Source organism: Aulostomus chinensis, chromosome 24, assembly GCF_037954235.1.
Source record: "Aulostomus chinensis isolate RoL2024-O1b breed Wild chromosome 24, RoL_Achi_v1.0, whole genome shotgun sequence".
Taxonomy (NCBI): Eukaryota; Metazoa; Chordata; class Actinopteri; order Syngnathiformes; family Aulostomidae; genus Aulostomus; species Aulostomus chinensis.
The window spans coordinates 5,881,303-5,942,250 of NC_141343.1; the positions used below are offsets into that span (position 1 = coordinate 5,881,303).

Genomic DNA, 60,948 nt, shown 5'->3' on the forward strand with positions numbered 1-60,948 from the left:
AAACTCTTAACTGGGTGTTTCTCCACCCTATCAAATTTTTTTTACCAACAACTTTGAACTGTTCATCCGTGGCTTCCCCTCCTTGTGCTGGTCATCGTGTTGGATGAGAGATGCGAGAGACGTTTTGTAGCAGCCAGGGCTCCCCTGACAGCCAGCTTGTTACAGTTGTCAACTGGCAGGTGCTTTGATGACTATCATCTCTGTTGCTGTGGGTTTCAGGCTCATGCTGCCCAGCCGAGCAGGAGGGGAAAAGATACCTGACAAGTGACTTGACCCACTGAGTTGCTAAAACTGGCATCATCAACTGCAGTGGTAATACTTTATACACTCTGAAGGCAGAAAAACACATCAGTTCAAGACTTCAGTGTATGCATTTCTTATTGCAGGCTCAAAGCTCTTTTTTTTAATACAATTCCAAGAAGTTTGATTTATAGAATATTTCAAACTTCATGATAAATAGATATTCATCAGTTGTCATTGATCAAAAAATACATTTTACAAATGGAAAGCACAATCAAGAACATCCTCCAGGGCTCTAGACCAACGTCTCCATCTGTAGCGCTGCTGCTACCAGCTTTCTCAGTTGGTTGCACAAGCACATGATTTGGTTGCAGCCTATTTATGGCTCACAGCATTAAGGTATTAATCAATGACTTGGTATGCTCATAAGTACAGTGGCTATCTTCATTTGTACAACTCAGTGACACAAAGACAGTAACTTTAAACTTGATATTTCCAAAATAAAAAAGTTCTTGATGACCATGTTTGCTCTGCCCTGTTCCAATGCAGAGGCCTGCTCTCAATGACTGTGTGTTGGTATATAAGGATATATTCACCCATTTTATAGAAATTACCTGTTCAACTGGTCATCAATGCAAATATCTTATCAGCCAATCCCAATGCAGCAGCTGGATGCATGTCCATGAGGTGGACAATAAACTTAAGGTCAAATGGAGCATCCGAATGAGGAAGAAAAGAGACTAAAGTGAGTCTGAAGGTGCTGCGGTTGTTGGTGCCAGACAGGTTGGTCGAAGTGTTTTTGAACCAGCTGATCTTCTCATACCATCTCTTAGAGGAGGTTACAGAGGATGGTCCAGAGAAGACAGACTATCCGGTGATCAGCAATGCCTCATTGAAGTCAGAGGAGAATTGTTAGACTGGTTGGAGCTAATTGAGGCACCAGGACCAATGGAGTCGTGATGAAGAGCATCAGTGAAGGGAGCACACTTTAGGCCTGAAAGCAGTAGAAGTTCTCACCGGTTCCACTCCTGTCAGCTGAGAACAGGAACTTGAGGTTCTGGTCCTCACAGGCTCACCAGAATAGGACAATAAAAGGTTATAAAAACATTGGTGAGTCTGGGATTCTGCTGCCATGCTCGGATGGTCGGATTTGACTTTGCCATGACGAATATGACAGCACAGATCCATCCAGCCTTGTATCAATGGTTCAGGCAAACGCTGCTGGTCGGGGTCCAATGATGGGGCTGGGGCAGGGGTGTGTTTTAGCACTCAGTGAGCATGGTTTAAAGGCCAGAGCCCACCTGAGTACAATTGTTGACCTTGTCCGTCCCTTTAAGACTACAGAAGAACTTCCCCTCATAGCTCCTTCCAGCAGGAGAAGCAGGAGCAGATCACCTCACACTGATCATCACTTGACTGAAACGGCCACCACAGCATTCAGATCTCAGTCCACTGGAAACCCTCTGGGATGTAGAGGAACTGGAAGCATCATGGATGTACAGCTGAAAAATCTGTAGCACCTGTGTGATGCTGACTTGTCAGTATGGAGCCAAACTTCCAAGGCAGTTCTGAAGGTAAAGGGCTCCACCTCAGTACCATCAAGGAGTACCTAGTAAAGTGGTTGGTGTGTGTGTGTGTGTGTGTGTGTGTGTGTGTGTGTGTGTGTGTGTGTGTGTGTGTGTGTGTGTGAGAGTGAGTATTATGAGGTCATGAAAAGTAACCCTGGCAGGTCAGACTGGAGCAGTGCAAAAACTGAAAAAAAAACAACAAGCCAAAGTCCATCCATCCATTTTCTTCTGCTTATTACTGTTAAGGGTCGTTGGGGGGGGGGGGGGGGGGGGCTGGAGTGCTTTTTCGGGAGAGAGGTGGGGTTCACCCTGGACAGGTCACCAGTCCATGGCAGGGCCAACACATAGAGACAGACAACCATTGGCTCTCCCAGCCACACCTACGGTCAATTTAGAGTCTGGATTAACCTGGTCCCTCTTGATGTCTTTGGACTGTGGAGGAAGCTGGAGTACCAGAGAGAACCCAGCAGGAACAGGGAGAACATGGAGACTCACCCAGAAAGACCCTGTAATGCAGCCGGGGCTCCACCCACAACCTTCTTGCTGGGGGGCCACAGTGATGACCACTGCATCACGTGCCGCCCAAGCCAAACTCAGAAGAATCAAATGCAGATGATTTATTCCTCCACAGCAAAGTCCCATGCAAAACCAACTGAAAAAAACTCCCCAGAACTAATACAGAACTCCTCCAATACCCAAACAAAGTCCCTAACAAAAAGTGTCCGTCTTTCTCCCTTGTCCCTTAAATCATTTTCTTGGTCGATGTCTTCGTCTTTGCGGCTGCCATTTCGTCAGGGATGTAGCAGCTGTCTACCACTTGCCCCCTCATGATGCCACAATATACATACATACCTCATTAGATGATGCAAAACCACCCACATTTTCAATGACTAAGACCATGGTTTTATTTTGCCATAATGAAGAGGACATCTTTATACTTGGAGCAGGATAAGAATCTCTGAACTCCCTGCAGCTGGTTAAGAAGCAGACCGGCCAATATTTTAGTGCTTGTACTGTTGTACTGTTGTCGAGGCCTGTCCAGGCTGTGAGGTGTGCTTAATGCTGCTTGTTGAACTCGGGTGCGTTTCCTCCAGTGTGTCGTGTGCCTAACACACTGGAGGAGGAGGTGACCACAGGCTATTACACAGCTTAATATTTAATATTGTGTAATATTCATGCTGGAATCAGAGAATCACTCTTCTGTCTGCCTGTGTTTTTATGATTGTTTTTGTGTGCATCCAGTTAAGTACCCATGGCAGTGCACAGGTTTGCTGCTGCTGCTACATGAACATTCATGTGTATGTGGCATTAATGCCACTGTAATGAAAGAGGAAAGTTTTCTTTTGCCGTGGTAATGAAGCATTGGAGCATTCCTCGGCATCAAGAAACCCATGAAACGAGATTGTATTTCTTGGTAACACAAACACGAGGCAAGCAGAGATGGATGGATGGATGGATAGTGAAAAAAGATGTGCATGATGTAAAAGACAAGTAGACACATGCAGTGCGTAAAAGCTTTGTATGTAAAAGTTGTTTGTGTATGTGTGAGACAGACTGATGGATGGTCTTGTCTATACAGCTAGAGGTGTACAAGCAGGAGGAGAGAGAGATGTGTGTTCGGAGGGGATTGGGTGATGTGATCAATTTGACTGTGCCTTTGTGCCCTGAGGAGAGGTAGATTCAGATAGATTGAGAGAAAGAGAGATTCAGTCGAGGAAGGGGAGCCTTGACAGACAGATTGATCAAGTGACAGGAAAGCAGACAGAGTGAGACGATAAGCAGGAACAGGAGAGACAGCAAGATTAATAAACAGGTAGACTGAGAAATAATTCAAAGTGAGGAGTGGTCTGCCCGGGTTGATGGGAAGATACACAGTCTACACAACAAACTACCCAGTTCAGTATTTATGCTGTTGTGCAAAAATAAGACAAGGAGCCAGAGATGATTCTGTTACAACCTTGAAGTAGTGCAGTTTAAATGCAGTTATATGTGAGTCATGCCCAAAGCCAGAAACAATTTGGAGTCTGTTGAGGATGGTGTGATGTTGTGTGGAGCTGTCAGTTGGCTGACGGAGAGCCGTATCTCACAGATCTGTTGTGTTTGCACTGCAGAGATTTGGCTGTAAAAACACTCTAAGGGAGAAGAGGACAGTAAAAGGAACAGCTTCAGTTACGGCCTGCTTTCACATTCAACCCTCAGACGTATGATGTATTTGTGTCTCAGCCTTCGCTAGTGTTCGTGTTCCTCAACTTTCAGCTATTGTTATTTATGTTGCTTGTATTTCCAGCCTCTCACCAATAATTTCTGCTGATCTCTAATGAATGGGGTTCCCAAAGCAGGGTTCAGGACCCATGGGTGGGGGTCATAAGATGATTTCCAGAAATAATAAATATAAAGGCCTTCCATGTTTTAAAAGATAAAAACAGTATTATATGTCAGTTGAATTTTAAATTAATGTATCTTTTGGCTGCATTTGGATAGGCCTGGTAGAGTATGTGTGTGTGTGTGTGTGTGTGTGTGTGTGTGTGTGTGTGTGTGTGTGTGTGTGTGTGTGTTCAAATCTTGTATTTTGTGTCTATGTGAGATGGAGGGGCTCTGTTTATTCATTATTCATGTTGTGCATTGAAGTGGTTCTTAGTGCACCATATACCAACCTGCCTGAATGCTGCACAGTGTGGGCTCATATTAAACCTTTTGTAGCTCTCCAACTAATTTAATTATTTCTGTCATTTGCCAGACTTCCTGTCACGATCCCTGTCTCGTGCTTCCTGTTTTATTTTGTAGTCATGTCCTGTCTTCCTGATCTCCCTCCTGTGATCACCACCTGTGTCTTGTTTTCCTCCTTGTATTTAATCCCCCTTTTTTTCCCTGTTAGGTTATTGGTCCATTGTCGTGTGTTACATGTTGTGGCGTGTTGTGCATGTGGTCATGGCAAGTTCAATGTCACTAATCGAGTTCACGAGTTCTCCAGTCACTAGTTCTCCTGTCGCCGGTCTCAAGTCAAGCCGCCGGTCTCTCAATAAAACCCTCTTGTGCACCAATCCACTGTCTGCGCCTGGGTCTACTTCCCCCTCACCTCCCTCCACGTAACACGTTCACACTTCTGGTTTTCTACCTCTTGATTCTGACAGCCATTCACTACGCTAAGTCACACAATTGAAGATTAAAGGCAAAAAAGGTCGTAGTTTACACACGAGCTCTAGGATAGGCTCTTTTTTTTAGGGTAGTTCATCAACACAGCCCTGAAAACATAAGCATGTTTTACACAATTTGTGGATGCATGATGCCCCACTTTGTAGGTTTTGAATGTCATGGTGACGTAGATTAAAAAAAACACACAAGTTGGATTGTTATTGAATAAAATTGCCAAATGCTCAGGTAGAAAGCAAAGTCTGAGTGATTGTTAAAATGGTTACTAAATGTATTAACTCGTATTACCGTCATGAGCACCCACCTGATACCACGCTATGGCAGCCTGCTCTAATTGAAGTAGTCTGCAAACTCTGCTAAATTGTCAAGAGGAGGAATTAAAACTAGAAAACGGAAAAAATAGAAATCCAGAAAAAAAATTTAAGTGGTATTGGTGCATCCCTGCTACACAAGTTAGCAAGGTTAGCATACCGCGTTTGCAACGTGAAGTGACTGTCTCTCCCTGCTCTGCAGACATGAAGAAGAAGTCAGAATCAATCTGACTTGGCTGTTTCACTGTATTGCACCATGGTGAGTGAATATAGCCGCGAGGTCAATTATTAATTAGGTTATTCTTCTCTTGTGCTGCAACTGAACTTCACAAAGCCAGTCTTACCTCAACTGTATCAGATGTAAAGGTCCTAGAATAAAAGCCGCAGTTCAGCGTTAAACCTCTGCTACATGTGACACCTGAAGGGCCTCTCCCTGACTCCCCCCTTGGTCTCGTTTTACCATTTCATCACTTGCACTTTTTTTATCATCCTCCTTGAGAGAGATGCCGATGATAGCGCGTCTCTTTGTGCACTCTCTCATTTCCCCTTCTTTAGCTTGTAAAGGCGGCCTCACATTCTGTATCTCTCTCTTTGTGCATCTCTCTCCCCCCTCAGGTGCAGATCTAGCTCATTTACTTAATTACTGTCATTTCTGCTTGGTTAGTGCTAACAGGGCTCATACAAATACATCGTCACACACACAGGATAAAAACTTTGCCCACACACACATTTTTATATATGTCGAGGAGCACATTTATAATCCATCCTTTCAACCTTTACACTAATGCTTAGGATCACAACTGTACCCCAAAGGAAACCTTAAACCCCAAACCAGGTTTTTACACTTAGAAATATATTTAAAGGTATTCCATTAAGACAGAAGCAACCAAATTGTCAGAACTTGCAGAGCAGCTCTTTAAGATTTGAAAAATGTACCGTACATGAATTCAGATAAATCTGAACTGCCTTGTGTTCATAGCCCCCCCACCAATACTTGTGATATATCAAGTGACTTAAGATGAGCGAGTAGAGCATTATTAGTATCTGTAACCATTTGACCACTTAATTTTCTGTATTGTAGCTGAAATCTGGGTGGGAGGGGCCTACATCAGAGGTGGGTGAGGGCTTGTATTTTGAAATTTGACTGCACTTTGTACAGTGGTACTTTAAGCCTGGAATAGATTTGGGTTGATCATTAGTTGTTTATTTAGGCTTACAGAACCGTTTTGGAATGAACATTCAACAATCAAGTTTCCTGAGCCAATGAGTAAAAATGCAGTGGGATGATTTGAGATACATTCACTCAACACTTTTTATTTAATAAAACCTTATAAAACTTTTTTTTAAATGAACCATCTTTTGGGGGTGGGGGATTGTTACTCTGTGTGTGTGTGTGTGTGTGTGTGCGTGTGCGTGCGTGCGTGCGTGCGCAAACAGCACAGCTGGTGTGCATTGATGGAGCTGATTTCCAACGTGTACCAGCATGCTCAAGGGAACCGTCCCTGTGTCCATCCTCTCAAACCAAGAGTGGCTCATGCAGCATAACAGTGGCTGTACCCACACAATTAAAGTGTAAGAAACGTTTTTTTTGGAAGAACCAAAGTTAAAGACAGAGATGCTCAGAAAGGACCTGGATCATGTGGTTCAAGAAACTGACAGAAATCCCAGAGTTGACGCTCTTCTTAAAGGAAGAGGGGGCCTCCAGGGAGGATTTAGATGTGCAGGGCTGATAAACTGTCACCAGAAACATTTAGTTGATGAAATTGCTGCCAAAGGGGGTCACCCAGTTTCTGACTGTTAACATTCACATGGTTCTGCTGCCTGGAAATAATGAATGTTGTATGATTTTCCTCAGTTAGTAAATACACGGTGTTTTTGTATGATAAATTGGTTCACTTCATCCGATATTTTGGGATTTGCAAATTTGGTCATGTTTTCTCAACACAGTCTCCCACCCTGCCATTTCCGTTGTCAAGCAACACAGAGAGGGTACCCTGCTCGTCTCCTGTTGACGTGACGGGACTTGACCTAGCGTTGTTTTTTTGTTTTTTTTTGACGAAAAGGGGGTGAGACTGCACTGGTTTTCTGCATATTAATGTAGAAATCCTGGAGAGACAATCTGCCTGCGTTTGAACTTAGAATTTTAAAAGGAAGTACAGTCAGTGATGTTTTATCAAATATTAATCACTGGTCCCTGGAGACTGAGTCTCTGTGAAACCCTGATTTTCCATCCAACACCAACAAGTCAATGATTCAATAGGAACAACATTTGCTTGAGATATTCTCATGGTCTCTGCCCTCTCACATTTGTGTCCTCTGCTACTGTGATTTATGATTATTTTAAACATCCTTGTCATTCATCATTATGAACTGAAATAACCCTAATGCTTTTCATGTAGTAGCAGGTTAAATTCATTCATTTTTGTTGTTGTTTCTGATCACATACCCTGTAACCTCAGCTTGAATGGCCATTTTTTTTCATCTGAAGAACCTCGGGAGTTTCTGTGTGAGCAACCTCTGGTCACAATTGTTGACTGAAACTCATTTCTAGTTCTGCTATTTCATCAATCTTACAGGTTTTCAAACTGCGTCGTGTCCCTCCCCAGGGGGGCTCAGGACAGTTTCAGGGGAGGCCTGTTGAGCGGAGGTGGGAGAATATTGGTTGTCAAATGTGAGGTTATGTGATTCAGCCCTTTTATTAATGTTGAACTGTTTTCTAACTTTTCAAGTGTCCAAAACTATTTTTTGACTCAGACCAGAGTGTTTTTAATTTGTCATGTGGAAGTTTTGTAATTCAGCAGAATGAAGCTAGCTTGACTAAATCGTTGAATGGGACCACATGCCACAATAATAACGATCCTGTCACACCGCGGTGAGGTGGTGGTTATTTGTCTTGTCACTTCCTGTCTTATTGTGAAATATTGACTCTCCTCTCATTTCAGGTCACTCGCCCTTCCTCCTGTGCCAGTCTGATTGTCTGCCCCGCCCTGATTGTTTCCACCTGTGTCCCCTTACCTTGTGTTTAAATAGTCTTTGTCTCTCTTTGTCCACTGCCAGTGTGTTTCGTCCTCGTGCGTTCACCCAAGCCAGAGATTCAAAGCCCTGCCACAGCCTTGATCAAGTTACGCAGCCGTGCCTGTTGCTTTCTGTTTGCATCCCTCTGAGAGAGTTTTTGGTTGTAAGTTTTATACCTTAGTCCAGGGTTAGTAGTTTCATTTACAGCCCCTTTTTCTTTCCTCGCTTGGAGTGATTTTTCGTTGGTTAACGTTCATCGTCCTAGGCCTCCACTTTTCAGGAGTGCTTTTGAGTTTCCCTCATTCTGTCTTTTTTTCCTCCACAGTTGGAGTGATTTTCATGTCCCCACTGCAATGCAGTCAAAGCTCTGCTGGAGGTGGGAGTTGAAGATAATCTTGACAAGTTCTCCTGCTAGGGGTTCACAGCAAACCCTCACTACTCGTTTGGGTCTACCAGGTCTGCGCGGCGTCTTCCCCTGCCACCTGATCCAACTCACCACCAGATGGTGATCAGTTGACAGTTCAGCTCCTCTCCTCACCTGAGTGTCCAGAACATACGGTCGCAGGTCAGATGATACGAGTATAAAATCGATCATAGACCTGCGACCTAGCATGTCCTGGTGCCACGTGCACCGGTGGACATCCTTATGTTTGAACATGGTGTTAGTTATGGACAAACAGAAGTCCAATAACTGCACACCACTCTGGTTCAGGTCAGGCTTGTCATTCCTCCCTATAATGTGCCTCCAGGTCACGCTGTCATTGCCCATGTAAGCGTTGAAATCCCCCAGTAGGACAACGGAGTCCCTGCTTGGGGTGCCATCCAGCACCCTTCCCAGGGACTCTCAAAAAGGGTGGGTCCTCTGAACTGTTGTTCGGTCTGTCAGGACCCATTCCCCGACCTGAAGATGCAGGGAACCAACACTTTAGTCCACCAGGGTAAACCCCAATGTACAGGCAGAGAGTCTGAGGGCCATCAAAAAGCCCACCCTAGCCCTCCGCTTCTCACCTGGAGCAACTCTTGCAAAGGAGAGTCCAACCCCTCTCAAGGACTTGGTTTCTGGAACTGAAGCTATGTGTTGAGGTGAGGTTGACTATATTTAACCTGTAATGCTCAGTCTCTTCCTCCAGCTCCTTCACCGCCATAGAGGTGACATTCCATGTCCCAAAAGAAAGCTTCAATGTCTGGGGATCAGACCGCGAAGGCCCCCGCCTCTGTCTGCAGCCCAAACCACATTGCACCAGACCCTTTTGGTTCCTCCCGCGGGTGGTGGACCCATGGGGGGACGAGTCCATGTAACCTTTTGTCCATGTAAGCAGCTGGACCCCATGGGCAAAGGCCCGGCCACCAGGTTCACTCGCCGACGGGTTCCTACTCTGGGCCTGGCTCCAGGGCGGGGCCCCGGTAACCCTGCGGGCTAAGTACACCATCTATTGTTTTTTTTCTTTTGCTTCACATGAAGGGTCTTTTGAACCATTTTTTGTCTGGCCCTTCACCTAGGACCAGTCTGCTTTGGGTGACCCTACCAGGGGCAAAATGCCCCCGGCAGTATGACTCCTAAGGGTCCTTAGGGCACTCAGACTCCTCCACCACAGTAAGGTGACGGTTCCAGGAGGAGGTCAGGAGGATCGCTGCACACGAAATAGAACAGAGTGATTTCATAGCTGAATTTGAAAGATGATACTCTGTAACCGTCTTTGTTCATGGATGGAAAGATAAAGTGCTTCACCATCCCTTTGTTTGTTGTTACTTCAGTATTGCCAAGGTTGGATTATCTGTCTCACACTCACACACACACAGCAGGTAAAATAAGCATTGAACATGTCATAATTTCTCGTAGTAAATATATTTCTAAAGGTGCTCCTGGCATGAAATTTTCACCAGATGTCAGTAACAACCCATGCAACCCACACATGCAAAGTAATCAAAACTTAGATGTCAATAAATTAAGTTGTGTAATAAAATGACAAGACAAAGGAAAAAAAGGATTGAACACATGAAGAAATGGAGATGCAAAAAGGCACAGAAAGCCAAGACACTGGCTGAAATCTATTCGTAATTAGCAAGCAATCCTGCCCCTTGCACAATAAAATCAGCTGGTTCAGTTCCAACTGATCGCCTATAAAAAGGTGTCTCAATGACAAGGTGTCACACAAGAAACACCTCATGATGGGTCAAAGCATAGAGTCCTGAAGACCTTCACAGCATTGTTGTGGTAAAACATACTGATTGCATTGGGTACAGAGGGATTTCTGAACTTCTGAATGTTCCCACGAGCAAGAAAAAAACCATTTTGAAGCTTGTTTAAACTTTGCTGCACAACATTTAGACAAGCCTGTGAAATGTTGGGAGAATATAGATTCCATAACATAAATGCCATAATACAGACCTTGTTTGGAGGTCAAATGACACTGCACATCACCCCAAAAACACCACACCAACAGTGGCGTGTGGAGGTGGGAACCCAGTGTGTGGGGCTGTTCTTCAGCGTACGGTAATGACAAACTTAATATAATTGAAGGAAGGATGAATGGAAAAATGTACTGAGACATTCTTGATAAAAATCTGCTGCCATCTACCAGGATGATGAAGATAAAATGAGGGTGGACATTTCAGCAAGACGGATGATCCCAGACACACAGCCAGGGAAACTCATTTGGTTTCAGAGAGAGAAAATAAAGCTGCTAGAATGGCCCACCAATCACCTGACTTGATCCAACAGAAAATTTATGGAGAGAACAAAAGATCAGAGTTCCCAGAAGAGGCCTACAGAACCTTCAAGATTTGAAGACTGTTTGTGTGGAAGAATGGGCCACAATCATGCCTGAGCAATGCATCCAACTAGTTTCCCCATAGAGGAGGTGTCTTGAAGCTGTTATTACTAACAAAGTCTTTTGTACAATATATCAAATAAATTTAAGTGAGTTCAATTCTTTTTCCCTGTGCCAATTTATTTTTTTAACCCATAATCTTAATTATGGACCTCTAAGGTTCGATTTCTCTGGATGTGTGGGTTGCGTGGGTTGTTACCCACATCTGGAAAAAAATTCATGTCAGTAGAACCTTTGGAAATTTACTGAGAAAAATGGTGACGTGTCCAATACTGATGTTACCTACTGTGTGTGTGTGTCTACATATTTTTTTGTCTGTATTTTGCCTCGTAAACACTGAGTGAACAATGAATGCAGCGCACACAAAGACAATCTCTTTTGATTTGATGCTGGGTAGCTGTAAAGGATGTAGATGTAAAACATGAATTGTCTGCAAACCTCCATTAGTGTACAACCCTGTGTGACCTTTCAACAGTTGGATTACAACACAAAATAATGTGACATGCAGCCAGGGAATAATGGCAAGGCATGTGTCAATGTTCTGAAAGGTGTAAATAAAGACAACAGGCCCAACAAGGTTAAACTTCGGTGGCTGAGTGGTGCAAATATGCTGCAATAAAGAAAACAAAATACAATCAGTAAAAGCAACGGCATGTAAAGAAACACCTTAATCAGTTTGACAACTTGTGCTCAGTATAAAATGAATGTGCAGCATATACGCACGACACATCTAAATACATGCACGCACTGCAACAGCCTGAAAGTCAAACACCAAAACACAAATAGAATATGAATGTTGCAAATTTAGCTGCCACAATGAAAATGCTCCACATCACTAGGGGCAGCATTGAGTGGAGGTTTAGAGTTGGATTTTGGAAGCATGAAGACAAGCCATCAATGTAGAAAGTCTATATAAAAAGAGAGCTAAATAGCATGTTATTTTTTTTTACATACATTCATACTTTTGGTATAGGGTTATGTTGGGTGTGTTTCCAGCAAATTTCCTATGTGCTGTGCATCTGTTGTAAAATTTATGACATTTCCTTAATTTTCTGGTGTTTGCACCATCCATCCATCCATCTTTCACCTCTTCTCCTGTTCAGGGTGGTGGGGGTGGAGCCTATCCCAGCAGCCTTCTTCCTGGACAGGTCACCAGTCCATGGCAGGGCCAACACATAGAGACAGACAACCATTGGCTCTCCCAGCCACGCCTACGGTCAATCTAGAGACTGGATTAACCTGGTCCCTCTTGATGTCTTTGGACTGTGGAGGAAGCTGGAGTACCAGAGAGAACCCAGCAGGAACAGGGAGAACATGGAGACTCACCCAGAAAGATCCCGTGCTGCAGCCGGGGCTCCACCCACAACCTTCTTGCTGGGGGGCCACAGTGAGGACCCCTGCTCCACCGGGCCGCCCTGGTGTTTGCAGCTTGTTGTCAAAATCAAAAATGTGTCTTATTTCAGTATTCTGTCTCTGTGGTGGCACACATGGGCCCGTTGTTTCATATTGTTATAGGTCCGTGTGGCATAACCCTGCATTGAAAGTTACCCTTGAGAAAATGAAAAGTCTCTTTGAAAGGCGCAAAGGTCTCAACCTCTCTTTCTGGAGGAAAACATTCTCTATTAAAAAATCATGGCCATTCCAGAGTGGTGTTATGTATTTGGCATTGTCAGATCCCATTTTAAGATCTTTTCTACAAGAAGGTGAATCATCTCACATCTATCTTGACCTTACATGGCACTACAAAGACAAAGGAGGGTTGAATCTGTCCAATTGCTTCGATTTAAATTAGCAAGGAGGAAGAATCTCCAGTAAATTTTCCATGGAAGTAAAACTCCAGATTAGGGTGGAAAATATTGAATTGTCATTAATTTCAGCGTTTAGAAAGAACTATAGAGCCCTCATTGCTGGGGAAGAGTAAACTGCTGCCTGTGCACTGCAGACCTGCTCACAATTGTAAGAAAAGGAAGTGACTCATAGAGAAGGAATAAGATACTGACAACTCACATCAAGGGATACATGTGCAGGCTCTGCCTGTAAATCAGCTCAATAGCAAGTGGTCAGTTATGGCTTTTAGCTGCTAAAATATTGATACCCTGCAAATGGGCAGGCAGCACCAATCTGTCTATCAGTGATTGGATAAATGAGCTCTTGAAAATGTTAAACACAAGGCAGCAATTTATACTGGCAAATGAAGCAGAACATGGCTATCTCATTTTGGCAGCCGTGTCTTGGGGCAGTAGGATTGACCTGCTCCATTTATGCAGGATTTATGTTCTTATGACGATACTCAGTTAATGGATCAACACAGACATGGAAATCTGCTGATTCAGTGTCCATTGAATAACACATTTGCTCCTGAAAAGATGGAAGTCAACTGAACATCATTTTTTTTTATTAGAAATATTCCTTATCTAGCACTTGAACTGCTCTTACATCTTTTCATCTTATGTCTTCATCACCTCCTCTTTGACTGCACTGAATACACCTTTAGTTCCATGGATCAATTTCATTCAGCTTTGAGGCTTCCACTCGGACTGATTACTGCTTTAGCTCTTTGAATTTGAATCGGACATTTCTTCGTTGTGTTTGGGTTTCTCGTTGTTTATTGACAGCAACCCTCTTCAACTGCTTATATGCTTTTGCAACATCTGTTAGCAATTCCAACCCATAATTTCCAACTAAGTAAAGACACTTATTTTTTAAGCAGCAACCTCTGCGGAGTTAGCCTCTGAGCCCATTTCTCTGGTCTTGTCATGAATGTAGTAAGTGCTGACAACTTCTCTGTTGATGAATGTAGAAAAATCTTTCATTTTGTTCTCCCATAAGAACACTACCTGACATGCCAACTTGATTGCACATTTTTATTTGATTCATTTCCTTCATTACCAATAAATTGAACGATTGTAATAAATTCATCTGCATCAAGTCCATATATCAATTTTGGCTGTGAAAAGCATTTTAAATATTTCAATCAAAAACATCTTGATAACGTTTGAATAAATGAACAGATGAACACTGGCAGCTGAAACTACCTTGATAATTCATGTTAGCTTAAAAATCACCAGAGTGTCTCAGGTCAGTTACACACTTAAGTAACATTTACAAGATAAATCCGCGCATGGGTCAAGCAGCATGGGACCAAATATCTGTGAAGTACAAAAACACATTATATTTTCTGTGATAATTAATCGAAAGTTTTCAATTTTTCTGTCAACCCTCATCAATGCGTATATCCCAACCATCATGGTAGCTGCGATAAACAGATTCTTCAGCCTATAAAAGAAAAGTACATCCAAATCTGTTTCATCCAACAAAATATTCATACAACGGGTCACCTCATCAGGAGGCCCACGTGCATATTGGTAACTATTAAACTTAGAACAGTCCGAATTGTTTTAATCAGATGGATGTCAGTTACAGTCAACACCTGCCATGTGCATTCAGGTATTTTTTGCCACGTACCAGTTTTAAAACTACATGGCACAATGCCTTAGTTGCTGGATGTGGTTGAGTAACTGCCAGAGTTCTCAACCAGATTCAAATAATCCTTGAAGTACCTTGATTCATTTGAAATGTTAGTCTCAGTTTCAGCTGATCGACCCTTTTTCAACTGATGTAGTTACTTGAATTGCGAAGGGCAGGTCTGAGTTCTGTTGCAAAGGTCCTAACCCTTAACCCTTAACCCTTAACCCTTAATCCTCACCCAAATCCAACCCCTAATCCTATCCATTCCTCCCTCCATCGTCCCTCCATCTTCTCCCTCTTCTCCTGTTCAGGGTGGGGGGGCGGGGTGGAGCCTATCCCAGCAGCCTTCGCCCTGGACAGGTCACCAGTCCATGGCAGGGCCAACACATAGAGACAGACAACCATTGGCTCTCCCAGCCACGCCTACGGTCAATTTAGAGTCTGGATTAACCTGGTCCCCTCTTGATGTCTTTGGACTGTGGAGGAAGCTGGAGTACCAGAGAGAACCCAGCAGGAACAGGGAGAACATGCAGACTCACACAGAAAGACCACGTGCCCGAGCCGGGACTCAAACCTGTAACCTTCTTGCTGGGGGGCCACAGTGAGGACCATATGTGGCAGCATGGTCTGCTGTCCACCCCCCCTCCTTCTGGCCTGATTTACATCAGGTGTGGGTCAATGGTGCTGATTGTGGGGAGGAGCCGCAGGTATTATAGTTGCTCAGGTGTTACCTGGTTCAGTTGCTCTCTTGTCTCCCTCGGGCTGGTGTCCATGCGTGGCGCTTTGAGTGGCCTGAACAGTGTGGCGGTCAGCGTGACTGCTGTGTCGGATCTCTCCACCTCTCCCAAAATTGGTGATGGCCTGCTGGCTGCGGCTGTGTAGGACCTGACTTGTCCGCAACTTTTCCATGCTGTTTTCTTGAGGTATGTTTACTATAACCGGCGGCTGTAACTCAGCTCGCCAGCTGACCACTAACTTGTATTTTTCTGTTTTCCTCAGCAGCGTCGCACTGCGGCCCGCTGCTCTCCTCCTCCTCCCTGTCAGAGGTTATGCTGATGCTCCGTGCGGTAGGTGGCCTTTAACCAGGCTAACCCGTTTCCCTTCATGAATATTCAGCATGTTCTTAATTGCTGTTTATGTGTGCATGCTTTGCGGGCACGTCTGGGCCTGGCCGTGCGCTGTGGTGCCCCACTCATCGGGACTCCACTGCTGTCTTGTCTGGCCGACTCGAAGCACAGTTATCGTCTGATCGTGGCTATGAAATCGCCACGGTCTTTGTTTTACCTTCATGTTCGTCTATAATCCCCTTCAGCGACATGCCGTATCTTGTGGACTCCCATTCATGCTGTATGCTTGAACACGTGACTCAGGTCTGCTCCAATCACAGTGGGCGGCTCTGATTAATTTTCCTCAGTAGCGTTTTGATTGGGTTTCACGTTTCCTTTTTTTGAGTGTATTATAACTTGATTTGCTTTCTTGTGTTTTAAGGAGTTCATTTCTGAGTGCTTTATTTGGTTGTTATGTTTTGATTGTCTCTTTGGGCCTACCACTCATGTAGGCCTATTAGTGAGTCTGCGGTTAAAGTGTGCAGCTGATGGATTTAAATGTCTTTTACCAAAGAATTGAGAGAAAATGAAGAATACTTTTATACTACAAAAATCCACGTCTGTCTGAGGGCATCCGGACCTGCGTTCCTCATCAGTTTCCTGGGGACAAATTTCCCCCAGGTGGCGTAGTTGTGCAAGCGTAAAAGGAATGCAGAGTTTAATCCATTCCCTCACCATCGCCTCCCCCCCCCCCCCCGCAACGCCACATCTATCAACACTTTGCCGCCCCCTAACCCGTAATCATGATCCTATCCTAATCTCAACCCATATTCCAAACCCTATTTCAACCCCTAATTCTATCCTAACCCAATTCTGTATCTCCTCCTTGAAAGGCCTGGCGAGCAGAGAGTTGGAACACAAACACAACTGTCTGTGTTATTGTGTGCTGTTGTTAAAATCAACCCCATAAGTGTTTCCCACTAGCTTGGAAACACAAAGGGACACAATTGATCACTTTTCTTTTTCATCGCTGAGATAAAACAAAATAGCAGAATTGATCAATGTTAATACAGCCCCACCACTGATGAATGCAAAGCAGATATTAAGACTCTACTGACAGTATAAAAATAATGCTCATATGAAAACCAACATTACACGATGTTGATAACAAGCATGGGAGCCAGAGCCTCTGCAGGTCTGCCATGGTACCAGTTAGACCCTATGATTAAAAAAAAACAAGTGAAAATCTGTGCTTTAAGTCTCATAATGACCAAATCATTATAGGAGCAAATTAAAGCCCCAGAAAATGACTTCAAACCACATCCTTCAAACATATGAACTTGATGGCAGCACGATTTAATGGTAAGATTCAGACACAAGCAACAAGGAACAGATGACAAAACAAATGGCTTAACTGGGCAGGGGTTGTTCAGCTTGTTTAGCAGAAAGTGCTTCTTGCTTTGTTGCAGACTTCTGGAAGGTGGCAATCACACAAAAGTGATGTTTTGGGCAGTGGAAACTTAAAGAGACGAGCTAAATCTGCCGGTCTCATTGAACGGGAAATTAAAAATAATAACCCCTTTAAACGTTCATGCCCACTAAAGATGTGATTTGGCTTCCGCCTAGAAACATTTTGAGGTTATGGTTCCATCAATCCTCAGATAAACATTTGTTTGAAGGGTCAGAATGTTGGCAATCCTGTTTCAGCTACAAAAAACCACAGGACTCAGACACATAAATGTAATGCTATAGTCAGTGGTCTGGACGTCAGCTGGTCGGTGCTTCGTAGAGGATGAGGAGGGTTAACAGCACCTGTGTCATGTCAGAGATGGTCACCAATGAGACATTTTCGTCTATACAGTCTCTGGCTCAAAGAAGCTGATGCTATTGTCACAGCCATATTTGTGGGACTTTGATGTTACTTGCGTATTGAAGGGCAAATGTGAGTTGATATAAAGTTTGTATGGCTGAGATGACGCAAAAGCCCTCACTGACGTGGCAGCTGTGTCAAATGTTGCCATTACATTGACAAGGGACATGTGTCCATTCATCAGGATAGTCTCACTACAGTACAGACTGGTGTGAATGATGTCCCTGTCACTAGTGCTGTGTTTCCACTATATGATTGTGGCTTTTACCTTCCAGACGCAGCCTAGTTCTGCTGTCTGTCCACCTGTGGAAGAATCCGAAGCTTGAGGTCACGGATACTGGCTCCAATGTGAATCTCTACCATCTTTGGAAGGGTCTCCCACTTGGACCTCCAGTCTGAATTCAGAACAGAGGTTTTCTAGGTGCTCCAGCTAGCATCTCAGACTGCTACTGGTAACATTACAAGTGGACAGTGAGACATTCTGCAGTTTAAGCCAGAGATCATGCATCTCTGAATTTGTACAGCTCACTGTTTTTTCTTAGAGAAGTCTTTCCTGATGATGTAACTCTCTACAAGGTTAAAGGGCTCCATTAATCGTAGTCACACAAGTCTGTCACCAGTGAGTCAGCCCAGGCAAGCAATGGAAACAACAAGTGACTTCATGAGACCTGAAGATATATTTTCCTGTTGCATTCCTGCAACACCTCAACACACATTAGCAGTGATTACTGAAGTTCCTCAGCAACTGGTTTGAGTGACTGGATAACAACCCATCTTGGTAATCGGTGACTTTTGTTTGACTGTTCACTGGAGATTTGAGCACCAGAGGAACATTTTAAAACCCGTGTCTTTTCAGAGAATCCATTTCAGGTTTTGCTTGGTTGAGGCCTGCCTCCCACTGATCTGGGGCCTCATGTATAAAACCTGGACCTAGGATCCATACTAAAAGTTTACGTACGCCGAAAAGCTGAAAAGTGCCTACGCACAAAAAAAAAATCTGATTCATAAAACCGTGCGTACGCACACCTGCACGCACGTTCCCTTCATGAATCACAGTCCAGCCGCAAAGTTGCGCAGCAGGATTTGATTCATGTCCCTCCCTCTCCACACCCACATTCACCATGTATGGTCATACAAATTACCTCATGAATATGTTTTGCGTATAAATAAGCACGATGGCTCCACGGCATTTCACGCCCAATCATGGCATCAACCTGATGAAAGAGGAACTTTTCAGAGACCGGGATGGAGGTGCTTGTTGATGACGTGGCGGCGAGACGGGAAACTTTATTCGGCGGCCATTCAAGTGGAATGACCAGCAAACGAAAAGCCACTGAATGGCACGCATGGCCACGGCGGTAAGTGCAGCTGGCACGGAGCGCAGCGTCGCCGAACTAAAAAAAGAAGTGGTCCGATCTGAAGGTGGAGGCCAAGAAAAAAGTGGCTTTGCACCGCCGGAGCGTGGCGGCTACAGGTGGGGATCAGAAAACACATGAGACGGGCAGTGTGACACTCGTGTTTGAACAAACGGCTCCGTTAGCCACCGCCGCTCATGTGGTGAAAGTTGGTGAATCAACATTGTAAAAACAAACAAAAGGATTCAGTCACATTAATTTTCAAACAAAATCTGATAAATGCATGTGGAATTTGTTCTCTTGCACATGTAGTCTACATTTGTAAACCAGGCTATACAAATCTGAATCTGCTAAATCAAAATATTCAGAGTGAAAACTATTGGTTACATTTCAAATGAAATGTTGGGAATAGAAATCCACAATCTAGCCACATGGACATTTTAAATCTTCGGCACCCAATCGCTGCCATGTGGTTTAATGGATGAAAAGTGCAGCACTTCTGGATCGTGCTGGCAAGGTTCATTTTCCGTGACATTGCCGGCACCCCTTGGTGACTTTGACTGAGCAGAAAAAGTCGAATTTTCGTACACATTTATATGCGCTCTTTCCGTTAACCAGTTGTTCTCACCTTGTCACAACTGCCTCCAAAATGTGCGTCAGCAAGGTCTGTAGTTTGCTTAAAGTTGCGCACATTCCTACGCTAGACTTTTTAAAAAAAATAAATCCCAACTCTTGCGTAAGAAGTTGCGTACGCACTTCCAAGCCCGGTTTTGTGCGGAAGCAAGCTTTATAAATGAGGCCCCTGGTGCTTACTGTTGTGATGCGACCTTCGGAGCCTCTGTTCTTCAGGCCAGGCCTCTGGTGCCATCTTCTATCTGTTGGCACTCTGAAGGGGCTTCTTCCTTGTTCCATGCCCCACCCCTCCGCCAAGGAGAAAGCATAACCTCCCAGAGAGACTCCACTAGGGAGCAAGACTATGAGTGACACCATTAAATCCCGACACTTCAGCAGCATAAGACATTTTGAAGTAGACACATTCAGTATGGCCTTAATTAGCTTATTGGCTGCTTTATATTCTATGTTCCTTCCAAAGTTTGCTGAAATATGATATCAGTATAATTAGATGTGGATCCATAATATATCGTGTTCTGAAATAGTCCAACCTGAAAGGCCATTCATTTATTACATGGATCTACTGAGACCGGAAAAAAAAAAAAAGTGCATTGAATATTCTGAAATGTTAAATCAAGGTCAGCTTATTTGAACAGCTTCTAAGTTTACTGTGCCTGTTTTTTGTTTTTTTTTCAAACTTAAAGTCATTCGAATCAATACTTCTCTCCCTCTAAAATAAAATATCCAAATGGCATGTCTGAAATGTAAGTAGGTGTTACTGAATTTGAGGAATGTTTGTGTGATCCAACAAGGAATGGGTGATAGCGAGAAAACAGAGCGGTTGTGGTTTAGAGGGAGGAGGAGGACGAGGACAACATTGAGTGGGAGAGATGAAGAAGACCACATTTTCACACCATGTCAATGCTGAATAAAATGGTAAAATGCAAACAGCAAGGAAATGAAGGAAGAAGGGGTGAGATATCACCAACAATAAGCATATGGACAAAGAAGGGGAGAGGAAATGTGAGAAAGAAGAGATGGGGAGGTGAGAAAGACAGAATACCAGCAGAAGGAGTGAAAAGGGAGACGCAGGGTTGCTGTGAGCAAGACAGACTGAATACTCATAACACACTATGACTATTATTAGATGGTATGGGGGGGGGGGGGGGGGGGGGCTGTCATCAAACCAGAGGGGAAATCTAGGAATGGACAGATGGGATAAAAAGTAGGGGTGAGCTTAAATATGTTAAGTTTTGTCACTTCTAATTTATGAGACAGTCCTCTGTTTTTTCACTCCCTCCCTTCTCAGTCTTTCCTTTCTTCCTCTGTTCTCCGACTCACTGATTTTACTGCCACTTTGTGAAACACTTTGAATGCCTGCTGTGGTGAGATGATGTGAGAGAGTCCAATCAAACTGAATGTATCATGTGACTCAAATTCAGGATCCGTGTATGCCTTTTACTTATAGTTGAAAGTTCCCCTGTTGAAGTAGAGGAACATTCAACTAAACTCTTTCTGCTCTGCTTCAAGTCCACCTTTGAGGGCTTTAATGTAATTAAATTCCTTCTTTCGTTTCAAGCTTATATTTCAGGCACGTATTCGGATGTCCCCTGCTGTAGCCTTTAAATTACATCACTCACAGAAGATAAACAGAAGAAATCTTGCCACTCACTGACGACCGTTATGACCTATGGAATGAAACGGGACTTCATTGTACAAATTATCAATATGCTTTATTCCACTAGATTTTTTCAAATGGCTACTAACTTTTCTTGTGGGTATTTAATCAAGAGCCTTGATGTGGAGCTGTGGTGGTTTCTTGATTGTGTCAGAGGTTTACAAGCACAAGAGGTTTTGTGTCGTGATGTGGAACCACGGCTCCACCAAGTGGTCAGAGGAGTCCCAGCTGCTGGAAAAAAAAGTATTTTTTTAAGTACAGCCCTGCTCAGACACGCACTGGAGTTAACATAACTGAAATACTAGTTATAGTGGAAATGTCTGCACATCTGTGCATTTCCTTTTCTATAAAAACAACGAGTGGCTGAAAATGACAATAAATCAGCAGTCTTTGCTTCACAAGTGCTTCAGTCCCTTTTGTGGACATTTTACTTTCACCTGTTTCCAACCGTGAACAGGTTCCCCCTGGGCCCTGTTTGTCCCCCTGCTGATGTTCCTCTCAGTTGCAGGAGGAGAAAATGAGCAAACAGCCACAGGTGCAGGCTGACGGCTCAGCCAGGCAGAGACAACAGAAGCAGGGAGACTGTAAACAGCTGATAGCAGCAAAATGAGAGGAGGGAGATATCAGCAAACACACACCGATATCAGTGCCAACACAGCTAGAAACCATTGGCAGTCTGTGGATGATGCTGCCATGGCGGAGTATAGGCCAATCAGAGACAGCTGCTGTGAAAAGGCAACAAATGACAACATGCTTATTCCACCACGTGGTTTAATATCTTTTTTCAGTTGATAACACAAATAATCATTTTTTTTCTACACTATAGTGATGGCTCAAAATATCATGAGCAGTGTCAGCTATTGCTACTGGGGGTTGATATTTCTTACGCTGTTGGGTCAAAGCAGACGTCCGTCCCCACTGATCCTGGATCTGCTCCACCTTCCTGCTGGTAAAGGAAGGTTCTGGTGGCTGCTGTTGCAGGATGTGCTTGCTGATGGAGAATTGTTGGATGGATGTTCATTGAAGGAGGGAGGTGCTGGACCTGCTCTACTTGGACAGAGTCAGGACAGAACTTTGGTTGGGGTTTGGTGCCACACAAATAAAACTGACTTGACTTGTTACCAAGAATTTTGTCACAGAGACCCACAGGCAATGCATCCATTGTAGATGATCTGATTGTACCTTGAGTATAAAGGTGTTTGATATTTATATCTGAAAAAATGGTTAGATTGAAGTGAGATTTGGTGCAAACTAGGGCTGCAATCAACCAAAGGAATTCCTGGTCGACTGAAGCCCTCAAATTTCGACTAAAAATCGACTAATTTTATAAATGAAAACTCTACTGTGTCAACTATCAGCACAAAACCTGCTGAAGAATATTGAGACAATTGTTTCTGTCAGGCTATAATATAATAATAACTGATAATAACTGATAATAACTGACCAACGCCATCATTTGTCCTGACAGAGCCAGACTGAACACAGGAGCTCAGCATCGCGGCTGAGACACAAATGGACTTTTAACTTCAAACTATACTCTTAAACACAAAAGGCAAGTCCACTGTAAGAATTTTTACAATTAAAACAAAACAATTATTAGACTAAAACATGGAAATGTCAATTCTGATGTGTTCACATACTCAAATCTGACAGGCAACCTAAGGTGGACACGTTAGCTCACCGTTTCTAGGTGATACGCCGTGTTTGTAGTGGAGCTGTGACATGAAAACTGCTGTTGGCAAACTTTGCGTTCGACTTTTTTTCCATGATCTGTTTTCATGAAATGCTGCCACGCTGCAGACGTCTTTGACGTGGTGGACGAGGACTGACTTGAAATGAAACCGTCAAAATTAAATATTCATTCATCAAACCACCAGACGTGGGCCTTCGAGTCCTCTTCAGTCTGTCTGTCTCTAGCGGGTCGGGCGAGTCCAAAATAGCAAAAACAAGGGGGTGTTCAAAGATAGATTGTCATCTGAGAAACGGGGATGGTTTCGGAACTTTCCTTCTGATGAAATTAACGTGGCAAAAAATCGACCAATCAGAATTTTGGTCGAGCCAGAACGTATTGACTAATAAATCGACCAGTGGACAGGGAGATTACTGTACAGCCCGAGTGCAAAATTCCATGTCCCTCAAAAAAACAAAGCAAGGGTGAAATATTTTTCATCTGGCACCATTAATTTTGATCCCTTTGCTCATAAAACATTGGACATAGCTGTCCCAGATAGGTAGAAACACTTGGCCCGCATGTGTTCATTGTCTGATGGTCAATATTTTGACTTGAGTGATGACACTGACTCAGTGAAGCTGCCTAAACTGAGCCACTGGTCCACCTTACATGACCCACATCTGAACCATCCACAGTGACACAGATTTGGCCCAAATGTGCATGCTATCTTGGGTGTTAGATGTCAGGCGAATCAGCTGTTCAATACCCAGCAGGTTTTCCCATGACCATGTCACAAGTTAGACACTGAGATATCTTATCTCACATCATCATAAAAAAGCTGGAACAGCAGCATTTCAACCCTAGTAATAGTATGCAAAAGCTCTGCTGTGCTTGTGTCCAAGTGTCCGTCATACACGTCAACATCTGAAGTTTGGCTTGGAGTTGTTTCAAGCATTTGAAGTCTAATGTACACTGATCAGAGACTCTTCACTTCATTAAACATGGCCGAAAAGAATCATTCTGTGATTTTCACATGAAAAACATGACGAAAACATAGAAGTGTAGTGGTCCTATAAGAAAGGACAACTCCAGTCACGTTATCAGCCTCAAGACTATATCTGAGGTGATACTTTTTTTTTGTTGTCAGGTTCGTTGCCAATTCCGATAGATTAAAAATCAGATGACAAATGTATGGTAAGAAGAGGCTGATGCAGGGTGATAATCAGATACTTTAAATGCAGCAGAATAGTGCTTTGAACTCCGAGGGTATTTCAAATACAGACGGGGATGAAGGCGGACAAAGAGAAGCTTAAAGAAAGTGTGTGGGAAGATGAGAGGTGCATCAAATCAGTTTAACATAATCGCACTCCTCCTTAAATACACAAACAGGAAGCCTGTCTGTATTAAACCTAACAGAACATTACGTGAATCACTCTGGAAGCCTGTCGTACCCGGGCTGAAAGTGACGTACAAATGATTAGAGAATATATTGATATTTTATGTACAGTACACAAATTTTAGATTGATGCTTGAATAAATGAGACAACTGGGATCACTGCATGCACATATTATGCATATAACCATTACTGATGCATCCTTTTATACACACACGACTCAGCATAACATTATAACCACAAGTTATATATATAGCACCTGTGTGTGTGTTAGTGGGTGGATACAGCAGCACCAACAGGTGGCACCAGGATGATCTATGGGAAGAAGATGAGCTGTCAGAAGTGGTGTGGTGCAAACTACATCTTTCACTTATTAAACAACACAGCCACAAATAATATTTAAACTGCACATGGAAGTAGAATTAATACTTATCAACTATTTCTTTTCTAAATAGGGTTAGTAGGTGCAGTAGTTTTGCATCACATTTGAAGTCTCTGGTACTAGGATAATTTCAGCTTTTCCAATTGGCCGCAATGCTCGAGGTAGATTGGGGTCATTGACCATGACTGTCTTGTTCAGGGTCACATTTGGGTTCTCCACCTTCCATTTCTGCTGTGACTGAAGTGTTGGTAAATAATGTCTCACAGAGCTTGCCCAGAATTGGTTGACGAGCACTTGGCTGTGACGCCATCTCCTGGTAGCCACAAGATCAAGATGAGCATACATCACCTGGGGGAGGGCTGCGTCAAGCTGCCCCATGAGGAGAGGGTTGGGAGTGACTGGTTCAGAATCAGAAGCATCAGATGAGAGGTATCCAAGGGGTTTTGATTTTAGGATTTCCTCCACCTCTGTGAGCAAAGTTCTCAAAACCTCCTCTGTTACAGCTTGAGTGCCTAAGGTCACACAAAGGGCAGACTTGATGGATATCACCTTCCCTTCCCAGGCTGTATAAGAAGGCCCTCAGCAATGCCAGAGCCACCTGTTATTCATCACTAATAGAGGAACACAAGAACAACCCAGGTTCCTCTTCAGTCCTGGAGCCAGACTGGCAGAGAACCACAGCTCTACTGAACCAAGTAGTCCTGTTTCCCTGGGCAGCAAAGAGTTCATGGACTTCTTTAATGACAAAATTCTCCTGATTAGACAGAAACTTCTTCTCCTCCTGCCATCAGCTGACAACATGGCACCTAGAACCCAGAACCTTAGAGGCAGCTGGAGGACCAGACACACACTTGGATAGTTTTTCTCCCATCAGCCTTCATGAGCTCAGTTCAATAATGTCCTCCTCTAAACCTCCTCCTGTCTCCTAGACCCCATCCCAACTAAGCTGCTCCAAGACTCTCTACCCTCGTTAGCCCCTCCCTCTTAGATATGATCAATGCAGCGCTGGTATCTGGTTCCGTCCCTCAGTCCTTTAAAGTAGCAGGAATTAAACCCTCCTCAAAAAACAAGCCTGGATCCAGAAGTTCTACCAACTACAGACCAACATCACATCTTCCTTTTCTCTCCAAGGTTCTGGAGAAAGCAGTTGCTAAACAGCTCTGTGACTTCTCCACAGCAACAGCTGATTAGAGGATTCAGTCAGGTTCCAGGTTCATCCTAGCACAGAAACAGAACTAGTCAAAGGTACCAGTGACCTCCTACTGGTACCAGATGAGGGACTGGTCTCTGTGCTGGTCTGATTAGATCTCAGTGCAGCTTTGATACCATTGACCACCATATCCTTCTACAGAGACTGGAACCTGTCACTGGTATTAAAGGAACCACACTAAACTGGTTCAGGTCATATTTACTAGGTCCATCTCAGTTGATACTAATTAATGATGGTTCCTCTGAGACCACTACAATCAGTTCTTGTGTTCCACAAGGCTCTGTGCTTGGACCAGTCCTCTTCACCCTGTACCTGCTTCCTCTAGGTCACATGATCAGGAAACACTCCATTAATGTTCACTGCTATGCAGACGACACACAGCTGAACTCATCAATGATCCACATGGAACAAACCAGCTGACTGAACTGGAGGCCTGTCTGAAGGACAGGAAACATGGAGGACCCATCATTTCCTTTATTAAACTCTGATAAACTGAAGTTCTTGTGCTGGGCCCAAACACCTGAGGACCACCTGATCTGATGAGACAGGTACCCTGGATGGCACCACCCTGGCCCCCAGCACCACGTAAGGAACCTAGGAGTTCTCTTTGACCAGGACCCTTCAACTCCCACATTCAACAAATCTCCAGGACGCCTTCTTCCATCTACGTAACATCTCTATCTATCTATACAGTGTGTATATATATATATATGTGTGTGTGTGTGTGTGTGCGTGTACATATCTATCTATCTATATCTATATACATACATATGTATATGTAAACCTCAAAGACACCGAGCAGTTTCAACAATTAAAGAAGGATACCATCACATACATGGATCGCATAAACAAGACCTTATTGCCAGGCAAATTAAAGGTATGGTGTTTTCAGTTTGGCATATTCCCAAGACTCATGTGGCCATTAACTATATACGAAATCCCCATCATCAAGGTAGAAAAGCTGGAACGGGTGATAAGTACACAGTTGAAACAGTGGCTTGGAATCCCACGATGTCTAAGTTCCATTGGATTGTACGGGAATGGCAAGCTGGAACTACCAATAACGGGTCTTGTGGAAGAATTCAAATGCACCAAAGCAAGACTGGTCATGACCTTCACTGAATCGGAGGATGCAGTCATCCGAACAGCAGCCCCCCGGGTGGCAACGGGAAGGAAGTGGATTCCATCAGAAGCTGTTCAGAGTGCAAAATCGGCTCTTCATTTCAGAGATGTGGTTGGGCAAGTCCAACATGGGAGAGCAGGTCTCGGGCTTCTCCCAAAGGCTCCTCTGTGGCATAAATCAACATCTAGGCAGAGGAGGCTGCTGGTGGTAGAGGAAATTCAGAGACAAGAGGAGGCAGAGAGGCATGCTAAAGCTGTTTCAATGGCCAAGCAGGGAAAATGGACCAACTGGGAAAGTCTGGAGAAGAAAAAGTTCAGCTGGCATGACATCTGGCAGATGGAGGGAGCGAGGCTAAATTTGATCATCAGAGCCTCATACGAACTGCTACCTTCCCCCCAAAATCTGAAACTGTGGTATGGAGAAGATCCCACCTGTCCTCTATGTCAAGCACCAGCATCCTTAAGGCACATCCTAGCAGGGTGCACCACCATCCTCACCCAAGGGCGCTATACTTGGAGACACAACCAAGTTCTCAGAGAATTAGCATCAGTACTGGAAAAGAAGCGAACTACCATAAATGCTCTCCCGCAAACATCATCAGACAAAGTCCACTTCACTCAGTTCATACCAGCTGGCCATCCTCAAGAGCACTGGACAACACCAAAGGATGCAAGCATTCTGCAGGCTGCTCGGGATTGGAAATTGGAGGTGGACCTAGATAAAAAACTAGTGTTTCCCCCAGAAATAATGATAACACCACTCCGGCCAGACATGGTCCTGTGGTCTCCAGCAGCAAAACTGGTCCATATCATCGAATTGACAGTACCTTGGGAAGATGGGGTTGAAGAGGCTTTTGAGAGGAAGAAGAGCAAATATTCTGACCTAGCAGCAGAAGCATCCCAGAATGGCTGGAAGACCTCCATATTTCCAGTAGAGGTGGAATGCAGGGGGTGTGTTGCTACATCCACCACCAGTCTGTTAAGAAAAATGGGACTGGGGGTTTCGCTCCCTCCAGCAGGCTATCAAAGTGATAGTGAGTGCTGCTGAGAAAAGCAGCAACTGGCTCTGGATAAAGCGCAGTGACATAGCCTGGACACAAAAATAAATGCAGACGGTATGCAGCCAGGCTTACACCTGGCTCAGGGAGAAGGACGCCCCTGCCATGCAAAGTCCATCAAGGGACATGGAGGGTATGGCATGGAGGGGGGTGTACCTGGGACGCTGGGTACACTGTTAAGCCCTATGGAGACGTCGTGGGCTTAAATTAATGAAACGTTGATGACGCAGGGTGCCCACCTGATGACCCCAATGAAATACCATCCCTCCCTTTCATCACTCTACTCTGACTATATACATATATATGTATGTATATGTATGTATATTTCTATGTATGTATATTTCTATATGTATGTATATATATGTGTGTATGTGTATATATATGTATGTGTGTATATATGTGTGTATGTGTTTATATATATATATATATATATATATATATATATATATATATATATATATAATAAACGATTCAGCTCATCACAACACAAGACAAAATGCTGGTATACTAAGCAGATTGATTTTATTTGTATCTTCCATGATAATAAATTGCCATCATCACCAGGATTGCATCAGTGAACAGAGTTATTGCCACCAGCTTCACTGCCTTCCCATCCTCCCCCAAATATATAATTACATTGTCTTGCCAGGTCAGTAACAACAGCTATCATGTGGTGTGATATTGACAATCTCATTATCAGTTACATATTCATTAGCTTAAAGACTGAGGACATTTTGCTTGATGGTGCTTGAACAGAAAGCCCATTCCTGGCGTCACACATCACTGTGTATCACAATAATGCATCAAATGTGACATTATTGTTTGGACTCCTTAGAAGCCGCATGTACATAACAACTACATTGTGGTTCGTTTGACGGCACACAAGTAATCCAGCAGCATTGAATATTTAGCAAATATGATGTCCTGGGTTATGGGGTTTGTGATCCTTTCCTCTGTGGATTGAGCTGCGAGAGCTGTTCCTGCCTTGACAAGGAACATTTGGTGGTTGTATGTCCCAAAGGTGATTCTCCACTATCAGGCAACACAGATTGTGTGCTTCTCTGTCTTTGACATGTAATTCAAATATTTAATTACAACTAAACCCTGCTATTGTCCCAACGATATTCAGTTCCGTTACAGCCTCATTTTATCAACTGAAATCCTGAAAATTATGTAAGCATTTGATAATTTTTGTTAAGTTCAGGATGATGGCCCACTACCCAAAGGCAGTGACATGGCTGCTGCTGTGTCATCAGCTACACAATTGAACACACATTATTACATTGTTACATCATTGTTCTAGTGCAAAACAAAGAGTGCTCATTCTGTCTCAAACAGATTAAAGGCTCAGTACAGGTATGCTGTGTTTGCTCAGTGGAAACTGCTACTATTCATTTTGATAGAGCAGCAAAAATGACATCTTAAAAGAGACAAAAATCTTGGCTTGTTTTCAGTTCTGGGGGATTTCCTAATGCTCACAAACTGACTTTGAAGTTTTCAAGGTAAAAGGAGGCTGGAGCTATAATTTTACTTTCAGCTTTGCTCTTGGGTATTTTTTACCTGACAATTGGTGGTGTACACGGCAGACTGAACCTGTTGGTCCTGGAAATTCAAAAAAGAAAATGCAGCTGGAATTCATGTGATGTCAAACCAACTGTTGACATGTTTTTTTTTTTTTTTATAATGTTTGACAGACTTGGCATGACTCGACGATACATTGGTCATAATTGCTCAGAGCGTTTTGAATCGGAGACTTGTATGAACACAAAGTCAGTTTGGTCTCACGGAGGAGAAAGAAAACAGCTCACTTTGGGTACATAAAATGTGAAAGCGTTAAATGTTGATGATAAATATAACCACCCTTGACTGTTTAATTTGTTGTTTGTCATGTAGAGCAACACAGCAAGACAATGAGCCATGAGTAGGGATGCACGACATTGGATTTTTGATTGATACGTTACGACTGATTTACAAGTGGCCAATAAAAACATTCATGATATTCACATTTTGAACATAGTGAAAAACACACGTAAATGTCCAAATTTCCACAACATGTGGAAAAGCCCATAAATCCTTTTCTCTGCACTGCTTTCTCATCATAGACAACAAATAATGCATGAGATAGACAAGACTCGAGCAAAACTGGGCATTTTAATTGTAGGCTCCTGGACTGGTACAGATATATCGATGAAAAAAAATAACCAACATCTGCCGACACCACCGACACGCCAATATAATCGTGCATCCCTAGCAATGACGAGTGGAAATGGAGGACCATGGACAAAATGTAAATAACTTTTATCTCTGCAAACAATCAATGACTGAAGCTCCCATTGCTCGTATGAGTTCAGAAAGCTGCTTAGCAACGATGCCAGCCGGCCAGTAAGCAGGGACGTGGGTGGTACTGCTTTGCAACATTCAGTCACAGTTTCAGAAAATTTAGATGCACATTGCATTGCCCCTCACAGACTTAAACCTAGACTTTTATTTAATTTTTTTTTTTACCATTTTAGGATAATCAGTTTTTATCAAATTTTCTAATCAGCTACCAAAGACTTGGTATGGCATCACTGATTGGGGCTTGCACATAAACTGTTGGTTTACCCTTTGCATGGCAAACAGCTGTGGTGTCACAAACTGAAGCTTTGCTGCCATCTAGCGGACTCAGACCCACGTTGCAACAGTTTATTCAGATTTATTTATTGATTTCTTGGCATGATCCGTGTGGGTGGATTGACACCCTTTATTTACATCCATAACAATGTTTAACTCCACCAGCACTCAACACACTGCCACCAGTAACACAGACCTGAATGCAGGCAGTTTCTCTGTCACCCCCCGTTGCTTTGGTGTGTCAATGTCATGAGTGTGTTTCAGCACAGGAATGCAGCATCAACGGAAATCCTGAGATGCATTGTTGGCAACAGTTGACACAAAGGCAACGTAGTAGTCAGTGTGTGTTTGTGGGTAAAGACTGCACGTGTGGGCTATTATGGGTGGTATCATTCAAGCTTAAAATAAGCTGCTGTGATGATGTGCTGCTGTGAGAAAACATGCAAGTGCACGGTGTGTTTGTGTAAGACATCGAGGGTACAAAGTTGTCTTGGCACACCTGAAGCAGTTGAGGACACGCCAACATCCCAAAATATCCTCAAATAAGAGTTCAAAATTTAAAAAAAAAATAAATAAATCCTAAAACATGAGAAATTTCTACAGCTTCAAAGGCATTTGGTACTTTAGACATCACTTAAGCTGAAATAATGTCTACTCAAGTTTGCAGATGATATCAAAAAATAGCAAATTACAGACAGAATTATTTTTCCACGTTTGTTTTGGTAGCAAAGTATTAAGATAGAAATGTAAAAGCATTAAGAGTTGAGGCTGACTACTACTGATTTCTATGGTTAAGTGGCTACAATATATGCACAAAATTACATATCGAACAAGTGCTTACCAGATCGCATCATTACAATAACACAAAATAGAGTGTTTCAGCAATCAGTTAAACATGATCTTGTAAATGAAATTAAGTGTGTTTGGTGCTTTTTAGTGCTTCTTTTCTCAGGACATTAATGATAATGAAATAGCTGTAAAAAATAATTGTCTTTACATGTAGCATTTGTACTCTTTCAGTGGCTGTCTTTTAGTCCCTTTTCCCAGTCAGAAACAGTTGTGACTGTTTTCCTCAATTATTTAATGAGTTTCCTCACGTGCAGTTCACATTCATGTCCCCACGAGCTAACAAAGGTCAATGATCCAGAATCAGCGTGAATGTGTTTTGGCGTGTGGGTCCTGCACAATGAACCAGGTCATGCTCCACTTTTCTTTCCAGCAGAAGAGAAATTTGTGCCCTCTGTCTTTCCTGGATACAGGTTTGTGATTACAGTATCCACCGCCATTAGCATGTCCATTATCCGAATCTTTTATCTCTTGTGTGAAGCATTATTTTGGATCCATTTTCAGGAAACTCCTCAGATTTATGTCGAGCCTCGTTCCTTGTGTGCTTTTCAGTGTCACATCCAGAGCATGTCAATGAACTTTGATGTTAAAGGAAGGTTGAAAAGTGTTCATCTAACTTTTTCTCGCTGCTGTAGCAGGTTGTGTGCTTTGTTCGTACTGACAGCAGGGTTATCAGTGTCTATTGCTACTTCCTGGGCTGGCAACACCCCCCCCCCCAAAAAAAAAACAAAACAACAACAACAACAAAAAAACACACCACCAACTGGAAAATTTAGGATGGAGAATTAATCCCTACGGAGCCTTGTCTGTGCCCTTATCAGTCTGAAATATCATAAGTCACTGCTTTTTAGCACTGCATTTTGTAGTGGAGGTCACATTTCCTTCACAGCCTTCAGTATCTCACAGCCATTGAGAAGTCACATGCATCCATTTTTCTAGCTTCTCATCTCTCGTGTTTCATTGTTACTTGTTTGAAGTTGACTCTTGAAGAGGAGGAGGTAACAACTCGTGGCACCAGAAGTATTCTAAGCCTCGCAAATACTGATCGCTGTGTTTATTTATAGGGTCGGTTTATGCCTGCATTTTTATTTGCACTACAAATACAAAGCAAGTCAAGAGATTTGATCTCATATGACTCTTTTAAATCAATAATGTCAGCTGTGCTTGACAGTTTAAATGCCATGCATTCACATATCTTGGACATTTAAGATCAAGAAGTGATATTCCATGCCTAAACTGCAGTCTATAGAGTATTGATATTGGAAGGTCTTGTCTTTTTTTGAGTTTCATCCAGGTAGCACAGTCATTTTAGACCATTCACTGCCAATGTTAGCAAACTACACCCATTCACATATGACGTCTACATCTTTGGCCCCTTGATGCAGTGGGTAAATTCACTCATTGGAGTATTCTAATTCATTTTGTATCTTTTAAAAGATATTGATGTGAGAGGTCAATAAAAACAGGGAAAGTGGGGAGTATCAAAGATGTAATTCAGTCCTGATATTCAGGGCCAGAGAGAGTAAGGTGCATCCCATGTCTACCGAAATGGAAGAGCAGGAGAGAGATGCAGAAGCCAATTCACCATTTAGAAGCTAGTTTCCCTTTGAGGATTTATTATTGCAGACATAGAAATACCCTTCTTACTAGTCATAACCACAATATGACCCGGCAGAATTTTGCCTTTTTTGACAAGTCAGAAAGACACATCTGCATTTCAGTTTCAATAACTCAAAATAAAAGTAGAGATAACTGCAGTGTTGCCACTGAAAATGATACTCTGGTCAATACTCATTACCTCCATTTCTACACGTCAAAACGCAAGTTAGTGCTTAAAATGTAGTTATCTCAAAATGAGAAAACAGGTCCCTTGTATTGAGGGAGAATTAAAGTTATCCTTCGCTATAATTATTTGTAGTTATGATTCAGTTGTGGATATTTGCAATTGGAATCACAATTAAAGTAATAATTCAGTTGTAGCTTTCCGCAATCTGTATACTTATGTTGAGAAACCCCAAGAACATTAACAACAAAAGTAGTTGTAACGTGCTACTGGTTGAGATTTTAGAAATCTTGAATTTAAGCTTTGCTTTGGCTGCTAGTCAATGGGGAAGTTAATAAAGTTAATAAATGTTTAAAAGGCTCGCCATAGAGGATGGAGGAGGAAACCAGGAGGGACTGCTGAAGATGAATGGACCAGATCTATTTTGGTACCTCTCTTTTCACTTAACACAACGCCTGCAAAATAAGATGTTGCACTTCATCACATTTTTTTTCAGCAGTATTTGTGTTCATCAGAAGAGTTTAGTGGAGGGTGGAGAAGGTGTTGGAACGGAAGGAGGAGAGAAGCTGTTTGTCCAGGAGTGGGTGAAGCAGTTGCTTCCCTCATAATGGATTTCCAACTCTGTAATGGATCGAGTGATGAGGAAGCCAGTTTTGAAATAAAAAGTTAGCAAAAAGGGACAGGAAGTAAGTCAATGTTTCTCCTTTGCCACTACTGCTATTCCGATGCTTTAGGGCTACAATGTGGTAACGCTACTTTTGGAAAACTGGAGAGACCCTAATTCATGTGGTTTCGGTGTGGTGTTTAGAGTAGGCTACATAGATGTTTTGGGTAGGAATACTTATTATTTCTCTTCCTTGTTTTTTTCGTACGATGAATTCTGTCAAATGGAACGTAAAATTTAGGGTCTTGTAGTCTGTCATGATCCGTATTTGGTGAATTTGACTTCTTTTTCACTGTTTTGATTTTCCCCCTCAATTGTTACCGTTTTGTGTCGTAATCCATCTGTTTAGTCATGCTGTCCTCTTGTGTAATTGTCGAAATGAGCAGTCATGAATCCTCCTGTAGTGTATTTTCATTTTAGCAAAACTAAAATTTCTAGGTTTCAAAATATGATTCTTCCTTTTCTATTTCTACATGAAAAAAGGAGCAACTACCACTCAGCTGGTTTGGTGTCTCTCTGCTGCTCTTCAAGCTGCTATCTTTAGACTCACCTACTCCTCTTCTTGCATAGATATATCTGGAAGTGGTCATTCCTCTTTTTCCACAGAATCCTGATTCTCTCTTTCACAATCTGAGAAGCTTACCTCATGTCCTCACCTTTTCTCTGATTTTGCTTCCCCACTTAACTCCCTCTAAACCTCCCTGCCATTTCAAAACTGTGCTGCCTTTCAATCTTCTGTTATTAACACTTCTCATCCATCATGTCTCTTCTTTTTGTCTTTATTCTGAATGTTGTGTGTGATCCATTACTTTTCCTTCAGATGCTCTTATCTTCTTTGCCTCTACCCAGACTTCCTTTCCCCTAAAGTTTAGTTTTCTCGTCATCACATGTCATCCCCAGCATGGCAGCTCTCCTCTCCATGTATAATGAGAACTGGGAAGAAGAAAGCATCCTGATATGATGGAGGACGATCTCTCTCAACCTCTCTCCCTTCGCTCACTCCTCCATTATCTTGCTCTGCCTCTTCATTCCTTTCTCTCCTGTCCTCCCTTCTCTCCTCCTCCTCCTCTTCCTCTTCATCGCCTCCTCCTTCTAGCACTCCTCTGGTTTCCTCATCATCCTGTCTTGACCCTAACCCGAGGAATCCACCACCCCCCCCAGTTCCTCCAACTCCACTTCCTCCTCCATCTTCCCTACTTCCACCCAGCCCTCCCCCCATGCTTCGGGAATGAAATAGGCTGCTCTGTCGACCTCCTCCAAGTCTGCCTAATGAGAATCCACTGCGACTTAGCACAAGTCTCCCTCCTAAACCTCCACCCCCCTGCCCTGCTGCCCTGATCCCTGCCACAGTAGCATTAAGCAGGGCTGTGGTTCCCATTGGGGCCCTAAGCCTGGAGGGAAGACTGGAACTTGATGTGGTCCTTCGACAGCGGGGGCAGCTCTGGAGGAGGTAGGCCGAGTTGAACACCACAGGCAGGGCTAGGGGAGCCCGATTGATCTCCTGGTTGGGGGTGGTGCCTGGGGGCCCAGAGATGGGTGTAGAAGCGGTGAGGTTTGTCCCCCCGCTTGTGTCCAAGTCCATAAGGAGAGCTTCGGAGTAGCTTGGGACCATCTGTTGGTTACAGCGAATGTGCCACTCCAATTCTGTCATATCCACTGTGTTGACCCGAGAGATAGCTCTGTAGCTTGATCCATTCAGCCCAATTCCAATCCCAACTACTCCTGGATGGATTCCATTCTCAGTCCCACCTTCACTGCCATCCCGTCTCACACCTCCACCTGCCCCTCCCCCACCTCCTCCAACTGTATCCTCATCCTCCCCAAACAACTTTTCAACATGGTAGTGGACATAAGCTGTGCGATATTCTGATACTACCCGCAGTGGCCATGACAGGAGGAAAGCAGAGGCCAGCCAGAACACTCTGTGCCTTGAAAACCACGGCTGGTGAGCAGGATCTGGGAATGCCAGGATGTGTTCTCGGAAATCCACATTCTTCAGGTGCATTCCTTCCCTGGCCTCCATGTAGTCATCAAGCCCCTCATTCTCACCGAAGAAGCGTGCACGCTACATAGGACAGGGATAAACCATGTTTATTAGCAGCCACTCTTGTAATCAATACATGTTTTTAATGTTATAAATATCAATTAATTGGAAGTTAACACCTTGAATAATTCAAATATTAAAATGTGTTACTACAACTTACCTGGGTGAGGTAGGCAGCTTCAGCACGTGCACTGGAGAAGCTGATGACCACAAAAATTAATTAAGACATGTCTTAACATCAAACTAGATTAGGAACTGAATTGAAGAATGTCTAACCTAAAACACTTGGTGAAGCGGAGGCGAACAGCCGGGTGTTGCTGAAGGTCCAGCAGCTCCTTCGATACATCTTTAACGCCGTAGCGGGCGTAGTCAAACTCTGAACTGGAGGCATGAGTGTTTACCCGCTCATGATAGACCTTAGGAGTTGAGGGGCAGGACATTGATGGAGGGACAGGATGCGGCGGAGAAGAAAAGTAAAAGTAGGGAGAAAAAAAATGAGGACTGGAGTTACTGGGGGGAAATTGTACTTTTTAATGTATGTTTTAGCATTCGAGAGGCTTCGTTACTGCTAATATTTTCTCACCAAATGCCAAAGCTGAATTTCAGGAATCATGTCGTGCTGTTTTGGTAGATGATTTTAATTTTACAGTTGATGTTACTGTCCAGTATGAACAGACTTTGAACAGTACACACGTTGTGTTTCACAACATTTCAACATTATCAAATAACTTGAAGCGTTTGGAGAATTACTGTTCATTTACGCATCAGGGAGGCCAAGGCGGCCTATAAGACGAAAACTGAGGACCACTTGGCCGTGAATGACCCCAGAAAGATGTGGCAGGAAATAAACCACAAACTACAGAAGCAGCACCCAGGTGACTGCTTGGACTGATGCCTCACTGGAAGAGGAACTCAACCTCTTCTTTGCCTGCTTTGTGACGGACCAGCCTGGTATGCAAGGAGCTCAGCAGAGAGGAGAGCAGAGGTCATCAGCACAGCCCAGATAATCACTGGCTGCTCTCTGCCCAGCCTGGAGGACATCGCCAGCTCTTGCTAACTCAGCAGAGCTGTCAACATCATCAAGGACTCCGTTCACCCCAGCAACCACCTGTTTGACCTGCTACACTCGGGCCAGCGCTACAGGTCACACAGAGCCAGGACAAAGAGACTCGGAGACAGCTTCTGTCCTAGAGCTGTCACTGCAGCCAACAACCACAAAACCAAACGACCTGCCACACTACATATTTATTTTGATCATACTGATAATAGATAATCAGCAAACAATAAAGTGCAATAATTGTCATTTACATTTCAACTGCATAAAAGTGTTCACCCTAGTACAATATCTATTCCAGGTCTTTCATGTGCAATTTCAAATATCACACGATTGCTTTTTCACTTCTGATATTTTGCTGCAATTGTGTGTGTATAAATTATATATATACATATATATATATATATATATATATATATATATATATATATATATCTTTTCTTCTTAAATATTTCTATTTATCTCATTTTTTATGCTCAGAGCCTTTTATATATATTCAATTACTGTTGTACTTCTTGTTTGAAAAATTGCACCAAAGGGAGTTGCACTCCAATTTTGTTGTATGCTACACAATGACAATAAAGGCTTCTGGCCTGTGATACAGTATGTGCTCTTTGATAAGGCTGGTTGTCAGACTGCTTTAATGTGAAGGAGTCAACAAGCCTTGGTCTAAGTAATATAAATGAGGTGGACAAAATGTAAGAACACTTTTCAGTTTAACTTTGTACCAGCAAACCAAACTGAATACAACCACTAAAATAATGCAACACACCTCAGTGTCAATAAATTCTGGACATTTTAAACCACCTGAAGGAGGACTTATGGCAGGCTTTTTGGCCACATTGACTGTACTAAATTAGCAAGTCAGTGTGTTCTATTTTTGAATAAAGCTAGATCCCTAATAAAGTTGTTCTCATTTCGATATTCTCTGTTCCATGCTAGAAAAAGAGAAGTGTGAAACCCCAACTGAAATCCCCTATTAAGAGATACAAAGCAGGACTCACTGAAACCTCCCAAGCAACTAAAATTCTGACTTAATAATTGTTTATAATTAATGACAGAAGTCCCCACATGACCAATACACAGCGGTTGTATTGGGATTCCATCTATATTGATATGTAAATTTCTCAGGAAACTTTTGAAGATTTATTGTCCATCAAACAGCATACATTCAGCTTGTGTGCTGATCTGTCTCCTGTTGGACTGACGAGATGCAGAGACATTTACCTCTCAGTAAAAGCTTGTTGCTAACCACTTGGTGCTTGTGACAGAACCTATGGCCTCTACAAAAAGTTGGCAAATTTATTGCTTTATGCTTTATGATTGAAGATTGCTTAGGTGGTAGAAATAAATTGTATAGACAGTTGCGTAGCTACACAGCTGACTGGCTGATAGACGCAGATGCTGTTTTCATATACACTCAGAGAATGAAGTGGTGTAAGACATGGGGCTGCCGAGTACAACTGGAAGGAACCTTGGAGTCATTTTTGACCAGGACCTTTCCTTCAGCTCCCACATAAAGCATGTGACTACGACCGCCTTCTTCCATCTGCGAAGTATCGCTAAGATTAGGAACATCCTTTCCCAGAGTGATGCTGAGAAACTGGTGCATGCATTTATCACTTCTACGCTGGACCACTGCAACTCTCTCCTGTCAGGATGTCCCAACAACTTTCTAAAGAGTCTCCAGCTGGTCCAGAACGCTGCAGCGAGGGTTTTGATGGGAGTTAAGAAGAGAGACCACATCCCTCCACTATAGCTTCTCTCCTTCCTGTAGGATCTAGAATCCACTTCAAAATCCTTCTGCTGACTCATCAGGCTCTCAATGATAAAGCTCCATCCTATCTGAAAGAACTCATTAGTCCCTCCTGTTCCACCAGAGCACTCCACTCCCAGAATGCAGGTCTGTTAGTGACTCCCAGTATCTCTAAAAACAGACTGGGAGGTAGAGCCTTCAGGTACCGGTTCCTCTACTGTGGAACCAGCTCTCTCCATGGGTCAGAGAGGCAGACACTTTAACTACGTTTAAGTCCAGGCTTAAGACTTTCCTGTATGACAGAGCTTTCAGTCAGGACTGGTTCAGGTAGCTCTGAACCATTGATAGATACGCTGCTATAGGCTTAGACTGCTGGGGGACACATCAGGTTACATGGAGCCCTTCCCTCCTCTCCTCTCCTCTCCTCTCCTCTCCTCTCCTCTCCTCTCCTCTCCTCTCCTTTCCCCCTCTCTCCTCCTCTCCTCCCCGCACATTTTTGGAACTGTCATTACCACTACTTGTTGCACTTTGTAGTTTGGCCTTGGTGTCTCGCAGTCTTTCTGTGTTTCCACAGATCCACCAGAGCTCCATCTCTCTGCTCCAACCGCCGCCTGCATCGCCCCCCCACCCCCCCTTTTTTAATCCCCTGCTGTTACACCGGCCTGCGCTCCCCTCCCATGAACCAGTCTACCATCCAGTCCCCCATCAAGCTGGCTTGCTCTCCCTGCCTCCCCTTCCATGAACCAGTCTACCATCCAGTCCCCCATCAAGCTGGCTTGCTCTCCCTGCCTCCCCTTCCATGAACCAGTCTACCATCCAGTCCCCCATCAAGCTGGCTTGCTCTCCCTGCCTCCCCTACCAGAAGCTTCCTTCTTCAGCTGTTATTAACATTTCCATGTTTCCCACATTTTGTGTTATAAACTGTTTTCTTGTCTGTAACAACATCTACTGCACGTCTGTCCGTCCTGGGTGAGGGATCCTCCTCTGTTGCTCACCCTGAGGTTTCTCAGATTTTTCCCTGTTAAAGGTTTTCTATGGAGTTTTCCTCAGTCGATGTGAGGGTCTAAGGGCAGAGGATGTTGTTATGATGCCATGTGAAGCCCTGGAGACAAACTGTTTGTGGAAACGGGCTCTACAAACAAAATTGCCTTGCCTTGCCATTGCCTTGCCCCACCTACCCCAGTGCCTGGTCTTGCAGTGTTTCACTAGTGGAGACAGACAGATTTGCGTAGCAGTTATTCTCAGTGTTTATAAGATCAGAAATAAATTTGTAGTTTAGCTTAAAGATTCAGAAGAGTGAGTAGGCTGGAGCTTGGGGTACTGAATGCACAAGAGGGGAGAAAAGTGTCCCCACTGGGTAAAACGTTCACTTTTGTTTCAGTGTTGAAGGTTGGCTAAGTAGTGGTTAGGATAATTCTACAGGAAAAAAATCAAAATACCCTACAACTTACTTAAGTAAATGTGTGTTATCTTCGTTCATCTCACCTGTGTAGTTGTATATGCATCTCCATTGCGGTATCTTGTCACCTGTCTGGTCCTCCTCACATAGTGGTAGCTGATTGCCTTCCACCAAATGCAGGGTGTGGCCTGCTGAAGTCTCTGCACACGCTCATACACTTCCTGTGTCAAATAATTGACAAATAATCAAATCAAATCATTGTCACATTGGAATACTATGTTGCCACGTGTGCTCATGTAAAAATTGTGCAGTAGTACATTTGGAGGCTGTCATTTGTGGTTCAATTGGACTGGGTTGTAGAGAGGCATTCCAAGTATTTCCATCCATTCATCCTCAACTGCTGAAACCGGAAGTGACAGGACCCAAGTGCAACACACGGAAAAATATGGAATGATTGGTAATGACTTTTATTGAAACGATGGCAACGGAATGGTGTCTTCTGTCTTCAGATTGCGGTGAATTAGGTTTTGGAGAATGCAGCAGGGTGTGGGGAAGGAAGGAGTTTACTTTAGTCACCGATGTGGAGGCGAGGAGCCCGTAGCCTGAAGAACCAGCTGATAGAGCGGAGGTGCCGATGAGGAGAGAGCCGTGGTCACGTTGGAGACAAGTGAGGGGATCGTAGCCAGTTGAGCAGTCTGAACATGGTCTGTATGACATGGAGACTGAGAAGTTCAGCTGTTTCCTTGGCAGAGAGAAGTTTTGGGAGGGAATGAAATGAACCATCTTGCTGAACGGATCTACAATGGTGAGAATGGTTGTGTTGTTTTGAGATAGGGGAAGACCGGTAACAAAATCCAAAGAGATGTGGGACCAGGGACGGTGAGGAATGGGAAGAGGGTGGAGATAACCAGCAGGGGCTTGATGGGATGGCTTGTGCTGGTTACAGATGGGACAGGCCTTTATGAACACTCTGACATTCTCTTCCACAGTGGGCCACCAAAAACGCCTCTGCAAGAACTCCTTAGTTCTCTGAACAACCGGATGACAAGTTAGCTTGGTGGAATGGGCCCACTGAAGCACCTCTGACCCGAAAGCAGGGACAACAAACAGACGGTCAGGAAGGCAAGCACTTGCTCCTCGATTCGCCAGGTGAGGGAGGCAACCAGGCAAGAGGAGGGCAGAATGGAGGCACACTCAGGGGAAGAATCATCCTTCTGGAACTGGCGAGACAAAGCGTCAGCCTTCGTGTTGCGGGAACCAGGGCAATATGAAAGGGTGAAGTTAAAGCGGGTGAAGAAGAGGGACCAGAAGGCTTGGCAGGGGTTAAGTCTCTTGGCTGTGCGGATGTACTCAAGGTTTTTATGATCTGTCATGACAAGGAATGGGGTCTTGGTCTCTTCAAGCCAGTGCCGCCATTCCTCCAGGGCTAGTTTGACTGCCAACTACTCACGTTTCCCAATGTCGTAATTATGCTCCGCAGGAGAAAAGCGACGAGAGGAAAAAAAAGCACAGGGGTGTAACTTCTGATCAGACGCTGATCGTTGAGACAAGACTGCCTCCACCCCTACGTTGGAGGCGTCCACCTCCACCACGAACTGTCTTTCAGGGTCGGGGACATTGAGGATAGGGGCGGAGGAGAAACTGGCCTTAAGAGACACAAAGGCTTGGTTAGCTGTTTGGGTCCAAGAGAAAGGAACTTGAGACGAGGTCAGGGCTGTGAGAGGAGCTGCCAGAGTGCTGTATCCTCTGATAAAGCGACCGTAAAAGTTGGCAAATCCCAGGAAGCACTGGACTGGTACCGGTGGGGAGCAGACAGGAGGTGAGCCGATGCCAAGCAGAAGAGTCGCAGCCAGGAGAGCAGACAGACGCCAGGAAAGCTGAGGCAGAATGCGTGGTCAGAGACGGATGACAGGTGAGTTTACCAGACGGCAGGCGAGAAGAGCAGGTCGGAGACTGGCGGGGTCGGCAACGGATGATCAGGCAGGAAAGGAACGCTGGAAAGTCTCGCACACTGCAGAAGAACAAGCTGGCAGAAAAGAGAGGGCGAGGGTGCCGAATATAATGTGGTGCAGGTGGTTGAGACTGATTGCAGTGGAGCAGAGCAAGGCAGGTGTGATTGGCTGGAGAGTGGGTGGTGCTCATGCTGAACTGTGACATATTCAATGTCTGTTTGCAGATGTACAGCTTCAGCAGGGAATCCCTCCACCTGATCTGGGGTCTGCCTGGGACACCTCCCTAGGGAGTTGTCCAGGTGACATCTTGACTGGATGCTGACAAAGCAGGGTTAGGGTTGACGAAGCATAGACTCTACTCTGAGTCTCTCATGCATGACTGAAATTCTCAGTTTACCCCGAAGCAACTACTTTTCTGAGGAAACACATTTCTGCTACTTGTCTTTGTGATCTCATTCTTCAGGCATGACTCAGATGTTGTGACTGGGTGGAAGTAGAACTGAAGACTGACTGATAGATTGAGAGCTTTGACTTCTGGTTCAGCTCTCTTTTTGTAACAACAGTATGGTAGAGCGAACATAAGACCCTTCCCGGTGCTCCTACTCTTTGGTCCATCTCATACTCCATAGTCCCCTCAGTCGAGAACGGGACCCTGAGATAACTGGAGTCCTTCAACTGGGGACAGGTCTCATTGCCTACTTGAAGAGGACCATCCAACATTTTCCTTCTGAGAACCATGGCCTCAGATTCAGAGCTGCTGATTCTCATCCCAGATGCTCCACACTGGACTGGGAACAGAGCCTGTGAACTGATCCAATTCCAGATATTGTGTAAAACAAATAATATAAAAGGGATTCACAAAATACTGGTTCTCAAGTGTAACCCACTGTGGGTCAACTGTTCCAAAAAATAAATAAACACTGAACATTATTACAAAGGCTGGGATCTCAACTGGGTTCAATTAAGGACCTGGTTCCATTTTTTTCAAAACCTGCAAATCAATAACGCTTAGGCGGATCAATACTGACATTGAATCCCATGTGTCCTATAATGTAATGTTCCACCTTGAGTAATGTCACGCCATTTGAATCCAATCACTGCTCCACATTTATAAACTGTCCACTTAAGTTATTCAGTACAGTTGAACTGCCAGTGAACCCTAACCTAAACTAAACTAAACTGACTATGACCAATCACCATCATCATCTGCTCAAGGAAGCAGAGCTGACCTGGTGATAACACAGAGACACAGAGAACCTAACGTAGCTCCCAGGCCAGACCGAACTCTCAACCTCCTGTGTTGTACTGAGGATCAGCATAGGCTTCTTCTTCTCTGCTCACCTCCACAGCAGAACCAGAGCCTGCGCTTCCTCTGATTGATTCTACAAATTCCTGCTGTGTGTCTGTCACACAGCAACCATGTGTGTATTTCAGCAGCGCTCAGAGTCGTGGCTCCCTGCCTGTGCCAGACCACTGCGTCTGTATAGAAGCTGGGACTGATTTGTACTGGTTGTGTTCTGAGCCTATACGAAATGTGTACTACTATTAAAGGTACTCCAACAGAGGCTGCAGCTGTTTGCTGATGCCACATATTTCTCCATCACACTGGATGAGAGAACTGATCAGAGATTCTGCCCACTTACTTATTTTCATATATTTACAGGATAATACAGTGTTTGATCAGTGATCAATACATCAATACATGTACATCTGTAATTGGTACCAAGTGGAACTTTTCACTGTGACATCAGAATTCACCAGACTGGCTCATCCAGTTAAACCAGTTCAGATTCACCAACATATTCCAGCAGATGTGTTTCATGCCTCCCTCTGATTGACTAATGTGTGGCCCCTCCCTCACTGACTCTGTCCAGCCAGTGGGCCCCCCTGTGGAACCCTTTCAGCCCTGCTGGAGATGAAGAGAGTTGCTATGCTTATCTAGTTTAACTTTGCTCATCATGGTGCTACTTGGAGTGCTTGTTTTTTCTGAGGTGGTACTTGATTGAAGCCACTGTTTTAGATATCTTAATTTAGATGTGTCTCACCACAGCATGTTTCAAAAATGGTGTAGGCAGTTAAGATAATGGCTGTTATGGAGATTCATGTATCCCTGATATCGGGGAAAGCATGATATGAGAATAGACAGGATAGTCAAAAGCCCCCAGGTCAGTGAATTAGCATGTGTTTTCCTCATGAAATGTGAAAATGTCAGACTAAATCAAATGAAAAGAATTTTTCTTTGCAGGCATTTAATGCAGAATCTCAGACTGAAAGTAACTTATCTTCTGCAGGACCAAACTGCAGCTGTAGACTCTTGGGTTTTGGAGACATTAGGCCCTCTTCAACATTGATAAATCCTGTGCAAGATTTGATTCATACCTGGAATTCAGCATGTGCCAGCATTGCTGTCTTTGAGAAGCAGTGCCAACACTCCACCAGGTAAACCACGTACAGCATGGCCAGGAAGGCTAGGGGTATGTAGACATAACCACTCGAGCATGGACTCTCCAAGTGCAGGATGTCATTATAGTAGGCTGCAGAGGTGGCATCATCATCAGGAGCACTGAGATGGATGGAAGAAGACCCCAGGACAGGGACACGACACAGAGCGCACCAGATGAGTGTGGCAAAGCAGCCGTACATGAGGAGGGTCAAGAGGAGGCACTTCCAGTGGGACTCCCGACACAGAGAGGAGGCCAGAGACTGTTGGACTGGCCGTTGCTACAGAGATGAGAAGAAGAGAGGTCTATTAGTGCTTGTTATTGTGCAGATGCACACTGTATAAGGCCACATATCAGTGAATTTTGTGATATTGTATATTTTATCTTCCCTTTTTTAGTTAGTTCTTAATCTTCCAAACATGTTTTAATATGTTGAATTTTTTTGAACAATGACAACATAATTTTTTATTTAGCATAGATTTCGTCATTGCAGTGGTTAGCGCTGTTGCCTCACAGCAAGAAGATTGCAGGTTCTAGTCCCGACTCTTGTATTCTCTCCGGTACTCCGGCTTCTTCCCACCGTCCAAAGACATGCAATTGTGGACGAGGCTGATTGATACTCTAAATTGACCGTAGGTATGAATGTTAGTGTGAATGGTTGTTTGTCTATATATGTTGGTCCTGCGATGGACTGGCGACCTGTCCAGGGTGAACCCCGCCTCTCGCCCGTAGATGCTGGGATAGGCTCCACCCCCCCGCGACCCTTAAAAGGAATAAGTGGAAGAAAATGAAAAAGATTTCCTCATTTGATAAAAGCACTGCAACCCCAGATATAAATGTACTTGTCTTAAACCATGACAGGAGTAACTTCCACCCTCAAGGCACAAACGCAGAGCAAGCATCTGATGCATGCGTTTTGATGTGCATTTAAGTCTCATTATGTAGACTATTGCTTAGCTGCAGTGACTCCATAGCAACAAAAAAATATTTCAGTGATATTTATTATTGTACAATTAGGAATTCAGCTGTGCTTCAAAATTTATTTTGCATCGTGTGATATATCTATAGCTATATCTCATGTGATATATCTTGGACTGAGTCACACATTGGGGAATTGGGTCCTGGACTTCCTGACCAACAGACATCAGACCACAACACCGTCTCCTCTTCCATCACCCTCAGCACCAGCTCGTCACAGGGCTGTGTGTTGAGCCCACTCCTGTTCATTCTGCTGACATACGACTGTTCAACAAGACACTCCAGCTGCCACATAGTCAAGTTTGAATCACCAACAACAATGAGTCCGAATACAGAGAGGAGGTGGAACACCTGGGGCAGAACAAACAACCTCTGCATCAACATGGAGAAGACTAAGGAGATGGAGGTGGACTTTAAGAAGGACAAGCACCCTCCCCCTCCCCTGCACATTGGTGGCGCAGCAGTGGAAGTGATGTCCAGCTACAAGTACCTGGGTATGCACATTTCCAATGACCTCACCTGGAGTGCAAACACTTCCCGTCTGGTCAGGAAGGCCCACCAGCGTCTCTACTTCCTCAGGAAGCTGCGGAGAGCTGGACTGGGGAGCTCCGTTCTGAGGAACTTCTACTGCTGTGTGGTGGAAAGCGTCCTCTGCACCTACATCACCGTGTGGCATGGCAGCTACACGGCTGCAGAAAAGAAGGCTCTGCAGAGGGTGGTTAAGAAGCAGTCTTCCCTCCATCTCGGACCTCCACACCTCACGATGCAAGGGGAGGGCCCTCCACATCATGAAGGACTCCACCCATCCTGCTCACAGTCTGTTTCTGCCTCTTCCATCTGGCAGGCGGTTGAGGAGCATCCAGAGCAGCACCACCAGGCTCAGGAACAGTTTCTTTCCTGCAGCTGTCAGACTGTTGAACTTGAACCGTGCTCTGTAGTCTCCCACCATCTTCCATCTCTCATTGCAATATCCACTATGTCTACACCACTATGTATACACCATGTCAGTGTGTGTGTGAGTGTGTGTGTGTGTGTGTGTGTGTGTGTATACCCCTCCATTAGTACAATATCTCCCACCCTCAACAACACTGTTTACACTGTGCAGACTGTTTAGATTTCATTTTGGTATTTCATTTCTACAGAGATATGTACATACCTTATTCTGTTACTTTATTTCATTTTATTTATTCTATCTTTATCTTACTAATTACCTAGGCTTATACTGGGACCTGAGTCCTAATTTTGTACCACTAACATGGAAATGTGAAATGGTATGACAAAAAAAAAATCCTTCAATCCTATCCTTAAATATCCCTGGGGAAGTTTAGGAAACAAACTTATGTTCAGTGAGGCAAACTGGAGCACATATAAGCAAAGGCACTGAGCCACAGCTCAACAAGTGTTCACAGGATGGCGACCACACCAACTCTGAAACTTCTGATGGGAAGGATCCTGCCCTAGCCGAAACCTTTAACCCGATTACTGCTAACATCATATTAGTGATTGAAGGGAACCTTAGCCCCTTGGCCGTGACTCTTCAAAAACTAGCTGCTGAGTTCCAGTTCACCTGCAGGAAGGTAGAAAAAGTGGAGGTTAAACCGCTTGCATGGGGAGCACCTGTTTGAGTTGTTACAAGACTTTTTTTTCGTCTGCAATGGTTTTTGCTCTGCTGTAAGTTTGAGAGTTGCTTATGTGATGAACAGTCCCTGTCATTTTGGGGAATGACCCTCTGTCTATTTTAGGGTCCTCTCAGGGTACATACTGTCAAACAAACGCTTCTCACATCTACACCATACATCCCACAGCTTTAACAAACACACCACTGCACTCCTGACAAAAATCCCGACAAAAATATGGTATTATGTGTCCCACTTGACCAACGTATGCCGACTTCTTCTTCTTTTGCACACTCCAATCCTGGTGCTCCTCCTCTCTCTCCACTCTAGCACAGATCAAAGACAGAGCAGTGGGGGAGGGGTTCTTAAAGGGCCAGCTCTCAGCTCTGATCTCACTCTAGCACAGATCAGAGACAGAGCAGTGGGGGAGGGGTTCTTAAAGGGCCAGCTCTCAGCTCGGCTCTCACTCTAGCACAGATCAGAGACAGAGCAGTGGGGAGGGGTTCTTAAAGGGCCAGCTCTCAGCTCTGCTCTCACTCTAGCACAGATCAGAGACAGAGCAGTGGGGGAGGGGTTCTTAAAGGGCCAGCTCTCAGCTCTGCTCTCCACTCTAGCACAGATCAAAGACAGAGCAGTGGGGAGGGGTTCTTAAAGGGCCAGCTCTCAGCTCTGCTCTCACTCTAGCACAGATCAGAGACAGAGCAGTGGGGAGGGGTTCTTAAAGGGCCAGCTCTCAGCTCTGCTCTCACTCTCTGATCAGACTCAGGCTTCTAACTCCTAAACTACAAGGCCCAGGGATTTGACCAAGACACCCTTGGATTCAGGCCAGTGTCAAGGATGCGGCCACAGGCCGCGAGGGGGCTCAGGCCCTAACAACGCTGCTTGCAGCTTTAATTAGGGCCTGAGCCTGAAGGTACTTCAGGCGAAGACCCTATGGTGTTTGCTCATTTTATATATAGTTGCTGTTACCTTTGTTTATGTATTTTTCCTGTTTAGCTCAGGCCATTTGAATGTGTACAACTAGAATTTTGTGTTGCAGTATTTTCCACCCCTTTAATTTTATTGGATTTGTTTGTCATATATGTGTAACTTGTATAATGTGCAGGAAGGACCACCCTTGGACTAGGGTTGAAGTGCTGCCTCTCATCATTAAGTAGGACCAGGTCTGTTTTTTTAAGGGTCTGAGCTCCTGTGATAAAAACAGGAGACTCCTTCATGTAAGCCAGCTCATCCAGGTTAATAAGTAACCCAGTCTGGTTATTTCATTTGATGCTGAAAATGCCTTTGATTGGGTTAATGATTATAATTGTTTCATGTTCTGGACAAATTTGGTCTGGCTGATCATTGCATTAACTGAAACCCTTCACCAACTTAAACTAGTTAAGGTCCTGTACAACAAGCCAGCTGCAGCAGTTCTAAGAGAGCCTGATACAATTCTTTTTCTTCACTGTGTGCAGGTTGACCCCCTTGACCCCTTGTTTTTTATATTACTGTTGAGGCAACTGCCTACAAGTTTATTAATATTCTTGAGGGCCGGTTGAGCTCTATAATCTGCAGCAAAAGGAAGCCGTGCTTGAAGATGGCAAAACGTCTGATGGCTTGTGCTGATGGTGTTTAGACATTCCCTATCTGAGGTTCTATCAAGTTGTAGTTCATTTGCTCGTGATAGCAGACTGGTTTTCACCTGATGCAGTCTCAGTTCGGGTCCTTACCGTCTGAGTGCCCTTCAATTTATTGGCCGGCTGTATATCTGAAGTGGTTAAAAAAAAACCTTGCTCCAATCCTTTCACTTTATGCACTTTCATAGCTTGGAGGTCCATGTGCACAGTTTAGGCCATGCTCAATTGACTTCTCCATTAATAATATCTTTAACATTCAAGATTTTCTGCTGGGCAGACAGGGAATTTAGAACTTGGAACACATGTAGGCTTACCAAATTAGAGGCCTGTTTGATAGCCAGGCTTTGCTCTTGTGATGCCATAAACATGCCCTCATACCTGTGGTGGTAGGCCCAGATTGAGGTGATCGTCCAGTGGAGGAGTGACCGGAAAGGAGGCTTCAAACTCAAATACCAAAGCTTATATTCTAGTTTATTCAGGCATGAGAGAAGTTACAACCCACTCATGGAGCATCAGAAGTTCTCTGTTTTTTCTGAGAAACTGTCAGGTATTTATACATCTCTTCACATTCACTGGGGAGGGGGCATGCAGGTTGGGGTCAAACACAGGTCATGACCAAAAGTTGAAAAGAGTTCCTGGCCATTTGTGAGGTGGCGAGTCAAGTTGGAGCCAAATGGTTCCAGTCTCTAGAACCAGCAGAGACAACCATCAATCTGTCACCCAGAAGCCACAAAATCAGGTTTTTAGACTTCTACAGCCAGACTGTATGGTAGACATGTTGACACCTGTGGTTTGTCCTTCCACATCCATTTATAAAGTCAGCATATAAACATCCTTCCTGACCTTTTATGGAGAAGCACAGAAACTAACAGGTCTAAAATAGTTAAAGCGGGTTATAGATTTCTTATGAACTACCAGTTACCAGTAGCTCATTACTTGGTAACTCACGTCTAAAGAAAAGAAAAAGAAAAGAATACATAAACATAATCAAGGAAATGCATAACCAAATAAGGAAAAAAAGCAAGCTTCTATATACCTTTACCAGTAGTGCTCGCATATGTTATAAAATGCTCATTCGAAATTTTTGTATAATTGATGCCACACACAACCTCACACCTTTGCCAATAGGGTTAGTCTGTGTTAGTGTTGGCACTGTCATGGTTATTTTGACTTTTTGTGCATTTGATGACTAAAATGTGACCTATGAAACCTGCAAGCATTATAGGCTAATTACGCGCGACATATTTCATTGGCCAATGACTGCACTGCACAGGTATATGCACCAGGCGGATATAGCAAGTTGCAGGCCAATTCAAAATTTACCAATTTTCTAGTACAACATTGTTTGTTTTTTTTAATTTTCTTGTAATTCATTTTTGTTTATATGGCCTGTTTGTCTTAAGGATGGGAAAGAAATTTGAATGCGATGCCCAACAATGTCTTTATCTGCATTATTTTTGAAACATTTTATACTTGAGCTACTGTTTTTGATTGAGGACTGTTGAAGAAGGGCTTGAATACTAGATTAATTTTAAATCAATGAAGTATTACTGTGTTTGGCTTGGCCAACCTGTGTGTATGTGCAACATTTGTACCGTTCCACCTTAGTTTCTGTTTCTTACAGTTGTTCTAGACTGGGAACAAATAAAGTTATGAACATTAATGTATTGAAATTGTGAGGGTCAGGGATTTCCGATAACTTTAATTTGGGAGTCCAGAGCTTAAAATGTAGGAAAAGTTGCATTGGAGAAACCCTGTGATATTCCTCTTGAAGACAATGGGGAATATAATTTGTATAAACACATCCTTCACAATACTGACAACTAAAAAGGAATTCAAGGCATGCAGACCACCACCAGGATATCTATAATTTATGAATTAAAATCCCTGGATCTGCCCCAAAATTGAATGTTTTCTTACATGACTAATGATCTACCCCCAGAATTTCATTCATATATACCTGGTAAAAGGTTGCAATGTTTGTATGTTGACAAATGGTTATGAAAATACATCCCCCTTGGTGGTAATGAGTAATTAGTGTAAAGTTAGTACAAAATCTGTTGAAGACTGTGAAGAATTTGATACACCTTGTGACCCCCGAGTAAATTGTTAATGGGAACAAACTTCCGGTTTTGTAAACAGTGTCATATTTCTGGCCAAGTGTGTAAGCTGTGGTCTTGACCAAAATGAATGCATTACACTACCCATCATGGGGATAAGTGCTGCATTATCACACACACACACACACATACACACATACTGTTAATGCCTCTCTCTTTCTCTCTGTAAGTGCACACATCGACACAGTCTCACTTGTACTGTGGGGACATCATATTACTGGGCACTCAAACACACATGCATTAGATCCACGGACATAGATGGCCTAATGTGCCCCTCTTCACTCCCTCACCATCTCTATCCACCCATTCGGCAACATGCATATTCTCAGCCTTGTCAGGCCGCCAGTTGAGACTATGTGAATAATTTAGATGTGAGCGATGATTCGAGACTGTTCCAGGGCTAACTGACTCCACTCCAACATCAGCGACATATCATTGCTGTTGCAAAGTCAGTGTGTGTGTGTGTGTGTGTGTGTATGTGTGTGTGTGTGTGTGTATGTGTAAGCATGACGAAGACATCTTGGAACAAAAGCAGGAATTTGACATGCATGAGCCTCCACCATGTGTTTGTGCGACATGTGGTAACAAAGCAGATGACCGGAAGCATTATGAGATGACACCGGTGTCCTCTCCACCTGTCCTGTCAGCAGTCCCTCCCTCCCACCCTCGCTCCATACTCCAACTCAGGAGCCATCCTCTCCATTTCTGTCTTTCACTGTTCAGCACAATTCTTCTTCCCCTAGTATATTTGGCTGGCTTCTACACACACTCAAACTGAAGCGCTCACACAGTTTGCTTTGAACATGAAGGGCATACAGAGCGAGGTAAAGGGAAGGACATCTACACTGCATCATCACATGTTGTCTTTGCAAAAGCTTCATAAAAACATCAAACTTCACAATTCCAAAAACACAATAAAAAGCTTTAAGGATCAGCGGTTCAGGTACAATTGGATATTCTTTCCTCCAGTGTGTGCTTTTTCTCTTCAGCCTTTTCCTTATGTAATCATTTTGCTCCTTTCCCGAATCTTCCCTCCCACCTCCTAAGCATTTACTCTCATCCCGTCCTCAGTGTTTCCTTTGCCCTCATCCCCCCTTCATCTGCTCTGTAACATCCTGTCCATCTCTAAGTGGATTGATTGGACTAAAAGTGTTCTGTAAGGAGTTGGGGGTGATAGAAAGAGAAATGATCATAAACTTTTCTTTTCATGAATGCAAGCGTGAGGGGAAAGAGAGAGAGAGAGAGAGAGAAAGAAAGAGGTGACACTGTCTCCACTGCCAGCCCCATCCATCGCTCTTAGTTTGTCTTACAGGCTCACAGTAGCCATTTTGATCATCACATTGTACTCTGTCAACCTTGAGCAGTTGAACACAGTATTAAATTTTGAGCAAGATGTTTACTTATTTTTGGGATAATCAACATCTTTCATTCCTCTTTAATTAAATTCATATTCTCAATATCAACAGAAGCCCCCCAAATATCGTCGTCGTCCTCTACTTATCCAGTTGTTCTGGGTTGCGGGCCCCCAAAAACATTAAAAAAATGTTGCTTTTAATTTGGCTCTATTAATCAACAGAGCATTCATCTATTTGTATTTGGTATTGTGTTGTCAGACATGTCTTCTTCAAGTAAATACTGGTGAATCTGGTGAAAAAAATGTGATATGTATCTATAGATATGTAACTAGATAATAAACCAATGTTGCCTTGCTGTGCAGCCAGCTTCGCGTTGCAATGTTTCAAGGGTGGTCATGTTTCAAGGATTCAAGGATCTTTATTGTCATACCACACACAGTTCCATGTTGGTGGTACGAAAATTGAACTCAGTTCCCGGGATAGCAAGAGACAGCATAATAAGAGAGTAGAGAACAGAAAAACAGAAAAGGTATTTACAGAGGGATATATATATATATATATACACATATACACACATATATATATGTATATGAATTTGAATATATAAATAAATAAGACAAGAATGTATATGTACAAGTTCAAGTTGAGGGATATTGCACTTAAGAGGATGAGGAACGAGATGTTGCAATGAGACATGGAAGATGGTGGGAGACTACAGAGCACGGCTTGAGTTCAGCAGTCTGACAGCTGCAGGGAAGAAACTGTTCCTGAGCCTGGTGGTGTTGCTCTGGATGCTCCTCAACTGCCTGCCAGAGGGGAGAGGACGAAACAGACTGTGGGCGGGATGGGTGGTGTCCTTCATGATGTGGAGGACCCTCCCCTTGCATCGTGAGGTGTGGAGGTCCGAGATGGAGGAAGACGGCTCCCCACAGTTCTCTGTGCAGCCTCGATCACCCTCTGCAGAGCCTTCTACTCTGCAGCCGTGTAGCTGCCATGCCACATGGTGATGCAAGTGCAAAGGACGCTCTCTCTCATTTTGGAATACATGAAGCTTTTACCTTTATTTCCCATTACTTCAATGAGAAGTAACGGGAATTGACAGAAATATAAGCAAACTAATTAAATCAACAGGAAGAGATGCAATTTTATATTTATCTCATTCTCAGTGGATATATGTATATATAGGCCTCCCGCCTCCACTGTAAACAGTGATGGCAAGGTGCCACCTTCCTTCCCCGAGGCGCTGGACAGTTTGCCAGAACCTTTTCGGAGCCAACCGATAGTCATTCACCATTGCCTCACCGAACTCCTCCCACGCCCGAGTTTTTGCCTTGGTGACCGCCATGTCTGCACGCCGCTTGGCCTGTCGGTACCAGTCGGCTGCCTCTGGAGACCTGCAATCCAACCATTCCCTGTAAGCCTCCTTCTTCAGCCTGACGGCTCCCCTCAGCTATAGTCGCTGAAGGCAGTTAAGCAACTCTGCAGTAGCTGAGCTCCGGGGGTGGATGAGATCCTCCCTGGGCATCTCAAGGCTCTGGATGTTGTGGGACTGTCTTGGTTGACACGTCTCTGCAAAATTGCTTGGACATCGGGGGCGGTGCCTTTGGAGTGGCAGACTGGGGTGGTGGTCCCCATCTTTAAGAAAGGGGACCAGAGGTTGTGTTCCAACTATTGGGGGATCAGAACTCCTCAGCCTCCCTGGAAAGGTCTACGCCAGGGTACTGGAGAGGAGGGTCAGGGCGATAGTCGAACCTCAGATTGAGGAGGAGCAGTGTGGTTTTCGTCCTGGCTGTGGAACCATGGATCAGCTCTTCACCCTCGCTAGGGTGCTGGGGGGGCCATGGGAGTTTGCCCAACCAGTCCACGTGTGCTTTGTGGATCTGTAGAAGGCTTATGACCATGTTCCCAGGAGCACCCTATGGGGGGTACTCTGGGAGTATGGGGTGGATGGCCCCTTACAAAGGGCCGTTCAGTCTGTCTACTGGAGGAGTGAGAGTCTGGTTCACGTTGTTGGCAGTAAGTCAGACTTGTTCCCGGTGAGGGTTGGACTCCGCCAAGGCTGCCCTTTGTCACCGGTTCTGTTCATATCTTTTATGGACATAATTCCTAGGTGCAGCCGGGTGGTGGAGGGGGTCGAGTTTGGTGGCGGGAGGACATCGTCTCTGCTTTATGCAGATGATGTTGTCCTCTTAGCTCCATCACGCCACGACCTCCAGCTCTTGCTGGGACAGTTCGCAGCTGAATGTGAAGCGGCTGGGATGAGAATCAGCACCTCCAAATCTGAGGCCATGGTCCTCAGACCGAAAAGGGTGGTTTGTTCACTCCAGGTCGGGGGGGAGGTCCTGCTTCAGGTGGAGGAGTTTAAGTATCTCTGGGTCTTGTCCACGAGTGAGGTTGACAGGTGGATTGGGGCGGGATCTGCAGCGATGCAGTTGCTAAACCAGTTGTGGGAGATATATAGATATATCTATATATCTCCTTGTATCAAAGTGCCGCTCTTCTTCCCTCTCCAACTCCGCTTGCACTAATTCAGCTGGTTAGTTGTGTCTGGACCAGCTATAATTAGCAATCCCAGCTAGTGGGTAGCAAATGAAGTGAGTGCTGGAAAATGCTGTTGCTGCTAGAAATGACACAACATTTTCGACGGTGAACTGTAGTTCACCGTCGAAAATGTTGTGTCATTTCAACACAATTGTAAGTTGAATTGGAATATTAGTCTTTACTACTCACTGATTACTGCCAAAACACATAAGCCATTTGCACTTGCTGAGTTAGGGTAAGAAATACCCCAACAATCACCTGATATACTTAAAATATGAATTGTGTAAACAACATATTCAAATGTCATGCTGAATATGAAATTATGTTTGGAGTAGAGTGACACATCTGATATATTGCAGTGATGTTTTTACATGTACTTTTCAACTTTGAAGACCAGAAAAATTCTGGTTTTCTTGCTTAGAATTCAAATACTTTATTATGGCCTAAAAAATCACCGCCTCCAAGAAGAGCTGGTCACATTTCACTTTATAGGGAAGAACCAGCTATTGATGGCTTCTCTGAGTATGTCTTTGTTCATGACATCGTTGTTTAGCAGATGATGTCATGAATTTTTTAATAAACCTTCAATGAAGCAACAACAGAACAACAAGAACTTTTCTGTTACGGTTAAATGTTGTCCTCTACTAAAGAGGGTTTCACTGACCACAGAATTTAGATGTTAAAATGTAGAATAAAGTGCATTGTCTACTTTGCTTAGTGCCTCTTTAACACAACAAACAATTTGGCAAAATACTTATGTGGGAATCTTTTTAGAACACCATTGTTTTTGGCACGGTGGTGCAGTGGTTAGCACTCTCATCTCACAGCAAGAAGGTTCCAGGTTCTAGTCCCGTCTCTTGGGTTCTCTCCGGGTACTCTGGCTTCCTCCCACAGTCCAAAGACATGCAAATGGGGACTAGGCTAATTGGATACTCTAAATTGACCGTAGGTGTGGCTGGGAGAGCCAATGGTTGTCTGTCTATATGTGTTGGCCCTGCCATGGACTGGTGACCCATCCAGGGGGAAGGCTGCTGGGATAGGCTCCACCCCCCCACCCTTAACAGGAGAAGAGGGAGAACATGGAGGGATGGATGTTTTCAGCAAATAATAATGTCTCCATTTATAGCCAGTGTATCAGTAAAATATTGCAGTATATTAGTTTCTCGGGTTTTGCTTCCTTTTCAAGGATTTTAGAGCTTTAAGAGAGAAGAAAATTGATTGAATATCAATTAATCGATAAAAAAAATTGCTAACTCTTTTCATAATCCGCCCACACCAGCAACATCATTGTTAAGTTTCAGATGACACAACAGTGGTGGGGCTGATCATGGGGGTGAGACTGCCTACAGGGATGAGGTCCTGCAGCTGTGGAGCAGTGGGTTAGGGTTAGTAAGGGTTAGGGTTAACCCTTGGAGGTAGTCTGACATACTGCATCACAGTGTGGTTCTCCAACTGCATGGAGGCAGAACGGAAGAGGCTCCAACGAGTGGTCAAGACAGCGCAGAGGACCATCGGCTGCCCCCTCCCCTCCTTGGAGGACATCTCCACATCCCGCTACCTCAGAAGAGCCGAGGCAATCGCAGGCGACAGCACCCACCCGCCCACCACCTCTTTGACCTGCTGCCCTCTGGCAGGCGCTGTCGGTCCATCAGGACCATAACCAACAGACTCAGAGACAGTGTCTTCCCACAAGCCATCACTGCACTGAACTAAAAATAACACAGATACTCATTCCTCACCGCCGCTCCTGTACATAAAACACTCATGCCTTACTTTTGCTATTTGCACCATACAAATTAAATTTAAACTATTTATCTACATCTCTTGTTGTATAGTATTTTCTTTACCTTTTATAATATTTCTTTTTACTTATACAGTATTTTTAACTTATTTGCCTATGTTCCTATTAGGCCTGGGTGACATATCGATTTTATCGATTAATTCGAGTTTTTTGTCGTGGGAGATTTAAAAAAATAAAAATTTGAGCTTTTTACTCCTCTTGCTATGGCACACCTTTTGACCCCCACGAGCTTCCATAGATTTCCCCCTCACCCCTTGTTTTCTGCACACGCATATCAGCAACATGGATAATGAGAGACAGAAGTTTGTTTCTAAGAAAGCAGTAGAAGAAGACTAGGGAGCGGACGTTGGCGAGAAAATTGTGCTTGGCACCACCGGTTTATACAGTGTCGTGTTTAGCCTGGCTCTGATGCCGGCTCGTTTGCCCCGCTTCTGGCATGTTTCGCCGCGCAGATGTTGCCTCCTGTCTGTTCTTTCTCGCCAGCTTTTCGTCAGTGGTTTGGAACAGGTTTGGGTTTGCAGCGATAGGGTTAGGGTTGGGTTAGGGTTTAACAAGTGACAGTGCACTGCAAAGTTTGTCTGAAGCCAATCGCGACGAAAGGCAGCAGCACAACGAACTCGTTTCCGCATCTAAAACAAAGGCATCCAGCCGAGTGGGAGAAATGGCACTCTTTGCAAAGGAAACAAGACCGCTATAACCAACAAAAACTCCCTCTAAAAAACATCTTACTGTGGTTAGGGTTAGACATTTGATCAACTAAATGTTCCCTTGTGAAAGTGATTTGCAGATATATCAATACTGAAAAGGAGTAACCGCCTGATCATGACACTCGTCCATCTCCCTTACAAATGATAATTTTTTTCTTGCTCGCTGTACATGTGCACTTTGATATATTCAAACCCAACTTTTTGATCAAAAAGAGAATATCTATATTTGAGAGTTATGGCAGTATTGAACAGACACTCACTAAATTTGTTGCACTCATTGCACCATCTGCACAATACAGACAGGAGTTTTAGAAGCGCATGAAAAGTGTCATAGGGTTAGCATTCAGTCTAAAAACCATTGCTAATTGTAGGGTTTCTAATTAGGTGTTAATGTTACACCTCATCGCCATTCTGCAACTCCAAACATATCTCTGCATGCAACGTGTCACTGAAACTGTGTCTGGATGCCTCCATGTGAAAATCGGTCAGTGGTATAAATCCTTTCTACAAACTACACACTACATATGTTAAGATATTTATGAAAAACTGCATTGTGGTGAGAAAACAGCCAACCAATATCCTGACTTCTCCATGCTTATTTCTTCCTGGCAACTTTCTACAATATCTAATTTTCTAGATCCTACTTTCCAGATGATGTGTTCAAATGCTTCCTGGAGTGCTGAAGTAGAGGAGCTGTTTAGGAGTAGGTGGAGTGTGTTGAAGGCTGATGCTGACACTGGTGCACTCTTGCACACCAAGGTTCCAGGCCTCATATATAAACATTAAAAGAAGAGGTAAATTAGTAAGTATTGACTTTAATTATACAGAAAGTGGTGTGCACAGTGTGTTAGTAAGAAACAGCTGAGTGATTGTAGTTAATATGAATACCACTGCTTATGTTTTTCTTCTTACTAAACTGTGAAACTGATTGAAAGGGATAACTCTTTACCTCTCCTCTCACATCAGCAGTGTGATTTTGGCTTCACAGGCCGGGTAAAATTGTGATGTCATCCCCTGGTGGTGCTTGATATTCTGTGCTATCGTACACAGAAAACTAGCACATTGTAAAATGTTGTCAGACAAATGTAACATGAACAGTGTGGTATTAAGAAAACGCTTTGCTCCTTGATAAAGATGAGGTCCTGCTCTGTGTCCTTGGTCTACACAATGAGCGAACTCGAGAGAAAACGTGACTCTTTCACCAGACTCGTAGCATCAGGAGACGAGTCTTCAGTACATGGAGCCTAGAAATGATTTTTGGGGAACTCCCAGCAGTCATGACGTCAAATTTGCGCAACTCCGCGCTATCGTTAATGGTTAGTATTTAATCGGAAAATGCCCTTACCTGCTCCCGTCCGGACCCTTCCTCCAAAATGGGCTCTTCTGCGGTGGCCGTCTCCTCCTCCGTCTGCATTTTTCCTCTTGCCACTCCTTCCTTGCTTAGATGCGGGCACAGACAGCTCCCACTCCGGTAACGTCCGAAGCCAGGGACCACCCCGGTGGAGCAGTGAGCTCGGTCACCCCATCCGCTGCAAGTCGGGATCCAATTTCACGATGGCGGGGCCTGCGGCAAATAAGCATCGTCTTCTCCGTCTGTGGGGGTTCCTTCTAGCTTCTTCCGTCCCTCCTCAGTGCGTCACCTTCACTTGTTCCATCATTCATCGTTCAATAACTGCAAAATGCGACCTAACATCCTCGGTCAAACCGTCCCCTCTGCACCGTGGTGATGCTGAGGCTGATCATGGGCTGTGCGCGCGCATGTGAGGCGCGCGTGTCCTAGGCTACTGCTCGCGTGAACAACCGGTGTCGAGGGGGCACACCGGAGAGGGAACTGAAATACAGGGATGACAGCCAGTTATTACTCAGCTGTGGTTGGCGATTCTGCCGGATGGGCTGGTGTTCTCCGGTCACCAACACACCACACCTCTTTACCTGAGAGCACGCGCATGCGCGAGACTTTGCATGCGTGCACGCTCTCACATGTCGAGGCACGCACCTGACTGTACGAATGAAACGGGCACGGATCATAGTCGACGAGATAACACACACACACACACACACACACACACACACACACACACACACACACGACATGTAAAAAGACAAATGGATGAGAATAGATTCATTTTTTTAGAATAAAAGAGGCATTTATGATGAAGTGTAGTTGAAGATTGGTGGTGTAAATTTTTTGGCTGTGACACAGAAATGAAAAAAAACGAATACATTTTGCATTTTAATCATCATCTGTCAGACTTTACAACCAGCAGCTGTAGAACCAGCAGACCACACAACCACTAGAACTTTTTCAAAGTGCAGTATTGCTGTACATACACATATACTTAAGACTGTACGTCACTGCTGTACATGCTTCTTCCTCTTTTATTTTTGTGTATCACTTTTATATTGTACTCATTTTTGTGCATTTGCACACTTATTTTTGTACATTAGTACACCCCTTATATTTATCTTCACATACTGTTTATGTTAAATTCTCCTTTGTTCTTGCTGCTGTAACAATGTAAATTTCCCAACTGTGGGACGATTAAAGGTTTAACTTATCTTATCAGTGTTAAGAGATGGGTAAGGGTTTTTGTTTTTTATTGAATTATAGCAGTACAATAACAGTGCATGATTATCTCTCTCTCTCTCTCACACACACACACTCACACACACACACTCACATACACACACCATTTCTGTTTAAACTGTTCTGGTGTTATGTTTATGGAATCACCCCTCAAAGGACATATAACAGATACAACATCACACATACATACATACATACATACATACATAAATATATATATATATATATATATATATAAATATATATATATATATAAATATATATATATATATTGGATTGGATTTATATATATATATATATATATATATATATATATATATATATATAAATCCAAACAATGTAAATCGCAATGTCTTGAATTATTTCACAGCATGTGTGAACAAAACAAGTGTAATCAGGAGACATTGGACTGCTGCAACTTTCCCTGCACAAACACACGGTACACAAAAAAAAGACAAAAATAGAAAGAAAGAAACAGAAAACGTGTCATGGCTTACAGTCTACGCTCTGAGCCGGAACAACGTGATGAAAACAACGCGACATGTCATTGGAGAACGTTCGTGAGCACGAGCTGTGGAAAGTGCGGTTGCCGTTTGGGTTGGTCGACAGAAACTGTTGAGAAGAAGAAGAAGAGGAAGACACGCCATTGGCTGTTGGGACGCTGAACGTCCGTCTTTGACGTGACGCTTAACAAGTTCAATAACCACCGCGCGACGGTTAACGTTCGGTCGACAGGAACCTCCAGAGGACAGGAGCTAATGTCAGGCTGGAGGAGGACGAACGTACGAGGCAAGTATCAAACCGAAGCAGGGTAGCATTAGCTTTATTTACCTCCCTGCCTCAAAGTTTACTCAGCCGGCAAAAGGCACCGAATCCGCTAGCATGTCGTCAATTGAAATGTTAGCTAACTATGATGACAACAGCGTGGCCGACGGCGGACGTCTTCATGTGGCATCTTAGATGAAAACAGAAAGGAACAATATGCTCAGTATGTTCAAGTACACTTCATATTTTAAATGATATGTGCGATAGATCGGTCTTAAAATCCAATCGTCTTTTCTCTGAGTCAGGTCTCACATTAAAAGTGATA

At 43.8% G+C, this 60,948-nt stretch overlaps 1 protein-coding gene across 1 annotated transcript; it reads right to left on the minus strand.

Moving 5' to 3' along the window:
• Nucleotides 1-28,488: 28,488 nt before the first annotated feature.
• Nucleotides 28,489-59,159, minus strand: LOC147238482 (transmembrane protein 151A). Its single transcript, XM_086197226.1, has 6 exons — nt 58,617-59,159; nt 44,473-44,814; nt 40,228-40,362; nt 36,209-36,348; nt 36,093-36,132; nt 28,489-35,953 (listed from the first exon to the last, which is right to left on the minus strand). The coding sequence occupies exons 1-6, from the start codon at nt 58,683-58,685 to the stop codon at nt 34,772-34,774; spliced, it is 1,908 nt and encodes a 635-aa protein (XP_086053352.1). The 5' UTR covers nt 58,686-59,159; the 3' UTR covers nt 28,489-34,771.
• Between the last annotated feature and the right edge of the window lie 1,789 nt (nt 59,160-60,948).

Bases quoted from the DNA above. Each gene is read 5' to 3' on its own strand.
- LOC147238482 (XM_086197226.1), bottom strand. From the start codon at position 58,685: ATGCAGACGGAGGAGGAGACGGCCACCGCAGAAGAGCCCATTTTGGAG. The intron at 44,815-58,616 runs GTAAGGGCATTT...TCATCTCTGTAG, and splicing joins AAGGGTCCGGACGGGAGCAG to CAACGGCCAGTCCAACAGTC. The intron at 36,133-36,208 runs GTTAGACATTCT...TGTGGTCATCAG, and splicing joins CGCTTCACCAAGTGTTTTAG to CTTCTCCAGTGCACGTGCTG.